Raw genomic sequence first — 72,089 nt, forward strand, 5'->3', positions numbered from 1 at the left:
ACACTTCCGACATCCAAACATAGGCTTCCAATATATCAATCTTCATGTCTTGACTATTTCGAGACTCATCGTCATGTCCTTGATCACATTCGGGACTCCGAACAACCTTCGGTACATCAAAACATATAAACTCATAATATAACCATCATCGTAACGTTAAGCGTGCGGACCCTACGGGTTCGAGAACTATGTAGAAATGACCGAGACACGTCTCTGGTCAATAACCAATAGTGGAACATGGATGCTCATATTGGCTCCCACATATTCTACGAAGATCTTTATCGGTCAAATCGCACAACAACATATGTTGTTCCCTTTGTCATCGGTATGTTACTTGCCCGAGATTCGATCGTCGGTATCTCAATACCTAGTTCAATCTCGTTACCGGCAAGTCTCTTTACTCATTCCGTAATACACTATCCCGCAACTAACTCATTAGTTGCAATTCTTGCAAGGCTTAAGTGATGTGCATTACCGAGAGGGCCCAGAGATACCTCTCCGACAATCGGAGTGACAAACTCTAATCTCGAAATACGCCAACCCAACAAGTACCTTCGGAGACACCTGTAGAGCACCTTTATAATCACCTAGTTATGTTGGACGTTTGGTAGCACACAAAGTGTTCCTCCGGTAAACGGGAGTTGCATAATCTCATAGTCATAGGAACATGTATAAGTCATGAAGAAAGCAATAGCAACATACTAAAGGATCGGGTGCTAAGCTAACGGAATGGGTCATGTCAATCACATCATTCTCCTAATGATGTGACCCTGTTAATCAAATGACAACTCATGTCTATGGTCAGGAAACATAACCATCTTTGATCAACGGGCTAGTCAAGTAGAGGCATAGTAGTGACAATCTGTTTGTCTATGTATTCACACATGTATTATGTTTTCGGTTAATACAATTCTAGCATGAATAATAAACATTTATCATGATATAAGGAAATAAATAATAACTTTATTATTGCCTCTAGGTCATATTTCCTTCATGCGAGTCCATCCGTCACACGACCTGTGAACGGGGGTACTCTGATGAACAATATGAAGTGCGTAAGCAATAATATTCACAATTTTATTTTATTACCATAATTTGTGTTGAGTTTCATTTATTCATATATATGTATTGACCCCCTTGTTCAAATTAGATGTTTCGGATGCGGGATGAACTCCTAGCACCAGATCGTATGCGAGCAATTCAAGAGGAATTGGCGGCATTCTTCCTTGACCACGTGATCGCTGAAGACGAAGAATACTATGTGGACCATGTGTTCATATATAATTAGGAGATTATATTGTAAGAGATAATTATTGTATATATGTAGCTGGTAGTGTCGGATAGATATACGAGAACTTGTTGTTTGACCAATCTCTCGGAGAAGGAGAGGTGGTCGATATCACTTCTCTCTGTATGCATATGTTCATGACGATCTTCTGTTTACTTCATTTGCTTACTAGCTAGCGTGTCTAGTCCTCTCTATATATACGTATATATAGCATCGACCAAGCACGGACATAAGAGAGGACACTTCTCTCTATTAATTAGCTAGCTAACACAATATATGAAACACCTAAATTAAACCCCCAAAAACCCCAACCCCTCCCCCTTTCAAAACAAAAAACAAAAACCCCAACCCCTGAAATGCTGACACGTGGATGCCTATTGGTCCCGATTAGTGCCACCAACCGGGACCAAAGGCCCTCCTGCCTAGGCTCGGCGCACCGGCCACGTGGAGGCCCATCTGTCCCGGTTCGTGTAAGAACCGGGACTAAAGGGCTAGGGCATTAGTAACGACCCTTTAGTCCCGGTTCACAAACCGGGACAAAAGGCCCTTACCAACTGGGACAGATGACCCTTTTTCTACTAGTGATGACACAGACTACCCATAGTGGAGAGTAACTTAGACTAGTAACATGCGTGTTACTAGTCTATGTTACTACCTCTATAGCGAGTAGTAACATATGTGTAGTGGCATGCAACACTTCATTTATTAGGTTATAGACTCATCTTCTCTTGGTGACTACCCATAGTGGGGAGTAACTTAGACTAGTAACATGCATATGTTACTAGTCCATGTTAACTACCTCTATAATGGGGAGTAACATATGTGTGGTGTCATGCAACTCTTCATTTATTAGGTTGTAGATTCATCTTGTCTTGGTATGTGTGATGTTACTCATAGTATGAGTAACTAGTTATGTTACTACATGCCTCTCTTTCATCATTAATTACTTGTCAAGTCATCTATTTTGTCTAGATAAGTGTGAGGTCACCATCTATGTTACTCCCACTGTGGGTAGTCCTAGCTATGTTACTCAATTTGTCTCTCTCCTCATTAATTAGCTGCCACATCATCTTTTTTTCTTCGGTGTCATCTATGTTAAACTCTATGTTACTCCCAGTATGGGTAGTCTAAGAAAAAAAGATGATGTAACAGTTAATTAATGAGAGAGACAAATTGAGTAACAGAACTAGTTACTCACACTATGAGTAACATCACACATACCATAATAAGATGAGTCTACAACCTAATGAATAAAGTGTTGCATGACACTACACATATGTTACTCCCCATTATAATAAATGTAGGAGTAACATAAGGTCCAACTCATCAAATTTGCTTATGTGGCAAAGATTTAATGAAGAGAGAGAGATTATTTGAGTAACATAGCTAGTTACTCATAATAGGAGTAACATCACACATACCAAGACAGGATGAGTCTACAAGCTAATAAATAAAGTGTTGCATGGCACCACGCTTATGGTACTCCCTCCGGTCCTTTTTACTTCACGTATGAGATTTGTGTCAAGTCAAACTTTGCAAAGTTTGACCAAATTTATATTAAAAAATACCAACATCTACAATACCAAATATACATAATATGAAACTACATTTCACAATGAATTGAACAATATTGATTTGGCATCGTGAATGTTGGTACTTTCTTCCATAAGTTTGGTCAAAGTAGAGATACTTTGACTTCAGATAAAACTTATATGCAGACTAAAAAGAATCGGAGGGAGTAGTAACATAGAGTAGTAACATCTGCATGTTACTACTCTAAGTTACTCCCCACTGGACAAGTGAAAGGCAGACCCTCTCGTCCCCCGCGTCGCCTCCCCGAGCGAGGCGATCGGGGGCTCCTCCCTTTCCTCCTCCAGCGCTCCATCTCTCCCTTCCCTCCTCCCACCGCCACCAGCGAGCGCCGCCGGGCCTTGCCCGCGTGGTGCTAGCAGCGGCGGGTCTGTCCTTTCCCGCGCGCGGATCCCCCTGCTCGGGCCGTGGTGGCTGGCGGTGCTGCCTTTCGACCAACAGCGATGTTGTTGCCATGATGGATCTCGACGCTACGGCACGACCGTTGGTCGTGGGGCGGCACGGTGGCGCTGGGGGCTAGCGGCGCCCGCCCGGCCCAGATCTGGGCCTGTTTGGGCCCCATCTGGGTTGGGGCAGGCTGATGGCTCGACACTCGGCGGCGTTGCTCCTTGGTGGTGGGGCGAGGCGGCGGCAGTTTGCGGGCAGTGATCACCTCGTTGGTCAGCGAGTTGCAACGAGGTGACAGGGACTCTCTGGGCCCAAGTGGGCCCGGCCAGGCCGTCGGGGCCTGGCAAGTCCTCGTCATCGCGTCCGATCGGCTCCACACATGCGGTGGATGTTGTCCCTTCCCCCCGGTCGAGTGGTGGTCGCTCTTGTGGCTGTTGTCTCCTTTCCCTCTCCAGGCCTCTTGTTGGCAGCTCCAGAGAGATGGCGAGGATGGTTCGGTAACCGTTGTGGCACGGGCTGGTGGGCGGCTGAGTGGGTGGTCCACTACGAAGTGCCTGGTGTGATGGTGGTGGTTGTGGATCGGGAGAAATCCCTGGCGGCTTGCCCGACACCGACACGGTGACGCCTGCGGGCGCCGCCGGACCTTCCTGAAGGGTGTCGGGTATATCCCTTCCCCACTACCCCACGCGTATCAAGGGAAACCCTAGGACTTGTTCAGACAACAGCGACGGCATCATCGCATTCTTTCTTGAAGGTGTTGCTTGTGCGCGACGCTTCGGAATGTTGGGGACGCAGTGGTACTTCTCCGGTGGGTGCAGCGGTTGTCAGTCTTCTTCTCTTTGTCGATTTGCCGGTGTCGGCATTTGTTTCTTTTTTTCATTTTGAGCTTGTTTGTGATGCAGTCCCAGCGAGTTGGATGTATCGGATGGTTAATTTATATAATATAAAGCGGGGAAAAGTCTTTATCGTCAGTTTCCCCAATGAGTAGTCTTTACTGATCTAAGTTACTAGTGGGTAGTTTGAGCTATCTGCCCCTCAACGAGACCCGCATTGAATATGTGGCGGAGGTGTCGATGGACCCTTTTGAATGATCATCAATAATCTCTACCTTACCTAATAATAAAGTAAATTGGGTTTCTTTCGTCCGTCATGGCATTTTTCAGAAAGGTCCCTTTATTTCAGAGAATTCAACCCGCAGTCCTGTTTTAAGTTGAAACGAATCGTTATTTTCGTATTTTACACAAAAGTCCCTGTCTTTTCTTGAAACCAAACCGCCGTACGGATTTAATTCACACCCGAACCGTTATTTTACATTTTTTAAACCCCCCTAATGTTTTAGGTAATTCATTCGCGGATCATATTTAAGTCAAACAAATGCTTTTTAAAATCATCCATATCTTTTAAACCGTAACTCCGATTTGAACATGTTATATATGAAATTTGATTAAAAAACATGTAGAATATGAATATGAGATTATTTTTACCTGTTAAGTATTTTTAAATATTATTTTAGAATATATTTGATTCAAACCAAATGATTTTTTAAATTATCTGTATCTTTTAAACCGTAACTTCGATTTTTAACATATTATATATGAAATTTTATTAGAAAACTATGTGGAATCTAAATATGATGTTAATTTTACCTGTTAAATATTTTTAAAATATTGTTATGAAAGCAAACTTATAATTTATAGCGCAAGATCCGTTTTTTTATACCGGCGGCGATCCAGATTGCAAATAAACACCCCACTATAACCAAACCGCCGTACGGATTTAATTCACACCCGAACCGTTATTTTACATTTTTTAAACCCCCTAATGTTTTAGGTAATTCATTCGCGGATCATATTTAAGTCAAACAAATGCTTTTTAAAATCATCCATATCTTTTAAACCGTAACTCCGATTTGAACATGTTATATATGAAATTTGATTACAAAAACATGTAGAATATGAATATGAGATTATTTTTACCTGTTAAGTATTTTTAAATATTATTTTAGAATATATTTGATTCAAACCAAATGATTTTTTAAATTATCTGTATCTTTTAAACCGTAACTTCGATTTTTAACATATTATATATGAAATTTTATTAGAAAACTGTGTGGAATCTAAATATGATGTTAATTTTACCTGTTAAATATTTTTAAAATATTGTTATGAAAGCAAACTTATAATTTATAGCGCAAGATCCGTTTTTTTATACCGGCGGCGATCCAGATTGCAAATAAACACCCCACTATAACCATATAGGGAAAAGAAAATATCGATAACTACACATGCATTCCTCTGAAAAATGTCGCAGAGGAAAACAATAAATTTCTCATCGCGAGAGTGAGAGAAAGCGAGCGAGAGAGAGAGGGAGGGAGAGGGAGGAGAGATGAAGAGAGAGACGCCTTAGGATTAACCATATTCAACACACGCTTTTTATTGTTTTGTGTGAACACCGAGGCCATCACTGGCGAGGGTGAGAAGGAGGATAAGCGGCAACACAAATATGATGCCTCGCAAAAATAAAAAAGATGGACCTATTGTGGTCTTGAGTGATGGTTGTTGAGTTAAGAGTGTGTTATGTTTTCTTTCCCGTTGCAACGCACGGGCTCTATTGCTAGTACTAATAAACCAGTGATTGCTTCTGGTCGTACGTCGCCGGCCTTTTTGCAAAAAAGCCCTTATGATTTTGGATATTCAACTCGCAATCCTTGTGATAAATCAACCTGAACGGGTGCTCGGAAAGAAAAGAAGAAAAGAAAAAACATAACCCAGCCACCCGCACGCCCCGGCTCAATCTCCACCTCCAGATCGTCCCCACCTCCTGCCACGCCCGGCCTGCCTCACTGCGGGCCGCCGGCCCACCCCAACGTCGCTGCACGCCACTACCGCCATCCCTGCCGGCGCACCTGCCTAAGTCAGGACATCAACCAAAAGAGGATGAGATATATGGGTCATCTTTGGCCATGAGAAATAAAGGAGGATCCAAAATAAGCAGCATGCGTGATATGCCCAACTCGAGGAGCGCTCCTCTTCGGCGCCCTCAGCGCCCGCTAAGGTAGTTGGCGCTCGAAGGAGCGCGGTAGTGGGCCGGCCCAGTATTGATCGCACCAGATGCTCAAAAAACAAACGTACGAAATGTTGCAGCGGGTGGGACTCGAACTTGCACGCAACCGCTGACGGACTTGGCGCTTCTACCACTACACTAGGATGGTGTTGTGTTATATGCAAGTAAACAGTCCTATTTGACCATGTTTGAGCCCCAGAACAAAAATATTTCGAAAAGGGAGGAAAATTTGAGCAAGAATTCACAAATTTTTAAAAAGTTCGTCGATTCTGACAAAAGGTCACGGTTTTCGAAGAAATTTTCACAAAAAGATCATCAATTTTTCAAAAAAGTTCACCGGATTTTGAAAAGGTTCATCAATTTTGAGAAAAAATCACGAATTTCAAAAAAGTTCACCGGATTTTGAAAAAGTTCATCGATTTTGATTAAAAAAAGTTCACGGGTCTGAAAAAAGTTCACGGGTCTGAAAAAAGTTCACTGATTTTGATAAAAGAGTTCATGAATTTGGAAAAAGTTCACCCGATTTTGAGAAAAAGTTCCTAGATTTAAAACAAGTTCATCGGTTTTGGTAAAAAAGTTCATGGATTTTGGAAAAATTTCACAAATTTTGAAAAAGTTCGTTAATGTTGAAAAAAAGTTCACCAAAAATTGAAGAAAGTTCATTGATTTTGTAAAAAAGTTCACAGATTTAGGAAAAGTTCACGCATTTGAAATAATGTTCATCAATTTTGAAAAAAAGTTCACAAATCCGAAAAAAGTTCATCAATTTTGAAAAAAAGTTCTTGGATTTTGAAAAAAAATCATGAATTGAATAAAGGAAAAGGAAAAAGAAAAAGAAAAAGGGAAAAGGAAAAAATTGAAAAACCGAAAGAAAAAAGAAAAGAAAGTAGAAAAAGAAGAAAAGGGAACAGTCATCACGGAAGGGCTTCGTGGTCGGGTGGTTACTGGAGTTTGTCGAGACCAAGAGATCCCTAGTTTGACTCATCACACGCGCGGAGTAGGGGTGTGCGCCGGTTTGCGATTAACACAGTAACGGGCGCAGCGGGCGCCGAATAGGCGGCGAGCTCCAAGGCAGGGTGGCTGCTGTTGCTGTTTGACTCCCTGGAGAAAACATGTGAGAGAGATTAGAGAGGGAGGATGAAAAGGGAAATGCCAAGGAAGAGAGAGAGGAGGAGACGGACGGGTAGCTGGCTGTCCTGCTGGAGGAGGCTCGGGGCAGAGGAGCTACTCTCCCGGCGCGGTTGGAGGTGGCAGGGAGGCAGCACGGGGCGGCTGCTCTCAACCAGATGAAGAGAAAAAGGGGATTTTGCTTTGAGTATGAATGAGAAAGGGAGAAGAAACCGGATAAGAAAGTGTGGAGCCTTACAGATAAGAGATGGGACTGTGTTTCCTAATAAAATAGAGTTGTGTATTCCCTCAAAGAAAAAGAGATAGACTGGGTAGTGCATATCTACGGGGACATAAAACCCAATAACGGTGGCGTCAATGGCGCCTCCTCGCGCGTGCCACATTAGCAGAGGCGCACTGTGCGACGTAGCCAATGATGAGAGAGGGCAACGCTTAGTCCTTTCCTCCTCGTTGGCGCATGACCCGATTGGATCGTTTCCTTCCCAACGAAGGCAGGTCCGCAATGTCACACGTGCACGTCTTCTTCTCCCCCACACGCCGTCGGCCGCAGCTGCCTCCTCCTCTTCCCGCTTGTCTCATTCCTCTCGCTCAAGAAGATCCGCGGGACACTGCTCTGCCTCTTCTCTCTGCCCGCGGTGCATCCCCTCTCCTCTCATCCTCCCAGCCAGGGTTGTCGCCGCCGCCCCCATCCATGAATCCGGACTCGCCGAGGTGGCTAGCAGGGGCCCTAAGGTCGATGGCGCCGAGGAGGTGCAGAGCGATTTTATTGTGCTGGGTCGAGGGGCGACCGAAGCGGGTTGGCCATGGATATGGCCGTCTACGGCGCCGTCGTCAGACAGAGAAGGGGAGGGAGGGTGAGATGAAGAGAGGAGGGAGACGGAGACGGAGAGCCCATGGAGAAACTCCACCAAGAGCAGATCTGGCCAACGGTGATAAGGCGGCGATGCCCCCCTCCACCTTCGTGCAGTCACCTAGGTACGCATCCATCTTCCTTCTCCCCTATGCATTTGTTGTTTCTTGCTAATTTATTGTACACTGCTCTGTCTCTCTGACCCTTTCAATTTGGCCTTGCCTTGTGCTTGCTTGTACCTATTCGACTGAAAAGGCTGAAGAGTTCAATGGCAATACATTTTACTCCAATATCAATACTTGTTCTGCAGCTAATTTTGGAGTTTTGCTAATCAGGAGGTGTTTCAGGAAATTGATATTGGCCATCCAGCAAATGTATTTTGCACAAAATTTATCTAGGAAGCATCTGATGAAGTATTAGTTTGAGAAGCAGGAGATGATGAGGTACGGCCTTTTTTAGTATATGTTTTCACTTATCTTTCCCGGTTATTCTTAGGCATCCTTTTAGGAGAGGTTCATTTTTATTTTTGAGGTTCGTGTTATTAATTTGTCTCATTTAAGTGGCATAGGGTGCAGGGAAATTTCTATGGAACTAGCTGCAATTTATTAATGTCACTCAAAGAGGGCCAAGCAAAGGTTTGAGTGACAATGTGCAACCCCTTCCTGCTAATTTCAATTGTGTCATGAATTCTTGTGTTGCTGCTATTCTGAAGGGCGACATGTCGTTATTGTTGATGATTTAGTGCATTCTAGTGGAACTCTTAGAAAATGCCAGGTTACAATTCTGTTACAATCGTTGATGGGTACAGTCTTGTGCCATCATTTCAAGTTGTCGGACCAAAAACTTAATGCCTTTCAGAATTCAAATTTTACCCGAGTCCACATATGATAGTATTACCAGCAGGCTTAGTCATGTAAAGTTAAGACGTTCAATTTCATTCCTTCTCCAAACCTGGTAATAGAGTATGTGGCATGCGAATTTTCATGTTGTGGGTCAATTTGGTGTGACATATTTACTTCGTATCATTGTTCAGTGAAATGGAAGTAATACATTTCAAGTGTCAATTATGATGCTACATGTGACTTATAGTTGCATATAATGTGTTGTTCCTTTTTGCCCCATGAGTATTTATGTTCTGTTCATTCTGCAGAAAGTTTTGGCTGCTTATGTTGTCGCAAAAGTTACTGCTCATGTCACTCAAACTGTGTTCCCCAGTCAGTCGTATGAACAGTTCATGGCCGTGAATTCTGGTAATTGGTGATTTCTCAATGTTCCCTATTTTTCAGCTAGGCAAACTTCACTTTGCTCATTCTTTCTCTTAATTCCAGCTGGGCCAGGTGAGCAGTTTGATTACTTCTGATGGAGTACACATAAGACAACCTGCAGAATACATTCATGAAGATGATGACACCCTTCTAATCAAGCTTGGAGACGGCACCGTGAGCTGCGACGCTCGCTTCATGCTTCGAACTGACAAGCGGGCCACCCATGAAGACAAACTGGTCATGTTTCGCCACCACGCCAACATCCAGGAAGGCGACATCTGCACCTTCCATTTCAAGTGCAAGGAAAGGTGTTGCCTCTCCCTCATCATCCATTGTCTCTAGATGTAACACCCTCAGTAGCACATATGTGTATATATATGAACCATCTATCGTCTTTAGCTTATCTCTAACACTTAATAATCCTGCATTGTGGCCTGATGAAATTTGCTTTTCTTTTGGAGACCGCTTGTTTTCTGGAGCATCTTAGACTTTGATTTCAATTCAATGTTGTGCTCTATCATCCATCTTATAAGACAGTCACCTATCTGATAATATGAACCTATTACCTTGCTATGCTTGCTATGCCTCATGATTGAATACTTTTCTGCCAAGCTTGTCTTAACTCTATTCATATTTTAACAACTGAGCTAATCTGACACGCATATATGCATGTTTACAACTGCGCCACCAAGGCAGGTGCGCAATGAACCGCATAGGAGGCGCGCCCAGGGCGCGCCCCAGCCACTAGTGTGGTGCATAGGTAGCATAGATGACTGATGCACCCGTACACACATAAAAAAACATATAGCCTGCACATCCAATCAAATATAAAATTGTCTCTAATCCCTGTTCATAGAAGTGCAATAAGCCATCAACGCTAGAATACAAACGTTTATATGCCTTGACAATAGATTCTTTAGTTGATCTTAGATGGACATGTATCAGATCAAGAAAAGAATATGTTTATTGTACACTCATTAATCTGTCGATGGCTATTATTAACTTAAACTGCAAGCCAAAATGGCTGCACAATTTTGGAAAGGGACTGCGAAAAAGAAATAAGACATTATTGCACAAAACAACAGTATATTCTGATGCTTATATGCATTGCAATTAAATAAATTTATGAGTACCTCACATGCTCTATTTATGATGCAAAGTCTAATCATTTTATTTTTGATCCACAACAAATTTCTACATTCTAGAAAACTCTCATGGATGCCAAGGAACAAAGAAGGAAAACAGACAAGAGAGCGATACACACGGATGACCAAAGAAGAAGAAAACATGAAAAACTGAAAAAGCATAAAGAAGCCTATCAGCAAAACAAAAGAAATGAAGATTCACTCAAGTTGTAAAAAAATTATACCCAATGAAGAAAGAAGTATGCAAATATGGAGCCAACACAAAAAGGCAAAAAATGCACACGAGAAAGGCAGAAATATGCAAATATGCATTCAAAGCAATAGAAAGATAGAATAGAGCAAACTAAATCTAGCTATGGATTGAGCGCAACGGACTAAGCAAAAGATTCAATTGCGATGAAGAATCTTGCATATGTAAATGAAAAGAAGTATTGCTTGTACGATATTTTTATTACCAGTACTGTAATATAAAGATAGGGTGTTTATCCAATTTTATGGCTATGATTTATGTCTCATATTATAATCTAAAGAATTTTATTGTTAATTCATCCATCCTTTTTGTCATCATCAAACTTAACCTTTACCTAGCCAACCTAATTCATGGCAATTGGTGTTTGCTCCGTTGTTAAGCATGCTTCTGATAATTAAGCCGTGATACTGTTTTAATTTTTAAGTGATAAACAGACAATAAGTTTCATTTTCCTAGAAAATCCCCTATAGTTTTCGGTAATTAACCCGCAATACTATTTTAAGTGACCTGAAGAAAAAGTTTTAATTCTTACACAGAGCTCCCTACAGTTTCTGAAAATCAACCCATAGTCTGTATCATATGTTTTTCAAAAATCTTCATATCTTTTCAATCATAATTTCAATTCTAACATGTAATATATGAAATTTGATTAAAAATGTGCAGAAACTGGATATGACATTATTTTGCCCATTCAATAGTCAAAATGTTGTTTAGAGTGCAACCATCTATAATCACGCATGCACGCGACAACAAAACCTTGCAAGGAGAAAATAAAATAAAATAAGGGCGTGTGTGTCTTTTTACTCCCGTTGCAACGCACGGGCTCTTTTGCTAGTTTATTGTTAAAGGGTAGGTGCTAGAGTAATTTTTTGGTAAGTCTATCAAAGAAAAATTATTGGGGGAGAGAAGAACTGCTGGAGATACTCTTGTTACTATTCTCATCAAAAGAATAACATCAGTTTCTCTCACAAAAGACGCAATAGATTATTACAGGATGCAGTGAGCAAACCAATTTCTAAATTTCTAGAAGCTAAGTTCCATACGACCAAAATTCAGCCCAATTTTTTGAGGAAAACATTCTGCTCAGTCTATCAAAACTGTAGAAAAGAATCAGTCTGCCATGTATCTTTTTGCTAACACTTCCATCTTGTATTAGTTCCGGATCTCGCAAAACTCCCTGCAATCTTCTGCACTCCACACGGAATTGTCGACATCTGAGAGCAATGTGCGAACAGAGAACAGTTAGCTAACACGTCACTACAAGAAAACGTAGCTTGGAAGCTGCAAATAAATACTCCCTCCGCCCCAAAGTAAGTGTCACTATAATATGCATAGGCTGAACTTTGATAGATGAAAGATGCTATAATATGCTACTATTAATACATAGATGAAAGATGTACTCCCTCTGTAAAGAAATATAAGAGTGTTTAGATTACTATTTTAGTGATCTAAACGCTCTTATATTTCTTTATGGAGAGAGTAACATGGAAACTTTGTACTTTTAACAGAGGCTGAACTGAGAAAATAACATGGAAACTTTGTACTTTTATTGGAGCAGTGACTAACCCTCTCTTACATGCGTCGTATCTGTGAAGGTCCCAAAGGTGCTTCAAAGAACACTAGTCTTTTTATATATGCTTATAACAAGATGTAGTCATTACCAAGAACTACACCCAAAACTGATCCGTGTATGGGGTACAAACAAGTTCAACATGTAACAGGCTAAAATGATTACTGAGAAGGAGCCATACCTGATTTGAAGTGGAAACAAAACACATCGATTTTTTCAGAGTAGCTTGGATTGAAGAATTTCAGATCTAGAAAGTTGAAAAGCGACACCTAGCATATTAGATGATTGAGATCTATAATAGGGGAGCAAAGAAAATTATTGGGGAGCAAAGAGTTCTTACAATATTGGTAAAAATGATTACCTGGAACACTGAAGGAGCACTGTTGCTGCATTCCGAATGCTCAGACAAAAATAAGAGTGTCACATTTCAGTATCTTTCAAATGAGAGATCCATCGTAATTCTCTTTGGGTAATGATGGTATAGGTCAATATTTGACTCTGGTGGAATATTTCTCAGTTGCCAGAAGAAACTACTTCAGCAAAAGAAACGCCTGATGGCCTGAAGATGTCGTTCTCTCTGACTACTCTGTTGAAGTCAAGCTTGAAGGAACGTGAACTATATGTCTTGTTAAGCAAACTTATCGGGATCCTCAGAGTTTGCTTTCGCCTGCCTTTCCCCTTTACAAATATCCTAAAGCTACCCTCATCTTCATTCTTCATGCTGCCTCCCAGCTTCGTTCCACCAATATCAAATATGCTATCTCCTGGCTTATCAGGATTAAGTGCAGCATTAACAGCATCCTTTAACTCTTTGTCATGTTCCTCTCCCAAAACTTTATTGCTGATCAAATTACCACTGCATACCTCCACAGGGACCTCCATTTCCTCCCTTACTGCAACCATATTGCTGTCCAGCGAAGGTCCTATACTAACAACAGCTGCATCAGATAGAACATGTGTATCTGCTAAAGACTGAGAAATAGTGTCAGCAACATGTGGGCTGGGGGTGTAAGTGACTGGATGATTGTTTGACCATGCTGGTCCAGGCACAAACTCAGATGCAGCTGGGCTCATGTAAGGTTGCCATCCATAATGGTTAGGGCGAAAAATAGTGGTGTTCATGGGAAATGTGCTGCTTGGAACCATCTGCGGTTGACTATATGGTGGATAAAGAAATGGCACATGATGCAAGAGATTAGGAGACCGAGAAGCAGGAGGGTACAAATGATGTGGGGATGTGCACAGCGGAGGACCGTTTGGCACCATATTTGAATGTCCAGGATGCATGGAGACATTCATAGGCCAAGGGCCGACACCTGGAACAGCACCTGGTGGTGGGAGACCGACACTTACAGCAAGTGGGCTAAGGATAGCTGGAGGAGACGGATTGAATGGAGGTGCAGCAGCAGATAGCTTCTTATTAGACATCTCTCTTATATCAATATTACTTAGAAGCAAGTCAGGCTTTGACTTCTCACTTTCAACACCTCCAACGCCTCCCTGCATACTTGTTGTATGTGCTGAAACTGTAATAGGTTCACTATTAGTAGGTAGAGATTCTTCTAGAAATTGTATGCCAGACTTTCCACTATTTTCAGCTTCTGTGGGTACTGTTGAATCTGAGAACTCAGTGGTTGCACCAAAATTGTCACTACTTGTTGGTTCTTGATCTTTGTTATTACTGAGCAAGGTCATGTCTGTCTTAATATCTGCAGGGCCACCGCCAGAAGGTTTCTCAGTATTTGATGTTAATTTATCTGGTAAACTATCTTTCCCCGTGTCGTCAATCTCATGTTCCCTATGTGACTCTTCTCTTTGTTCTGAATGCTGCATTTCTGTTGGCACAATGCTTACCTCTTTGGAATTATTGGTACTTGAGGACACGGACCTCTGGTCCACTTGAACTGTATCTACCAAGGAATCCTTCATTTCTTGTGCGATAATTTGACCAAGTGATGGTTGCAGTACATCATCTTTAGGTTTTTGTATTTGAGTCTTGGCTATTGTACCTGGACGTGCCAATGCAACATCTTTGTATGATGGTGGGTTTCCGGTACTTTCAACCCAAGGTCCATGTGGCTCACTTCCTTTCAGATCTGCCGAACGATTGTGTACATGTGAATAAGCTATTTGGGATTCTTCTTTACCACCCATCTGCTCTGTGAGCCTAGAAGTATCTTGCACTTCTGAGGATGCTGTCCCTGGCTTAATCCGGTAGGTCATAGCCTTGTATATCTTACGACCAAACCTGGCACTTGATGTCTGGACTTTCATATGCTGCTGAGGATCTGCGTATGCTGCAGGTACAATAGTTTTCTTCTTTAAGAAGTAATAACGGTTATTTGAATAGGAATTCCTTGGCTTATATTGGGAAGCATCTGTCGGAGCATGATTGTCAGGGTCATACGTCCTTCTGATGGCAGGACGGTAATGCTTTATCTGTTTTCCTAAAACTGCAGCTGTTTTAGGTCTTTGAACAGGCTGCCAACCATCATCCTGTTCTTCATCAAAAACTTCCTCAGGTGAACTGATGTTCACCTCAGCTCTCTCTACCAGTTGTTCAGAAGGTGGTGAAGCCTCCACGGATAAAGGACTCTCTTTAACCTCAGTTTCAGGAATATCCATGATCTTAGCACTATCATCTTGCAATGGCCCCTTAATTCGTTTTTCCTCGTCTGTGATTGCAATAGCAGAATCTCTTGGAGATATATCAGGACTTTCTATGTTTGAATTCTCACTCGAATGTGATAAAACCTGACAGGACGAGTATACAATGAATAAATTCTGCCATGTACAGTAATGCTAAAATACTAAATGTCAAGTTACTCGAGTGATAACATGAATGCTTTCATGGAAGAAAAATGTAGTGTAACTTTTAGCATTGTGGAAAAAGGAAACCAGGTTCATTGAGTTCCAGATATACAGGAAGGGCCGGAATTGTGTAGGTAGAAATCATATTGGTAACACTACAGAATAAATGAGAGCCACCGGCACAGGTTCAATCCACGAAAGATACAAAATATTATTGCATGTTATCTACCTAGTCATTATGTAAACCGAAATATACTATTTTGCTGCCTGTTAACTTTGTTGTGAACAATTGTAAGTCTCCCTTTTTCTCTTCGAGAAACTGACCAATTGCACTATGAGTTAAATATTCATTTAATACTAGTATTACACTATGGTAACCATCTCGCAGCTCTTATTTCTCTCTGCCTTAGTTAAACTTGTTCCTTAATGAGAACATAATCATTATCTTGAAAACAATTTTAGCCGAAGTAAAAATTAGCAACTAACCTTTATGCTTGAGTACCTCCTCTTGCCTGATTCAGAATCTCTTCCTCTGTTTTCTTTGTTGGGATTGATGTAATCAAGAAGATCAGATACACTGCAAGGGCAAACAAATACAGTTACTATAGCATCTGTATAGTCCAAAACAGTGTACATTATCCAAATATCTATGATAACTGATACCAGATTATGTGCTGTGCACTAGCTAGCACAACACAATAGAAGTTTCTCTAGGATTAATTTTGCTTTCATTGGCAGAACTAAATCGCACCTTAGGTGTCCTTTACTAGCTATTGATGCATCGGGTTTTCGGGTTCCATTGCGGGCAGCTTCTTGTTGCTCAATTACTTTTGATTCAAAGTATTCAAGCCAGGCTGCAGCATCCTGTAACGTGGAAGGCAACAATATTAAGATTGTCCTTGCAAATAATTGAAAAGGGAATGGTTCTCTTCATATAGCTAAGGTAATAGTTCAAGTGGGAAAAGAATCGAGGTACTTCTGTTACTAACTAGATGCCATTTGGGCATTGACTGGCTCTCAAATGCACAATTAGTATTACAGAAGTACTTTGATGGAAAATCTACTAATATTATCTTCATATTTAAAATAAAATACATTAGTTTATATTAGTGCTCAAAGTTAATTCTTTTATACTAAATGTATTCTAAAATGACATCCATTGGTAACAGAGGGAGTAGGTTTTCAGCATTACAATAATATCATTTAGTAGAACTGTAGAAGTAAACCTGAGTCCGAAGATCATCTGGTCCAAGCTTTGCACGAAGAATTTGCAAGGTTGTCTGCTCATGCTGAACACTCAACGAATAAGCTTCCATCAATGAGAGAGCAATGGCGATAGCATGGTAGCTTGCAGCAGTCTACACAAAACAGAAGAATATGTCACTTGAATCTAACAGTTAATCATGGAAAATGATAAAACAAAACACTTATTTCTGGGTCTGAAATGCATCGAGGCACTTTTGTGTTTTCTTGAGTTGTGGAACATGCAAGCGACTACTTCTCCCATGCTCCCGTCATTCTCGGACGATGAGCCAGCACGGACACCCTCCGTCACTTCCTCAACTTAGTCCTCCGCACGCAACTTGGCGGGGCATCCAACACCGTTTACCCTGCCGCCGCGCTGGTCGCCAGGGGTGGGGCTGTGCATCCTAGGCCACTTGCGCAACAGCCGAGACCACCCCCTCCTCAACCGGTGCAGCAGTCGCCACCCCCGTCGCCGCACTAAGTGGCTAGGGACACGGGTGGTGCTGCTAAGCTTCATGCACTAGCCAATGCAACCAAAAATCCGAACTGATGAAAAAGGCTAGGCAATCCACATATACACTTCAACAGGTGCGACCGGTGCTGGCCACCCGCAGGGCCAGAGAGGTCTTCCCCGGAAGCCTCCACGGCGAACCGGAGCATGAAGAGGACGCGGCTTCCATGACGTGAGGTGGTGCTATCCGCTCAGCCGACTGCGTCGCTAGCGCTGGCACCTCCGGTAGTCTGGCTCCATCCAGCTCTTTGAGCTTGGACCGGGTGGTAGCGGTGCCCGTGCCGTCTCTTCGGGCCACTCACATGCTCATCTTTCATGTGGCTGTAACGGCTAACCCCATTGTTGCAGGCGGCGAGTGGGCCGACCCATGCCCATTCTTATTGGTCCGGAAAGGCACATCCTTGGCTATTGTCGGTACAGCTCGCATGCTTGACATGATCAAGGCCAAAGCCAAGCAATGGGTGTCGACGGGTGCGAGGGGTCTGGCAGCTTTGCTCCAAGTGTTGGCCGTGTATAGCGATTAGAGGGATCGTGCTGTAATTAAAGGGTGTTGCCCTTCTTAGGGCTTCTACAAACTCTTCTTTCTACCAATCCACTGCGACACAAAGCTTTTACCGAAAAAGGGTTTCCCCCCGCTTTGTATTCCAAAGCAACCAACACCATACACATAGCATTGCTAGGGCAAGCAGCACATCAAGCCCAAAAGAAAAAGAAGAAACAAATGCCAACAACGGCAGCTCGACAAAGCGCGCATGACCCGCCACCGTTGCGCCCTCCGGAAACAAACCACCACAGCCCGAGGCTCCGATCCGCCACGTACCAAGCAGCACCTCCAAGAAGGGATGCGACGCCAACGACGTGCCCGGACATGTCCTAGGGTTTCCCCCGGCACGCGGAGGGAAGTGGGGGATGGTTACCACCGACACCCTCCAGGAAGGAATGGTGGCACCCGCCGGTGTCACCGCATCGGAGCCAGACAGACCGGTACTGAGTGCACTAGGCCAACATATCGAAGGGTCCCTATCCAAACCTGCTTAGGAGAAGACGCAGTCAACCCAATAGATGTGTAATAGTTTCCTCCACCTTATCACAGAGAGGACATTTTGTGGGGTGAGGTAGGCCTCGGCGTAACCAACCGAATGCTTCCCATAGTAATCCTGATGTAGTTCCTTGGTTATGCAAGTATCCAGCTAACTTGAAGCTCCATGCATGTACCTGATACGTCTCAAATGTATCTATTTTTCCAAGCACTTTTGCTATGATTTTGTCCTCTTAACTTCCCGACGGTTCTTTATGCACTTTTGCCATGATTGTGTTACATCTATTACATATTTGATTTCATCCATGCGACGTCCATTATTCACTCCCATGCCTACGCTTTTCATACTTGTTGATCTCTTTACGTTACTCTTGTTCTTGGCAACTGCCGGGAATTGCTGCTTTTGTTACTATTTCCACAGCCACAACTACAATCACTACATCGCTTTTTCTACTAATAGATTATGTCGAGCAAGTATTCTTTTTCAGGTGTGGTTGAATTGACAACTCAACTGCTAAGGATTATAAGTATTCTTTGGCTCCCCTTGTGTCAAATCAATAAACTTGGGTTGTAATACTTTCCTCAAAGATTGTCGCGATCCCCTACACTTGTGGGTCATTAATACCACACCAATGTTGCTCATCATGATTCTACAATTTTTTTGAGATTAGAACCACGGATGTGCACACCACAATGAATGCATATACCGTGTGGCAACATGAGGGGACAACCTTGTAAGCTCATATCTAGAATTGTGGAGGCCAGGAAAAATCTCCGGCTGCAAGGAGCGTGAGGAAGTGCTTTCCCATAAGGCGGATTTATGTGAGGGCCAAGGCAAGCAAGAAAGACTTGAAATCTAATGCGTGGAATCATACTCCCATATCGTTGACAGATTTTTTCGTCGTGTCCTAATAGCGGTACTAGAATGAGTACATGGATTTGTAGTCGCGGGAACGTCACGTCAAGCTACTGGTGCATCTAGAACAAAGAATGGGACACACGATATAGCGAGGTTCAAGCCCCCAAGGTGGGTGAAAGCGCAACTTCCTGCCTTACTATTTTTCTTATATGCGGGGATAATACAAGGGATCGATTACAATGTCAGGAGAGGGGGGGGGGGTACTCGGTGAATTGTGGTCTATGTTTTTAAGGCGACGCCTTACCGCCTTAGGGAGGGGGGCGCTTTGGCGCCTAGGCGGGCGCTTTGGACGCCTAGGCGCCCAAAGCGGTCGATTTTCCAAAGCAGAGGGGGAGCGCTTCGACGCCTAGGCATCGCCTTAGGGACGCTTTAAAAACATAGATTGTGGTAACTCGACGAGATATGCCAGGTCTCGATGGGAAGCGTCAAAATCTCTACATGGTGTATAGGATCTAGGCTATGCGAAACCGGATCTTGGCCTTATATAGCACTGCCATGGCGGTCGCCATGTCAGTGCCATCAGACATGTAGGTGGTAGGAGTCCGGACTGGTATTGATATCAAAACATTCAGCCTTTCCTACGTATCCTATAGGGATTCCTTATATGTCGCATGGTAAGTTTCCTCCTTGGTCGATGATGCCTCTCTTGGGCTCTGTGGCCCATACCCTGGCCCAGAGGGGTCCAATGATGCAATCTTGACAGCGCCTAGCCTTGCATAATTTGACTTATCATCGACATATGTCTGTTGGACCTAACACAGTTCGTTCCTGATTGTTTTGACAATAGCTTGTTAAGTCATTGAAGGCATCCACTTAAGATTTTTTGATGTGTTGTCAAGTCAACAAGTATGATTTGTAAAGTGGCACGAAATGAACATCATTCACATTTAATAATTATTCGAAGTGTACATTTCACCCTAAAATAACAAAAGCATGCCATTTGCCATAAGTTTTTTTTTTATGTTGAGAAAGACAATTACCTGGATATGATCAGGCCCAAGTAATCTCTGGTTGCATTTTAAAGCTTTGTGCAAGTACCTAAGAGCTACATGCACATTCCCCAAGCCTTCCTCCATCATGGCTACATTAATATATGTCGCAGCTGTGTTTGGATGAGATGGTCCGCATGTAAGATGTAGAAGATATAATGCACGCTTGACGTACCTAATTTGCACCAAAGGTTAATTTTTTGTAGACACTGTAGCAATGAATCTAAATCATTAGGGTCATATACTGCAAGGAGTATCAAGAGGATAGCAGGTATAGCACATTGTTTATTCAAACCTTAGATTTTTCCCATATCGCAATAGCTTTGATATCTATGAAATAACCTTCAAGACAAGCTCATGCACAGGTAAATAAACAGTTATTGAATCTTCAGTCTTTAAAGACATATGACCTTAAGGGAATTATGGTCCATCCTCGATAAGAGTTTTACATGACATCAATTAATAATTTAACGATTTGAGGCTAGAAGCAAATACCATACCATTTTTACCCTCTGCAACCTCACCCAAGAATAAGAAAGATAATACATATGCTTGTGGTTTAGCTACAATATCAGGGAAACATATCACTACCTAAGGATTCACTTAGCATTTATGAGTTTATAAGCGTTAGCATTAGGTTTGATGGTTATATGTTGATGGCATTCATGCAAGGGTCTAGTTATATTATTTCAACTGTTGTAATTAACAATAATGGAGTCAGAGCTGAGAGATAGCATCTCAGACACGAAACCACACTACAAAGAAATTGGAGACTCAGAAGACTAAGCAGCTAGTTCCTACTCACTTTTAGCATTATTATCATAAGACAAGATTAGTTTTTTAATCCAAACAATAAAGCATAGAGAGAGAGAACCAAATATGCACATTTGACATAATAAGTTTGCGAAAAAAACAGCTATGACCTGAGAAGATAGTAAGTATATTCTTGGCAGCAATAGCAAGACTATTTAATATGGCAAAATTCATCAGCATGACATAGCACTTTGCTAGATAAAATACCCTAAGGGAGGTCTCCTACTCTTTTGGATATATGTAACTTTTCTTCAACTTACACCTGGAATGACTATTTTCTCAACCCTTGTGAAACTGTAGGTTTGCTGCATGAATAAAACAAGAGTATTTCATAAACTGAACTTACTTCAGAGCCAGTTCTGTATGCTGTAAACGATAGTAGAAAACAGCAAGGTCTCCGTAACTCTTCATCGTATCAGGATGATCAAGCCCAAGTTCCCTCTCATTGATATCTAGGGCCTTTTGCTGATATATTGTAGCCTGCAATTTTCAACTTCACTAGTTATTAATATGCAGAAAAACTTAAGATCTGCTGATGTTAACGTAACTCCTCCTAAAACTGGAAGAAAATCACACTTTTATCAGAATTTGTACTGTATTCTTCCCTATATGTTCCTTCGGTGTTATAGTTAGTGTAATCCAAAATTATAACACCTTTAAGTATCCTTCACTCAGTGTAACTGAAAACTTGCTTAGCAGAGAATGCTAAAAGTATATATTATTTCTGAGTTTACACAAATATCTACATGAAGAAAGTGCAATGGCACAAGTCTTTCTATCTCTGACGTTCAACAATTCCTCACTTAACTAAACAGTGCTATCACTTCAATTGTCTTCAAAATATGCATAGCAATTATTACAAACTATCTGCTGTGCACCTGAATTACCATTTACCTGATTAAAATCACCAGTGTGGTACAAAACAACAGCTAGAAGGCTATAAGCTCCAGCCGTCATTCGATGATAGGGACCACACACCATTATGAGCTTGGCAAGAGCCTACATTCATAGATAAAATAATTTATGAGTTCCCAAGATATGACAGATAAGGAATTGTAAAAAAAGAAATGCACAAGATTTTACAAGGTACCTTGGTTCCATAATTAACAGCATCTTCAAGTTTACCCTTGTCAAGAGCCGTTTTGGAGGATTCTAGAAGTTGCCTTCCATCTGCAGATGAGCATGCAACTTGCTGCATTTTTAAAAAAACACGTCAGTTGTGTTTATGTGCCACTCATTTATCTAACAAGTTCTCAAAACACTGATAGCCATATGTGATGATCAAGCCATGACAGCACAATGTGATTTTTGTACAGTATGATAAAAACAATTGAACTGAGGAAAATACTTTTACCTTATGTACGGGGACAAGGCTAATAATGTCCTGTTTGTAAAACGGGAAAGCAGAATCCATGACGAAATCTCGGGGTGCCAATTCAATGCCCACCTAAAAGCAACCTTTAAGCTCAATAAAATGCACCGAGTGTGAGAAATGTTAAAAAGATTCAAACATGTTTACCTTATGGCATAGTCCTCTCAGTATAGCGTATTTCCTCACATCAACATAATGTTGCTCTGTGAGGTCATACTGGTATCGCTTTTTCAAGAAAGCAACAAGCCATCTCCACACTAGGGGATGCACAGCAGGAGAACTTCCAGAAAATTCAGATTCGGGAACACCAAGAAGTAAGTTCAGCACTGCAGCTATTGTTAATGCTAATTGTCGCATGTCTGAAGTAGCTGCAATCACAGATCGGACAATGTGCTTGAATGCTCTCACTATCATTTCATGCACACAAAGGGACTGTACGTGTGAGAGCTTCTCTGAAAGTTTGACCTACATAGGGAATTCTTAGATTAGGACATATCAAGCACTAAAAAAGAAATGACATTTCATCATGTTCAAATGAAAAATTGTTGCAAACTTACAACTCGTCCTAGGGAGCGCATCTGTAGGCCCCTCGTATGCATGAAATCTGTCAAGGTCCTACCATCAACAGGTGAAAGTTCCAATGAACCAAAATCGGCAACCTAAATAATTTCTTGGTTAGTTATTATGCCTCATGACTAAAAAGGATAAGCATGTGGGAACTTATTCATGTCCCATATAATGATGCGTACCAGCTTAGGAAGCGCAACTTCATCATAGAACTTCAGAGCCATCTCAATCAACTCAGATGGTGACTGTGGAGCACAAGAGATTAGTGTATGAACTTTATGCATGATTAGTAGCTACAAATGGCCACTTGGTAAGCAAGGGTGCTAAAACAATACGTAGTCTGTTTCATACAATTGATTTTATTATTTTGTAGAATTCAGAAGTGGATTTGACAAAATCAAGAAAGGTGAAAAGCCTTGCATATTTGATGTTGTTTGAAGCACCACGCGCTGATGTAAAAAACACTCGTCCACAGGCACTAGCACCGGTGAAATTTTAATTTAGAAGAACAAGCATTAGCACCCTGCTTAAGCGAGGCCTCGAGCAGGTGTAGGATGGGAAAGCACAAGACCCCTAGCCAGCTGCACTACAATTTATCAACCCCTAGTGCACCTGAGGTAGGCTCCACAACTTTGAGGTTCTGAGTCAGGTAAGAACACATTTCATGAACCCCTCCACAGCATACCTTGGTATCCACAATATTGGCAAACACAGTATCACATGAAATTTAATACTGACAGTTATATATATGATTGCCGAAGATTAATAATCACAAGGAAACTCTATTTTAAATAGGACATTTATTTATAAAACTAAATGCTGAAATGAGGAGGGTATGAGTTGGATATGCAAGACAGCAAAGGGCAGATGCGAAATCATCACTTGCTATGAAGATTAATGCATTTCTACCTTCTGGTGGAGTCCTGTTTCTGAATCTTTCAACCTTGTAAAGGCGGAATCAAGTAATACATCCTTCAGCAAGATTTCACTCTCGGAGGCGATGCAGTCTCCTTGAGGCGATTCAACAGATGATGGATTAACTTTCTGGTTTTCCCCAGAGCTTGTTGCATCAGTCAAACTTTTGTTCCCTGATGAGGATCCCTTGCCAGAAGCATCAACCGCATTCTTCGGGTGCTTAAGAGCTTTGAGAGGCTTCCCAAGCCCTTCAATCTTTGTCTCTTTCACAGCTTTGTCCACCATTTTCTTCTTTTCCTTCCCATCACCTTGTTTTTTGTCTTTGTCAGATTTTTTCAGATCTTGCAAGTGCTGAACCCAACACGCACCAAGTTCCCATCTCATAAATGATTGTTTACCAGTCTCCTCTTCCTCAAGATTTTGAAGACTTTCCTTCAACAAGTTCTCAGCATAAGTTTGTGCTGCAGTTAGTTCTTCCTGCCTGTGACTTTGTGTTGGTAACTTTTTTTCTCCAGTTGCATTGGCTTCATTTAGGAGCATCCTCAAACTAAAAACAATAAATATATATAATAAAGAAAGAATGGGATAAGCAGCATAAACTTTGTGGATAACTAGAAAAACAAGACAAAGCATTGCTACCAACCTGTTAATGTTCAATGCATGGGCACCCCCTTCAGGTTGATCCGTGATATCAGCAGGCTTAATAGAAGAAGCCACAATAGTTTTCTCGTAATTGTTAACCTTTGCTACAGCAACATACCCACAGTATCTAATATTCACGATGCCCAAACTGTCAACATCCTGCAAATTAGAGACAAAATTAGGAAAAGCCTCTCTTTTACCTGAATATGAGAAAGATCACCTTAATTTTGAACTTATACATGTGCAGCAGTGTTTTCATCGGCAGTTATTCCTTTCAAAAGGTTTCTCTCTCCAAGATGCTTAGAGTCCATTCCTGTGGCTCGGCTTCCATCTATCTTAGTGTCCAGCTTGCAGCTTGCATCTGAAGAATCTCTTGTGACAGTGATGCTAAAAGTTCCCACCGTCTCAGAATGCAAGACCTCATCTATCTTGATTGCTGTTGACACATCTGTACTCTCCATTACATGCCGGATGGCTGCAATAGTTCTAAACATGGCAACATCTACGAATAGACTGTGCAGTAGGAATGCTCTCCTGTCACGAATTTCCCTCTCCTCAGCAGTTTTGCAAGGCATGGATGTGAGATACAGGAACTCATCTGCCCATGGCAACATGTCACTTTTGCCATCCCTTCCCCAACCACCTCCATTGCCTCCCCAAGTTTCATCCTCAGCAGGAAGGGGAGGAAATGTTGATGGTGACTGGGCAGCAATCGGAGGAACAAGCCATGTATTTGCACGATAACCATAAGGAAAATTTCCGAACTGCAACATACAAGCAGTTATAATTAGGTCATGATGCAGCATTAGATAGGAAAACTGTTGTCTGATGGCGGATGGAATACAAAAACATGGTTCATATGAACCTGCAAGTAAATATGTAATAATCAAGCGCAACATACTAGAGGAGCCCCAAATGGAAGAAACTGAATATGAACATCAGCATAACTGTAGAAGGTAGATATTCCTAGAACCCAAATTGTTGTTTGATATTTAAAGTGCATTAAAATATATTCAACTCCTTTTCAGATCAATCATTATGCCCAAGCACACAATAATCCAAATGCAAAGTCACAGTCTTCTGAAAAGTTTCCATTGAAATTTAGAAAAAGATATGTACAATGAAACACCCAAAAAAGGGTAACACACCTTGTTCCGTTCCAAAAATGCCTTCATAAGATCCTCGTATGCCTAATATATATGCAAGCACCATAAAGGATTAAATTCATATAACAAGGTCATAGAAAAGAATTAGAGATACGGAAAATGAGACTGCAGTGGCTTACAGAAATAGTTAAATAGTGCTATAAAATTGTTGGTAATTAAGAACCTCAAGTAGTTTCTAGAATGGGAATTTGACACTGCCACTGTTGGCAAATGCCACTTTCCAAACCTACAACAATGCACTGGCATGCTCAACTATCAATTTTTAGTACGTAATTTCAATCCGAATAAGTGAAAAATCTGGTAGGCAGATTGTTATTTTTGGCAGTAGAAACTTGAAAGTGGAGGACACGGTGCTGCTGCCAAAATAGACTTTACCAATTCAAACCTTCTTGCGGCTGACGTAAGTTAGGAATTTTATCCTGATTATTACTTATCTTCTCTCAATTTCATCGTCTCAATTACTACTGCACAAAAGCGTACACACTACACCACAAATGTTCACACACATATATACATTAAAAGTAGATTCAAAAATCTGCTGTTATTAACTACATTTCATCTCTAAAGTGTATATAAGTTCATTTGTCCAGAAGAGGCTACAGCTTTAAGTGGGATATCTAATAACAAGGTAAAATACAATATAGGATGCAAGATTATTAGATACTCCCTCCTCCCATAACATAAGACGTTTTTGTAAGCTAACATAGTTTGCAAAAACGTCTTACATTATGGAACGGAGGGAGTAACAATTTAGATTACCCTAATATAAAATTTACAACCAGAATGTGAGATAAACGAACATTATTGAATGCTCTGCTCAGATGCCTCAATAGGTCGACAAGATTGTGGCACAAAACACGCTGTTTCCCAAAACTAAAGAACCCCTTTCTCCGAGCTTCAACAATGAAAAATTTCCCATTACAAAGCTTTGCCTGAAAGTCAGCCAACAATTCTCCAATTAGGGCACATGTGATGTAATTAGCAGGCATCTTAGCGCAAAAATGCTGTCAAAGATATAACTATTACCCATGATTACCTCAAGGAAGAAGAGATGGTCATCAGACGGTTGCTCCTCCTGTCGAGGTTGAGTCACTCTCTTTATAACTGATCGAAAGAGTTAAAATAACTCAGCAAACGGAAGAATTTGCCTCGCTAGAGAAATGTTCAGCTCAACAAATTTCAAGCTAATATCTCACGCTTAGCATTCAAAATAATGAGGAAAGTGTTAAATTACATGAACTAACATCTCAAGGACAAACCATGGTGACGCAGACAGCAAAAATATATGTACAAATAGATCAAGGCAGAGGTTCCAAATCTAATGCTAGCAGTAGTACGGCACCTTAATGTTCTTTTGTTGCAAATAAGTTTAGGAAAACAATTAGTATCTGGCGGCCCATTCTAATCTCGCGCCGGCCGCATCGCGTGCTCACCCGCCACGTACCCGTGGGCCCCACGCACCACTCATGTGGTCCCTCAGCCTTATCTCTGCTTGAGTTTGCAGACACTAATTCCTCTTCCGTGAGGACCGGTACCTCATCATCCTCTCTCTGTCGTGGTGCTAGACAGTGACCACAAGGTGCGATGCCGACCACCGGGTACTGCGACGGCGGCAACCACTGCTGCGAACAGCGGTGGCCGCTGCTACGAGCGCGCGGACATGGTGTTGCTATGGTGACAGCCCCTGCTGCGAGCCAGGGCCGCACTACTGCATCGGCAACAACTGGTGCTGTGAGCGGCGACAGCCGCTGCTACGAGCACGCGAATGTGGTGCTATGACGGCAACATCACTGCTGCGAGTCGGACGGCCTATGCTGCGACGGCGACGGTAACCGCTGCGAGCCAGACATCCGATGCTGCGACCAGTGACGCCCGCTGCTACGAGTGCCGGCAAGGGCTGCTGCGAGGACAGCAGGGCTGCTGGGAGCGAGACGGCCCACGCTGCTGCTGGCTGTGCTGCATACAGGGAGTGCGACTCTGCGAGCCGTCAAAGACGAGGCTCTTGTGGGCGTGGGTGGGATATTTGAGCGAGGCGAGTGGGAGTAGGCTCCGTGCGCCCATGTAAGCATGAGATGTGCGCACCATCTCTTCCCCATGTGCGCCTGTGAGCAAGGGATGCGAACGCTGTTCTCCTCCTATGCGCTGTGTTGGGCGAGATCCAACGGCCATGGTGAAAAGCAATCTATGGCTTGGGAGGGGGCTGGGATCGGCCTGCCGGCACGTAGCATTGGGCATAAGTTTACAGTTCGAGTCAGAAGTCATGAAACGAGAGCGTGAAATAGAGAGATCAGTTACAGGGCTTTGGAAAGGCTGTGAGAGAGGTTTTACTTACAGTGGAGGGGCGGTGAGAGGTTAGCGAGGGAGAAGAACTCGTAGAACGCTCCGAGGCGGGGGCATGCACCGCTCATCTCTGCCTCCAGCTCTGCTGAGACCCCGTCCTCCTTGGCCGCCGCTGCATCAGCATCCTTTGGAGCTGACTCCTTGGGCAGGGGCGGCGGTGAGCCCATGCGGCGCCCACCTGAGGAGGCAGCTGCTGCAGGCTTGGAGCTGGAGTTGGAGGGCTCCTTGGTGGCATCGGCATCCTTGGGGGATGGAGGAGGAGGCGTCGGCGGCGGAGAGCCAAAGGAGGCGGTGCACGCAACAATGTCCAGCAGCCGCTGTACGTGCACCAATGCGCTATCCTCGTCATACTCCCCTGCATTGTGAATTTTTGGAGTTTAAGATGTAGGGTTACAGATGGTTTATCCCTGGACACTATAGAAGAGAATTTAATAGTAATAATACGATATATGGAAATCAAAGACAAAATGATGCAAATGAAGGTGCTGTCAGGTGTATAGGTGTGCAAAGGTACAATTTACAGAACACACGTCTAGAAACAATGGGTTTAACCAATCTAAGGGTATCTCTAATCCAACCGCAAAAGTCAACTTCAAAAAAACCGCTCTTAAAATCTACTAACTACCAAAATATCATGCATTTTTGGATGCTGCATTCTAATCGAACTCAAATAATAAAATGCATTAAAATTGAAGTTGTATAACATATATTTACTACTTAGCCATCAACTATGTTACAAACATCCAAGTGTTTGCTGGCTCTCACAGCAAATATTATGGCAAACAACCCTAACAATAATAAAATTTACTCTCGCGCGTGGCTAGTAGGGTATTGGGGAGGGCATTGTGTGGCAGCGGTGGAAGCCAAAATGTTTGAAGGGGGGGTTGTTTTTCGTGTCAGCTAAAAACCTTCTGGGAGTTATGCATGTTTTGGGAATGGATTAGATGAACCTAAGTAAAAAAGGGTTTGGGGGATTAGAAATTTATTTGGGTCGATTAAAGATGCCTTGAGAAAATAAATCCTTATTTTGCAGATATAAGATGTACCTTCTACCAGGGTGAGAGTATATGGCTTCAGTGTCACAACATCAACGCCATCCTTCAAGTGACCATCACGAGTCTACCGACAAATGAAATCATATAACAGGATTGAATTAAAATGATACCCGCTGCGGTAATATAGTATGAAGAGAAAAAGGAAACGCTATAAATACCTCATGCGAGAGAGAGTAGTTTGTGATTGCACATGTGGCAGTGTTGACGCAGAGCAGCCTCCTCATATCAATGATCCTGTCCGTGGAAATCCCCTGCGCCAAGCAAGGAAGGAATACTTGTTGATGAAATCACGCATCAAGCAAAACAAACAGTGCAGAAAGAACTGTGGCAGCAAGAAGCTAAACCTTGAGAATGACATCGGACTGATCCGGTAGGTTGACGGTGATGTCAATGGCGACAGGGAGCACTGGTAATTCATCGAAGAAATTCGCAAATGATCAGCTCAAGAGAGCAACTATCTTCTCCGACTATTGCAAGCAAAAGCCAATCAAGGTGTCATGGCAACAATACCTTTCTCATCTTTCTTCTTCTTCTCGCCCTTGGCCTTCCCACGCTTGCTCTTGGGCGCCATGTGCGCGCCAAACGGCGAGCAAGATCAGCAGAATATTCCCACCTAGATCATACGGTCAAAAAGAAAATTAAACATCAGTTGGATTCACAACCAACATGTGGCACGCATTAGAAGGAACAGAATAGAAGAGAGTGATGGTGGTTGCAGGGGTAGGGCTAGAAAACTGAAGTTAGGACAAAAAAGGGAGCTATCATTGACATGTGTATATACACACTACTTAGACGTGAAAGAGACATAGTTACACCCCACAATCCAGGATTGACAAGAAAAAGATGTACCAATGGTGAGAATGAAGTGCAAGCAACAATGGTTGCGTTAACACCATAACGTCAATTCAAGTCAACATTTTTTTTACCTCCTGTGATTCCAAATGAGATAATTGTGTGTAATGATATATAGATGGTACAACTGACCAAAATCCAAAAAAAGAAAATCATCAAGCGGCCAGCTACGAAGGGATAAAGTATAAGGTATATTAGCAGAACCAATGGACTAAGTTACATCTAATCCATTTGAAGAAGAAAAATCACTTCGACATAAAATCTGCGCAAATGATGGACAGAAAGAAGATGACTACAGAAGGGCGAACAAGGCAGTAGGGGACTGAAATTCAAACCATGCCTGCAACGAGGGACATGGGAACAGACTCAAGAAGTCAAGAGGCTAATTTACCATGACACAGGCAGAAATGCTAAAATTTCTGGATTCCACATAACTAGTTCACAATAAGAGAAAGATGTTTTGGGAATTGGAAATATACACGACCATAGAAAGGATATCCAATTTCAAATGGGCACAATTTGAGAGCTTAACTGCGAAGCAGTGTTCGTTGTTCCATGCCCACACTGCACATCGAGGGAGGTACGAACAATGTTATGCGCATAAGCATATGAAAACACAGAAGCCACCAGGGATATCGATTAAGCGCACGCTAAAAAAAATTGCCAAGAAAAGGCCACACAGCTGTGAATTCACACACACACACACACACACACACACACACACACACACACACACACAAAGACATATGAAACCAAATAATAAATAGCAGGTCCAAGAATTTACTGATGGCCTGGCGCTCAGCTGCTCTTGACAGTACACCGACAAGGATGTACCGATGGCCCGAGGAAGCAAAATGGAAGGTCAATTTCCCAAGCAATCAGCTAAGGTAAGGAGAGAGGCAGCTGGGATGAGGTAGGTGCACTGTCTACAAGCTAAGCATTACTGGGATGGAGGTGCAGGAGCAGAGGGGGTAGCAGTAGTGAGCAGAGGAGCCTAAGAGAGGGAGGGAAAGATGGATAACGAAAGGGGTTGGAGGCGGGGTTGATAAGGGTGGAACGGTGGAGATTTAAGATAGGGTCCTCATTGGCCCGGTCCGGTTCTCTTCTTTTTTCAAATGATGAAAATGCCGGCCCGGTTCTCTGGAAAATCGTCGTACAGTTTTGTTCGGGGGCTAGGCAATCGCCGCCGGACTCATCAGAGTTCATGTTCCGTGGTTCAGGACGTGGAGGATCAGGCGTACCGTGGCACAGAATAAGACATCGCGTTCAGGTGGGTCAGACCTTCTTTCTGGAAAATTTCTTCGCCGGCGGCCCAAATTCGCGGGAGAGGATGGCGGAGGACGGGATGGGGTTCCCCACCCGAAGGAGAACCCAGCCATATTCGTGCTCTCTCCGCCGCCCGCAACCAGCTCTGCCCGGCGAGCTCGTCTGCCGCATGCCAAGCTCGGCCTCGCTCCTCTCCGGCCTCGAGCTCGCCCTCAAACGCCACCCCCAAGCTCCTCTGGCCTCTTCCTATGCCCGTGCCCCCGTTCCGCGCCGCCACCGCTCGCCATCTCCAACCCCAAGCGATGCAGAGAAACGGGATCGAGAGAGGAGACCAGAGGGAATTGAGAGAGGAGAAGGAAGGGCATCACCTCGACGCCGTGCACGAGCTTTTCCTCTCGCCACCAGCGAGCCATCACCCTGCTGCCGAGGGCGAGGTCGAGGCCGACCGCATCCTCGACCCCGCCATGGCCACCAGCGAAGCGGCGGCCTGCGCATCCCGCGCGTGGGGCGCGGACAGCTCCTGGGCCTCGTCGACTTCCCGCCGTTTCCCCTACTCCTCCTTCCCTCCGGTCCCGCGACTCCCCCACCTCCTCGCCGCTGCTGTTTTCTCTCTCTCTCTCTCTCTCTCTCTCTCTCTCTCTCTCTGAGGCGATGCGTTGAGGGAGACAAGGGATGGATTTGGAACATTATGAGAACAGCCCATTCTCCCTCCCACTTTCTACCGGACCACACAAGGCTGCTTCATGATCATGGGCTTTCAGCCCGACCAGCTGTCATGACCCTGAGAGGAGACCAGAGCTCCCAAACTTCCCTCACGCTAGGGTTTTCTTCTCCCGGAGGCGATCCGCCGCCGTCGAGCCCTTCATCCTTCCCTCCCCCGATCCGCCTCTGTAGCGATTCAGGCCGACTCCGGGGTGATCTTTGGATCACTAGCGCCCAGCCTTGACCTGCTCTCAGAGGCGAGAAGGGAGTTAGCCCCCCTTCCCTTCCCTTATCAACACCCGATCTTGAGGTTTTTCATCTCAAGCAAGTGTTAGACGGATTGAAGACTACAAAGATAGCCGGATCAAGCTCTGCGTCAGAGGTAGGGAAAATGATGGCCAAGCTTGGGCTACGTGAGGAAGACCTCGGCGACGTCGTTTACGACGAGAAGGAAGCACCTCCAGAAGCTACCATGTGGATGGTTGTCGCTCGCGTACATATAGATAAGCCCTATGCCAGGCTTGGTTCTTCAGAAACATGCGAGCAACCTGGGATCTAGCGCATGATGTGAAATTCCGACCACTAGAGGACAGTCCCTATACCATGTAATTCTTCTACCTGGGAGACTGGGATCGCGTAATGTAGGATGGGCCGTGGAATTTCATAGGGGACGTTGCTGTCATTACACCCTATGACGGCGTGACGAAACCTTCATGATGCAACTCGATACTATAAACATCTAGAAATCCACTATGTCCCAAATAGATATGTGCACTTGGTTGAGCCTCTTGCAGGGAAAGTTGAAGAAGTGCTTTATGTTGAACCAATCACACATGATTTTGCCGGCGATTTTTACTGGGTTTGTGTCAAAGTTAATGTCTACAAGCCACTAAAGAATGCGGTGTCGATGATCAGAGATTCATGCCACCAGATCTACAAGGTGAAGTATGAGAGGCTCCCAAATTGGTGTGCAATATGCGGGCATCTTAGCCACGTGTACAAGGAACATAGGGACGGTTGTACTCTTGATAAGTCAATCACACTAATGCCTATCATGGCCTGTATTGACCCTGAACTTATCAAAGTTATAACACCGGCTTAAGTCACGTGAGAGCCAGCTTTCAAAGAGCTAGGATAAACTATAAGAGGCTACAAGGCCTGCTTCACAGAAGCAAATCAGACTCGAGCCTCAAAAGTCGGTCTTTTATGTCGTGCCTCGGAAGCCGGCTTATTTTTTTCTATGTCGTATATTATTTATTTCCCTATATGTATATCTGTCTATCTATGCATTCTCTTTGCAGGTATTCAGTGTTATCAAAACCCGGGTCACAAATCTAGCCGGGTCACATATAATTGTTGGAAATATGCCCTAGAGGCAATAATAAAATGGTTATTATTATATTTCTTTGTGCATGATAATTGTCTATTGTTCATGCTATAATTGTGTTATCCGGAAATCGTAATACATGTGTGAATACATAGACCACAACACGTCCCTGGTGAGCCTCTAGTTGACTAGCTCGTTGATCAAAAGATAGTCATGGTTTCCTGACTATGGACATTGGATGTCATTGATAACGGGATCACATCAGTAGGAGAATGATGTGACAAGACCCAATCCTAAGCATAGCTCAAAGATCGTGTAGTTCGTTTGTTGTAGCTTTTCCGAATGTCAAGTATCATTTCCTTAGACCATGAGATTGTGCAACTCCCGGATACCGTAGGAGTGCCTTGGGTGTGCCAAACGTCACAACGTAACTGGGTGACTATAAAGGTACACTACAGATATCTCCGAAAGTGTCTGTTGGGTTGGCACGAATCGAGACTGGGATTTGTCACTCCGTGTGACGGAGAGGTATCTCTGGGCCCACTCGGTAATGCATCATCATAATGAGCTCAATGTGACCAAGTGGTTGATCACGAGATCATGCATTATGGCACGAGTAAAGTGACTTGCCGGTAACGAGATTGAACGAGGTATTGGATACCGACGATCGAGTCTCAGGCAAGTAACGTACCGATTGACAAAGGGAATTGTATACGGATTGATTGAATCCTCGACATCGTGGTTCATCCGATGAGATCATCATGGAGCATGTGGGAGCCAACATGGGTATCCAGATCCCGTTGTTGGTTATTGACCGGAGAGGCGTCTCGGTCATGTCTGCATGTCTCCCGAACCCGTAGGGTCTACACACTTAAGGTTCAGTGACGCTAGGGTTGTAGAGATATTAGTATGCAGTAACCCGAAAGTTGTTCGGAGTCCCGGATGAGATCCCGGACATCACGAGGAGTTTCGGAATGGTCCGGAGGTAAAGATTTATATATAGGAAGTCCAGTTTCGACCATCGGGAAGGTTTCGGGGGTCGCCGGTTTTGTACCGGGACCACCGGAAGGGTCCCGGGGGTCCACCGGGTGGGGCCACCTATCCCGGAGGGCCCCATGGGCTGAAGTGGGAGGGGAACCAGCCCTTGGTGGGCTGGTGCGCCCCCCCTTGGGCCTCCCTGCGCCTAGGGTTGGGAAACCCTAGGGGTGGGGGCGCCCCCCACTTGGCTTGGGGGGGAAGCCACCCCTTGGCCGCCGCCCCCTTGGAGATTCATCTCCTAGGGCCGCCCCCCCAAGGCCCCTATATAAAGAGGGGGAGGGAGGGCAGCCGCACCCCTTGCTCTTGGCGCCTCCCTCTTCCTCCGTAACACCTCTCCTCCCCGCTTGCGCTTGGCGAAGCCCTGCCGGGATCCTGCTGCATCCACCACCACGCCGTCGTGCTGCTGGATCTTCATCAACCTCTCCTTCACCCTTGCTGGATCAAGAAGGAGGAGACGTCTTCCCAACCGTACGTGTGTTGAACACGGAGGTGTTGTCCGTTCGACACTTGGTCATCGGTGATTTGGATCACGACGAGTACAACTCCATCAACCCCGTTCTCTTGAACGCTTCCGCGCGCGATCTACAAGGGTATGTAGATGCACTCCTCTCTCCCTCGTTGCTAGATGACTCCATAGATTGATCTTGGTGATGCGTAGAAAATTTTAAAATTCTGCTACGTTCCCCAACAGTGGTATCAGAGCTAGGTCTATGCGTAGTTTCTATGCACGAGTAGAACACAAAGCAGTTGTGGGCGTGGATATTGTCAATTTGCTTGTCGTTACTAGTCTTATCTTGATTCGGCGGCATCGTGGGATGAAGCGGCCCAGACCGACCTTACACGTACGCTTACGTGAGACTGGTTCCACCGATTGACATGCACTAGTTGCATAAGGTGGCTGGCGGGTGTCTGTCTCTCCCACTTTAGTCGGATCGGATTCGATGAAAAGGGTCCTTATGAAGGGTAAATAGAAATTGGCATATCACGTTGTGGTTTTGGCATAGGTAAGAAACGTTCTTGCTAGAAACCTATAGCAGCCACGTAAAAAACTTGCAACAACAATTAGAGGACGTCTAACTTGTTTTTGCAGCATGTGTCGTGTGATGTGATATGGCCAAAAGGATGTGATGAATGATATATGTGATGTATGAGATTGATCATGTTCTTGTAATAGGAATCACGACTTGCATGTCGATGAGTATGACAACCGGCATGAGCCATAGGAGTTGTCTTATTTATTTATGACCTGCGTGTCAACATAAACGTCATGTAATTACTTTACTTTATTGCTAAAGCGTTAGCCATAGTAGTAGAAGTAATAGATGACGAGACAACTTCAAGAAGACACGATGATGGAGATCATGATGATGGAGATCATGGTGTCATGCCGGTGACAACGATGATCATGGAGCCCCGAAGATGGAGATCAAAAGGAGCAAATGATATTGGCCATATCATGTCACTATTTGATTGCATGTGATGTTTATCATGTTTTACATCTTATTTGGTTAGAACGATGGTAGCTTAAATAAGATGATCCCTCGTAATAATTTCAAGGAAGTGTTCCCCCTAACTGTGCACCGTTGCGAAGGATCGTTGTTTCGAAGCACCACGTGATGATCGGGTGTGATAGATTCTAACGTTCGAATACAACGGGTGTAAGCCAGATTTACACACGCAATACACTTAGGTTGACTTGACGAGCCTAGCATGTACAGACATGGCCTCGGAACACAGAAGACCGAAAGGTCGAGCATGAGTCGTATAGAAGATACGATCAACATGAAGATGTTCACCGATGTTGACTAGTCCGTCTCACGTGATGATTGGACACGGCCTAGTTAACTCGGATCATGTTTCACTTAGATGACTGGAGGGATGTCTATCTGAGTGGGAGTTCATTGAATAATTTGATTAGATGAACTTAATTATCATGAACTTAGTCTAAAATCTTTACAGTGTGTCTTGTAGATCAAATGGCCCACGTTGTCCTCAACTTCAATGCGTTCCTAGAGAAAACCAAGCTGAAAGACGATGGCAGCAACTATATGGACTGGGTCCGGAACCTGAGGATCATCCTCATAGCTGCCAAGAAAGATTATGTCCTAGAAGCACCGCTAGGTGACGCACCTGTCCCAGAGAACCAAGACGTTATGAACGCTTGGCAGTCACGTGCTGATGATTACTCCCTCGTTCAGTGTCGGAGTAAATGACCACGGGTAGCCTAGCTGGCACCCCCTGGCTCTTCTGGAAAATTACAAGCCGATCCGGCCCTCAAGAATCCAAGATGTGGGGCCGCCTTCCCCTTGCCGGCTGTCTCCCAGGCCGGCTATCGGAAGGCGACCCGACTTTAGCCCTCATGAAGAAAGCCACGGGAGGGCCGGCTCCGAGAAGCCGGCCGCGAGAAGGCCGACTCCAAGAAGCCGGCTCCCACAAAGCGGTCAGGATCGTACCCTCGAAGTCTGCATCCACATAACGGCGATGTGACGGGGCATGGCTACAGTAAAGCCTGCCACCCCCGAATCCTGGAGCACGCCTGGCACAGTGCATCGTACGGGTGGCCATGGCCCGTCCGGCGTGGCACTGTTGCCACGTTGACCCTGATGTCATCCACGACGGGCTGCCGGTGCGGCCCACAGGCGGTGGGCCCCTTCGGGCAGAGAGACGCCCGAAGACGGCCTGGCCTCCCCCAGTCGGCCCAAGACAGAGCCGGCTCTCCATAGCCGGCTTGCCACCTCCCTCGAAGGAGACGCCCCATTAAGGAGACAAGACGCGGTGAGGCTACAACGATCACTCGCCGGGCGGCGGCACTGTAGCCACGCCCACCTCAGCAAAGCCCTCGTCACCAGGATTGAGCAACAGTAACCAGCCACCGACAAGGCCCTGGACAGTGGGGCCTGCCTGTCGACCAAGGAGCCGGCAGCCGGCGGGACCCACCAGCCGGCGGGCCCCAGCAGCCGGCGTAGAAGCCGGCGAGTGTAGTCACAGACGGCTGGGCCCCACGCCCAGCGGATTACCATTGTACCCCCGGGGGGTAGGCCTATATAAACCCCCCGGGACACCCATGCAAAGGGTTGATCCAAGCTAGTTCTAGACACCACATAGAGAGGGGAGGAGGGCTAGCTGTGCTCCACTTCTTCTCCTCACAAAACAGCTCAAGGAGCATAGTGTAGCTACTTGTTCATCTAGTGATCATGCGGAGACCCCGCAGAGCAGCAGTAGGGGTGTTATCTCCACGGAGAGCCCCGAAGCTGGGTAAGATTCACCGGCGTGCATGTCTTCGCCTCATCCCGCTTCCAGGCACCGGCGACGTCTTACTAGTTCCCACAATGATAAGCCACCCGTTGGCATATGTCGCACCTACCACCCAACATTTGGCGCCCACCGTGGGGCCAGGTGCACCGTCGTCCGGAGACCTGTTCTGGACGGGAACCCTCTTCCTCCCCAGCGAGCGTAGCCAGCCCGGCACGCCTGATGGCGCTTGCCACGACGCGCTGCAAGGCATCACCAACGTCTGTGCAGCGAGCGGTCTCGCCGATCTCCTTGACAAGACCCTCATCTCCGACGAGCTCGCCTCTGACGCGGGCACCGACCACCTCGTCAACCTCCTCGGCCAGCTCCACGTCTCCGGCGAGCCTACTGTGGACTTGGAGTCGGTTGGCTCCACCGATCCGATGCCTGTCGACTCCAACACGGCCTCACTCGACACTTTCCCCACCGACGTCACGATCTACAACGACCCGCTTCCCCAGGCCAATGGCTGCGACGCTGTCACCACCGAGGTGATGGTCATCGGCCACGGCGACGCTTCTGACGAGAGCGCCCACGATGCCCCGCATGCGGCGGTCCACGACTTGACCATCCCCCTCCCGGCCGATGCCGATGCCGAAGCACTGGAGGCTCGCCGCCTCGCCCTCCTCGCGGAGGGCCGGAAGTTGGCTTCCATGAGACGCCTCACTGAGGCCCATCGGCGCGAAGCCGACCGCGCCGCCTTTGGCACGTTGCCCCCAGGCGGGCCTAGCCGGGCCGGCGTTGTCAGGCAGCACGGCGCTGTCGTCGCCGACACGCTAGGAGTCGACCACCCAGTCTACGCCACTCCACTCGAGAACCTGCGTGCCACCCAGGCGGCCGTAGACGAGCTAGACGGATTGGGGGCCGAAGAACTCCCCCACATGACCAGACGCATCCAGCAGCTAATCTATGCGGCCGCGCAGCGGCACGAAGCCGACGCCCGCGCGGAAAGCCCTCCCCCGCGCCGAGATCACGGCGCGACGTCCCGGACGCCGACTGCGGGTAAAACCCGCGTGCGGCACGAGAAAGAGTCGGCTGCCAGCCAAAGCCAAACCCGAATCTCCATCGAGCGAGACGCAGAAGGCCATCCCCGGGCCATGGAGTGGCGGGGCAACCCGCCTCCGCCTCGGCCCCGTGGGGAGAGATATCCCACCCCACCGCATGTTGCGCATCCGACTCTCAGCGGCCGACTAGGTCGCCGCGAAGGAGTTTGCGAGAACGACGCCCGCCATCGGATCGACCGCCTAGCGCGATCCCTGGCGCTGGAAGAAGATGATGTCGGCCCGCCTTGCTTCGGCCCCCGCATCCGCGACGAGCCTTTCCCCAAAGGGTTCTCGCTCCCAAGAGACACGCCCAAGTACAACGGCTCCGTGAAGCCGGAAGATTGGTTGATCCACTACTCCACGGCGGTTAGCATAGCAAACGGCAACAGGCGCGTTGCCATGAAGTACGTGCCCCTCATGCTGCAAGGCACGGCGCGGACCTGGCTCAACAGCCTCAAGCCATACAACATCAACAGCTGGCTAGACTTCACAGAAGCCTTCGTCCGCAACTTCACCAGCACCTACAAGCGGGCTCCCAAGCCCAGACAGCTCTCCTTGTGTGTACAAGGCCCCGCCGAGTCCACTCGCGACTACCTCACGCGTTGGACCGAGCTCCGCAACTCTTGCGAAGGGGTGCACGAGGTGCAAGCCATAGAATACTTCACTGCCGGGTGCCGAGAAGGCACCCTCCTCAAGCACAAGCTTCTCTGCGACAAGCCGACTACCCTCGACGAGCTTCTGGTCATAGCGGACAAGTACGCCACCACCGACTCCTTAATGAAGACCGAGCTCCGGGTAGACGCGTCCGGGAAAGTACTCAACCCGGCGCCCAAGACGCCGGCTGGGGATTCCGGCCGACGCCCACACCAGAACGACCACAAGCGCAAGGGCCCCATGCCGCCCTCCACCAGTCGGCAGGTGGCCACAGTCGAAGATGAGCAGCCCGAAGGGCGGCCCGCACCCAAGAAGCAGAGGGGCGGCAAGCCGGCTTGGCAGCCGGCCTTCTCCTACAAGCAAACTCTCGATGCCCCATGCAAGTTCCACAGCGGCGCGAAGCCGTCCAACCACACAACCCGGAAGTGCCACTGGCTCACCTGAATCTCCAAAGGCGAAGGGCTCACACCGCCTCCGCCTGCTGGTCCGCCGCCTCCGGCTCCGCAGCCGCCGACCGCTCGGCCTGCAGTCAGAGCCGTGCACGATGAGTTCCCCGACAAGCATGCCGCCTATGTCGTCTTTACAAGCCAACCCGAAGACCGGCGCGGCAGACACCGAGAGCACCAGGAGGTCAGCATGGTCGCTGCCAACCCTGCCGAGCACATGCACTGGTCAGAAAAACCTATCAGCTGGAGCCGGGCCGACCACCCAGAGGTGATGCCATCTCCCGGCTCTTATGCGTTGGTTCTGGATGCCACCCTTGCAACGGACAGACGCGCCGCCCGTTTCTCCCGCGTGCTGATAGACGGCGGGAGCAGCATCAACATCCTGTACCGTGACACCCTGGAGAAGCTGAACGTCAAGACGAAGCAACTCATGCCTACTCGGACTGTGTTCCATGGCATCGTACCTGGCCTGTCCTGCGCCCCCATTGGCAAGATCAAGATTGATGTACTCTTTGGGGACAAGGAGCATTTCCGCCGGGAGGCGATCTGGTTTGAAGTGGTGGACCTGGAGAGCCCCTACCATGCATTGCTTGGCCGACCTGCCTTGGCCAGGTTCATGGCTATTCCCCACTATGCTTACCTCAAGATGAAGATGCCGAGCACCAAAGGCATCATCACCATAGCCGGCGATTACAAGAAATCTTCCGAGTGCGCAGCAGCTAGCAGCCGGCTGGCCGAGTCCCTTGTGATTGCCGAAGAAAAGAAGATGTTGGACCGAGTCGTGGCCATGGCTGGCAAACAGTCGGCCTTGTCCCCCGATCCCAATGAGTATGATGCCCAAGGATCTTTCCAGCCGGCCAAGGAGACGAAGAAGATACCTCTTGACCCCGAGCACCCAGAGAGGTTTGCCGTCATCGGGGCAAACCTAAACAGCAAATAGGAAGGCGAGCTCGCTGATTTCCTCCATGAGAATCGGAACATCTTTGCATGGTCCCCCAAGGACATGCCGGGTGTTCCGAAGGAATTCGCCGAGCACAAGCTACACGTCTGAGAAGACGCAAAACCAGTCAAACAACCCCTCCGCCGATTGTCGGAGGAGAAAAGAAGGATCGTAGGAGAAGAGATAGCCCGACTTCTGGCAGCCGGCTTCATTATGGAAGTTTTCTTTCTAGAATGGCTCGCCAACCTGGTCCTCGTGCTAAAGAAGAACAACAAGTGGCGCATGTGCATAGACTACACGAGCCTCAACAAGGCCTGCCCCAAAGATCCCTTTGCCCTGCCAAGGATTGATCAAGTGATAGACTCCACGGCCGGATGCGAGCTGTTGAGTTTCATGGACGCTTACTCAGGATACCACCAGATAAAGTTAGATCCGGCAGACCGCCTGAAGACCGCCTTCATCACGCCATTCGGAGCCTTCTGCTACCTGACTATGACATTCGGCTTGAGAAATGCCGGTGCCACTTTTTAGCGTTGCATGCAGAAGTGCCTCCTCAAGCAGCTCGGCAGAAATGCCCACGTCTACGTAGACGACATTGTGGTGAAGACGGAGAAGCGCGGCACCTTGCTGGAAGACCTCAAGGGAACATTTGGGAACCTACGCCGGTTCCAAATCAAGCTCAACCCCAAGAAATGCGTGTTCGGAGTGCCAGCCGGCCAACTCCTAGGCTTCCTGGTTTCCGAACGCGGCATCGAATGCAACCCAGTAAAGATCAAGGCCATTGAGAGAATGGCGATTCCCACCAAACTTCGAGACGTCTAGAAGTTCACCGGATGCTTGGCCTCCCTGAACCGCTTCATCAGCCGGCTCGGAGAGAAAGCTCTCCCCCTCTCCCGCCTTATGAAGAAGACCACTCACTTCGAGTGGAATGACCAAGCCGACCAAGCTTTTCACGAGCTGAAGAAGATGCTGGCCACGCCGCCTGTCCTAGCGGCGCCGACTAAGAAAGAGCCCATGCTCCTCTACATTGCCGCAACCAGCCGGGTGGTCAGCACCGTCATCGTAGTCCAACGCCCAGAAGAGGGCCGAGCCCAGCCGGTCCAGAGGCCGGTGTACTATTTGAGCGAGGTGCTGTCTACCTCGAAGCAGAACTACCCGCACTACCAGAAGATGTGCTACGGCGTGTACTTTGCCGCCAAGAAGCTGAAGCCCTACTTCCAAGAGCATCCCATCACGGTTGTATGCACCGCCCCGCTGGCCGAGATCATAGGCAGCCGGGATGCATCCGGCCGGGTGGCAAAATGGGCCATCGAGCTGGCCCCGTACACGATTTTCTACCAGCCTCGCACCGCCATCAAGTCCCAAGCATTGGCCGACTTCCTCGTCGACTGGGCCGAGACCCAGTACCTGCCGCCAGCTCCCGACTCCACTCATTGGGGCATGCACTTTGATGGGTCCAAGATGCGCACCGGCTTGGGAGCCGGCGTCATCCTCACCTCTCCCAAAGGCGACAAGCTCAGATACACGCTGCAAATTCACTTTGCCGCCTCCAACAACGTGGCCGAGTACGAGGCGCTCATACACGGGCTCCGGCTTGCCAAAGAGCTCGGCCGGATCCTATGTTATGGCGACTCGAACTTGGTGGTCCAGCAATCATCCGGCGACTGGGATGCCAAGGACGCAAATATGGCAAGCTACTGCTTCCTCGTTCAGCAGATCAGTGGGTACTTTGAAGGATGCGAGTTCCTCCACGTACCACGAGCCGACAACGAGCCAGCTGATGCCCTGGCTCGAATAGGCTCCACTCGGCAAGCAATACCAACCGGTGTCTCTCTACAACGCCTCCTCAAGCCGTCTATTAAGCCGTCTCCAGAGTCTGATTCCATCTTCGTGCCGTCTGACCCCGATACAGCCGGGTCCGGCTCGAAGAACCAAGTGGGTGACTCGAGAACTTCGATAGTCGGCCCGGGGACATCAGCAGGCGGCTCGGGGACTTCCGTAGTTACGCCCGACCCAGGGATTGCCACACCCGGCTCGGGGACTGCGATAGTCGGCCCGGAGGCTGCACCAACACAGCAGGCGGCGGCCGACTCCAGCATTTCACCACCCAGCTCGCCTGCCCTGGTCGCAGTAGCCGTGTTGGCAATAGAAGAAGTCGCAGCTCCATCATGGGCTCAGTCCATCCTCAACTTCCTAATAAACCAAGATCTGCCGGCTGACGAAACAGAGGCAAGGCAAGTCCAACGCCGAGCCGGAGCATACACAATCGTCAACAAAGAGCTCGTCAAGCGCAGTGTCACTGGAGTCCTCCAGCGATGCGTCGAGCAAGAGAAGGGCATTGCAATCCTCAGAGACATCCACCAAGGAGAATGCGGCCACCATGCGGCCTCAAGATCACTCGTCGCCAAAGCTTTCCGCCATGGTTTCTTTTGGCCGACTGCTTTGGATGACGCCAAGGAGTTAGTTAAACATTGCAAAGGGTGCCAACTCTTCAGCTCCAAGCAACACATGCCGGCTTCAGCACTCAAGACCATTCCCCTCACTTGGCCCTTCGCCGTTTGGGGACTGGACATGGTGGGCCCATTCAAGACGGCGCGCGGTAGCATGACACATCTGCTTGTCGCTATGGACAAATTCACCAAACGGATTGAGGCAAAGCCGATCAAGAAGCTGAATGGGCCGACTGCCGTGACATTTATCGCAGAAATAACAACTCGGTACGGCGTGCCACACAGCATCATCACCGACAATGGCACGAATTTCGCTAAGGGAGCCTTGGCACGTTTCTGCGCGACGCAAGGCATCCGTTTGGACTTGGCGTCCGTTGCCCACCCGCAGTCAAACGGCCAGGTCGAGCGAGCCAACGGCCTCATCCTTTCCGACATCAAACCCCGACTGGTCGTACCACTGGAGTGTTCGGCCGGCTCTTGGCTCGATGAGCTGCCGGCCGTCCTCTGGAGTCTGCGCACTACCCCAAACAAGTCAACCGGCTTCACTCCTTTCTTCCTCGTGTATGGTGCCGAGGCGGTCATCCCAACTGACATGAGTTCAACTCGCCTCGGGTAACCATGTACACGGAGGCGGAGGCCAAGGAAGCACGAGAAGACGGCGTCGACCTGCTGGAAGAAGGCCGGCTGTTAGCCCTCAGCCGGTCCGCCATCTATCAGCAGGGCCTGCGCCGCTACCACAGCCGGAAGGTCAAGCCAAGATCCTTCCAAGAGGGCGATCTTGTGCTCTGGCTGATCCAGCAAACAGCCGGCCAGCACAAGCTCTCGGCCCCTTGGGAGGGCCCCTTCGTCATCAGCAGAGCTTTAGGCAACGACTCCTACTACCTGATCGACGCGCAGAAGCTGAAGGCACGAAAGAGAGATGACTCCGGCAAGGAGTCGGAACGACCATGGAACGCCAACCTCATCCGAAGATTTTACAGTTGAAATGCAGTATGTATCACGCTAACTTTTGTACTAAGTATGAGACAATAGGCCCCCCGAGGAGAGCTCGGGGACTGCCATCTTTTATCTATGAATGAAGAATATCATGCTTATGATCTTGTCATTACATTCACTTTTTTCGTCCGGCACCGGGTTCGACTAGTCGGCCCGGGGACTGGCCGCCTAGAGTTATATTAAAAGTCCTACCCGCGGCCAGACAAGTAGTGTGCCGGCACCCAAGCCTTCTCTTGCCAAAAGTCGCAGTTCGAAGAATCGGCTGTCCGGCTGGCAAGAGTTAAAGGCAGGAAAGGACGCCCACACGAAAAACGGCTAGGGACTAACGGACTAATATAACAAAAGCCAGTTTTTCTCCCACCACCGACCGACTACCAGAGTAGCCGGCCAGCCGGCTTCCATTCGCCTCACTTCAATCTAAGAAAGCTCGAGTACTTGCCTTCCCAAAATGGGAAGGCGGCAAAGGAAACAGCCTAAGGATAAAAAGCATACACGAATGGAAACCAAACACGCACACGATCATATTTACACAAAAGACCTTCAAAAGGCCAGCATTCAACATAATCCAAATACACCCCCAGTGGGTGGAACTGCGCAAGTTTAATAAAAATTGTTCAAAGGGTAACAAGCAGGAAAAGCAAGGACGGCAGATTAAGCCAGGGGAGCGACTGGCGAGTCGGGCAGGTCGGTGGAGACGGTAGTGCCGGCTGGAGGAGTGGCCGGCTGGCGAACCTCGGCATGATCACCGCCTCCCGCAGAGGGCACGCTAGCACGCGCCTCGTTGCTGGAAGCACGGTCAAGCTGAGGCTGGCTGGCCGCTTCACCGGCCGGCTCAACATCTTCGCCCTCCTCTCCTTCGTCGTCTTCGCCTTCATCGCTGGAGGCGATCTCCTCTGCCGAGTCCTCACCCGCTACCGGGTCTAGCCCGAACCACTCCTCCGGCCGGGCAACGCCGTCGTCATTTATTTCAGGAGCGAAGACGTTGATGTCAGTGCACTCGGCGATCGTCGAGGCACGCTGAGCGATAGCCGGCTGCACCTCCTCCATCTCCTCGTCGGCCTCTAGCCGCCAGGTGCGCAGCTGGTCCAGGTTCAGCCCGGGATACCAGGCTCAGACGAACTCCAGCGCCCGCCCAGCTCCAAGCCGGGCCGCCGATGCCTTCCAGGCCTCGAAGCGACCAACCGCAACCTCCAGCCAGTCGGCAGTCCGACTCGGGGTGCGGGGAATCATCTCGCCTGGCCAGAGGGCGGCCAACACCTGCGCCCCGGCGCGCTGGAGGCGGCGGAGCATACGGTGAGCCGGCTGCAGCCGGGCTTGGACCGCCAAGAGTTGCTCCTCAAGCGTCCGGCTCGCGTCCGGCGCGATTTCAGCCCCCACCTGCCGGCGCGCCTCGCGATGGGCCTCGATGGTTTGGGTGGCGAAGACAGAGTAGCCGGGAAAGTAGTCTGCACAGAGAACAAAAAGCAGCACAAATCAGAACACAAATCAGGGGGCAAGGGGCAAGCAAGGAGTGAGGAAGGCGGCTTACCATCGATCAAATCCTCGATACGACCGAAGCCCTCGCTCAGCGCTTGTTTTGCCTCAGCCCAGCCCGCCGCTTCGGTCTCGAACTCGGCCTTCAGGGCGTCCTCACTGTCCTGTGCCTTCTTTAGGGCCGCCTTGTGGCTCTCCTCCTGGTCGGCCAACTTCTTGGCCAGGAGGTCATGCTCTAGGACCAAGGCGTTGTACTCGGCTTCCTTGGCGCGAAGGGCGGCCTGGGCCCCGCTGAGCTGCCCCCTCAAGTCGGCATTGGCCCCTGCAAGCATGAAGAAAAAGGAAAATCAATAAGGAAGAAGTCGTTAAGGAAGATCCGACCCGACTGCTCAGCAGTCGGCCCGAATCTCGGGGACTACACCCAGTGGGTGCGCTGACGCGCCCCCACAGGAGATGAACGAAACAAAGCACGCACTCCGGCTGCTGGTCAGGTCTTCGGTTCTCCAGCCCAGCTCCTGAGCCTGGGAGTTGAAGGCAGCAGCGCGGAGGTTATAATACTCCTGGAAGATCAGACAGGAGGCGAGAATAAGATAGTTGTCAGGACCTAGTAAGTTCCAAGCCGCCTGCGCAGCAGCCGACTCGGAACTCGGGGACTACACCCAGTGGGTGCGCTGACGCGCCCCCACGGAAGAAATCAAAAGAGCAAAACAACCGAGGCCAGAAGACTCACCCGGATGACAGCCTGCGTCGCGAGGAACTCTTGGGTGTATCGCTGCAGCGAGGCGGCTTGGGCTTGAAGTCGGTTCCGGACCTCCTGGGCCGCCGCATTCAGCTCACCCGTCCCCCCGCTGGGAGTCCACTCGGACGTGCTGACGCTGGCCGCCTCCAGGCTCTCCGCCGTCTGGCTGGCGCCCGCAGCTCGGTGCGGCTCCGGTGCGGAGGTGCCTCCCCCTGCGCGCCGGCGCAATGCCGGCTGCACCTCAAGGCCGGCCCCTGCCTCCGGCTCGCCCCCGGCCGGCTGCTCTGGCGCCGTGGCTGATTGGCCGCTTTGGCCCGCCCCAGTCGGCGCCGTCTGCGGCGCCCCCTCCACGAAGACCACGTGGTCCTCCCTCCTCTCCACCACCGGCGGGTCTTGGTCGACCTCCTTCGATGGGGGCACGGGGATGTCGGGGGCCACGACGCGGAGGGGAACGACGAGCAACGGAGGCTGGTTGTGCGAGGCCTCCGCCTCCATCTCCGCGGCTGCCGCCTCCGCACGGGCCTTGGCCGCCGCATCGGCCTGCTCCTTCGCCGCCTGGGCGGTCCTTCGCTCCGCCGCCTCCCGCTCCTCCCGCGCCTCCCGTGCGTTCCGCTCCGTGGCCTCCCTAAGGTCGGCGCGGGGATCCACGCGACGGGACCGGAGGACCCTCCGGTCGGCCCGACTACGGAGCCGCCAGGACCTCGCTCAAGGGAAAGCCGTGCCCTGCCCGGCGAGCAAAGAAAGGTTCAGAAGAGCTTCAATCGAAAAGGACAACAATATATATATATATATACAAGACATTTGACGACTTACGCCGAGATCTCCTGTGGCTGTTTCACCGCCTTGTGGAAGCGGGCCGCCTTCACGGCCGCCTCATCCCGCTTGGTCGCCGCCGTGGAAGCCTTGGATTTCTTCGGCCGGCTGCCGAAGAAGGTCGACGCGGCCCGACGCTTCTGCGCGTCGCCACGGGCAGCCGGCGTGGCAGACGGGCCCGCGCCTTGATGATCAAGCGCCGGCTGGCGGTGCGGGGCGGCTTCGATCTCGTCGTCGTCCGGCCAGTCCTCGAATCCGGCTCCGGGCTCCGCGCCTCCTGCCTCGTCGCCTTCCCCCACGATGGCGTCTTCCATGGCGGCCGCTCCCAGGTCTGGGTCGTCGGCGTCGTCCACCGTGCGATCGGGGAGGAGCTGGCGCTCTACCCCTGCGGCCCCGGCCGTCGGCGGAAGAAGAGGGTTCTGCTAAGGGCAAACCAACTAATCAAATGTCGGCTATCACGAGGCCGGCTACAAAAAGGAAGAAAAGAAGAAAAACTTACGACAGGCGGAGGGTTGGCGTGAGAATACGGCTCCTTGCCGTATCGCCGATCCTCGGCGAGCTTGCAGTTGGAGATGTAGTTCACCATGTAAGACACCTCTGCATGAGGCATCTCCCTGGTGCTCAGCCGGCACGGGTCGAAGCGGCCGCTCATCTGGCAAATCACGTGAGGCCGGCCTTGGAACGGAAGTACCCGGCGCTCCACGAAGGCGGCCACCAAGTCGGCTCCAGTCAGGCCCTCCGACTGGATCATCACCCGGAGCCGGGAGACGGCTGCGTTCCCGGCCTGAGACAGCGACCTGGCCCGGTAGCTCCATGAAGGTTGCCTCCCAGCCGGCGGGCCGGCTACGTAAGCCGGCAGGTTGACGTAGTCGCCTTGCGGGGCGACGTTCTTCACGTAAAAGTAGGACTTCTGCCAGAGCTTCACCGACTGGATCAGCGGGATGGGCGGGAACGGATTGTTCTCGCCCATCCACCTCATGGCAATGAAGGCTCCGCAGGGGGCGGGCACGCCCGCGACGACGGTGACGAGCTTGCTCTGGAAGAATTCCCCCCAGAGCTCGAGAGTGGGGAGAACCCCAAGAAAGCCCTCGCACAGGGTGACGAAAGCCGACAGCAGCATCACCGCGTTGGGCGTGAGGTGATGCGGCTGGAGGTGGTAGAATTCAAGGAAAGCTCGAAGAAATCCGCTCGTCGGGAGGCCGAAGCCGCGCAGGCAGTGCAAGCGGAAGATCACCCGCTCGCCCTCCTACGGTGCCGGCGAGATCTCCCTCGCCGGCGCCTGACGAACCCGCACGAAGTTCTTGCCCGGCAGGCACCGCGTCCGGCGGAGGAACTCGACGTGGTCCTCGTGGACGTTGGAGCCATCCCACGAGCTCGACAGCGCCATGGGAGCGATGCGGTGGGGAGCAAGACGAAGCGACGGCGTAGACGCGCACGACCCCGCTACGGTGGGACCAAAGGAACCGAGAGGTCCGACGACGGAACGGCACGGCAATAGGTTGCTGCGGCGGCGGAGGGAAGAAGAAGGAAGGCGAGAAGGGGCGGAGCGAGGGAGAGCGTGCGAGCCTCTGCCGCTCCCCCTCCTCCCCCTACTTATAGACCCGCGCGGCGGAGCCGAGGAGGCGTGGCGTGGGGGAATGTGGGGATCAACTGCGCCCACTCCCCCACGTCCCGCGATTACTGCGCCCTGATGGCGTAATAAAACCATCGTGGGAAGGCGAGTGGTCCGTGTGGGCCGCAGAAGATCCGCGCTCGGGCCGAGGCCTGGGAGTGGCGGGCCTGGGCCTGCGGCGGCGTCCATCACGCGCGTGCGTTGGCAGGATTTCCTTGCCACGTGGCCCGCGTGATGGCACGCGGTCAGCTCGCAGGCCGACCCGCGTTCCCGCCTACGAGGAACGGGGCTTTCCGAAGACGGCGCGCACAAGCAAAGCCGGCCCCTCAGGATAGGAAGCTGACCAAGCTTCTCGTCCCTTTGTCAGCCTCAAAGCTCGATCAGCTTCGGGGACTACTGTCGGAGTAAATGACCACGGGTAGCCTAGCCGGCACCCCCTGGCTCTTCTAGAAAATTACAAGCCGATCCGGCCCTCAAGAATCCAAGACGTGGGGCCGCCTTCCCCTTGCCGGCTGTCTCCCAGGCCGGCTATCGGAAGGCGACCCGACTTTAGCCCTCATGAAGAAAGCCGCGGGAGGGCCGGCTCCGAGAAGCCGGCCGCGAGAAGGCGGACTCCAAGAAGCCGGCTCCCACAAAGCGGTCAGGATCGTACCCTCGAAGTCTGCATCCACATAACGGCGATGTGACGGGGCATGGCTACAGTAAAGCCTGCCACCCCCGAATCCCAGAGCACGCCTGGCACAGTGCGTAGTACGGGTGGCCATGGCCCGTCTGGCGCGGCACTGTTGCCACGTTGACCCTGATGTCATCCACGACGGGTTGCCGGTGCGGCCCATGGCGGTGGGCCCCTTCGGGCAGAGAGACGCCCGAAGACGGCCAGGCCTCCCCCAGTCGGCCCAAGACAGAGCCGGCTCTCCACAGCCGGCTTGCCACCTCCCTCGAAGGAGACGCCCCATTAAGGAGACAAGACGCGGTGAGGCTACAACGATCACCCGCCGGGCGGCGGCACTGTAGCCACGCCCACCTCGGCGAAGCCCTCGTCACCAGGATTGAGCAACAGTAACCAGCCACCGACAAGGCCCTGGACAGTGGGGCCTGCCTGTCGACTAAGGAGCCGGCAGCCGGCGGGACCCAGCAGCCGGCGGGCCCCAGCAGCCGGCACAGAAGCCGGCGGGCCCCAGCAGCCGGCACAGAAGCCGGTGAGTGTAGTCACAGACGGCTGGGGCCCATGCCCAGCCGGATTACCATTGTACCCCTGGGGGGTAGGCCTATATAAACCCCCCGGGACACCCATGCAAAGGGTTGATCCAAGCTAGTTCTAGACACCACATAGAGAGGGGAGGAGGGCTAGCCGTGCTCCACTTCTTCTCCTCACAAAACAGCTCAAGGAGCATCGTGTAGCTACTTGTTCATCTAGTGATCATGCGGAGACCCCGCAGAGCAGCAGTAGGGGTGTTATCTCCACGGAGAGCCCCGAAGCTGGGTAAGATTCGCCGGCGTGCATGTCTTCGCCTCATCCCGCTTCCAGGCACCGGCGACGTCTTACTGGTTCCCACAATGATAAGCTACCCATTGGCATATGTCGCACCTACCACCCGACATTCAGTGCGGCATGCTTTACAGCTTAGAACCGGGGCTCCAAAAGCGTTTTGAGAGACACAGAGCATATGAGATGTTCGAAGAGCTGAAAATGGTTTTTCAAGCTCATGCCCGGGTCGAGAGATATGAATGTCTGGGTTTCATAACCGCTTGACTCAGCTGGGAGTTAATCTCCCGGATGACGCGGTCATTGACAGAATCCTTCAGTCGCTTCCACCGAGCTACAAGAGCTTTGTGATGAACTTCGATATGCAGGGGATGGAAAAGACCATTCCTGAGGTATATTCAATGCTGAAATCAGCGGAGGTGGAAATCAAAAAGGAACATCAAGTGTTGATGGTGAATAAAACCACTAAGTTCAAGAAAGGCAAGGGTAAAAAGAACTTCAAGAAGGACGGCAAGGGAGTTGCCGCGCCCGGTAAGCAAGCTGCCGGGAAGAAGCCAAAGAATGGACCCAAGCCCGATACTGAGTGTTTTTTATTGCAAGGGAAGTGGTCACTGGAAGCGAAACTGCCCCAAATACTTAGCGGACAAGAAGGCCGGCAACACTAAAGGTATATGTGATATACATGTAATTGATGTGTACCTTACCAGTACTCGTAGTAGCTCCTGGGTATTTGATACCGGTGTGGTTGCTCACATTTGTAACTCAAAGCAGGAGCTACGGAATAAACGGAGACTGGCGAAGGACGAGGTGACGATGCGCGTCGGGAATGGTTCCAAGGTCGATGTGATCGCCGTCGGCACGCTGCCTCTACATTTACCTACGGGATTAGTTTTAAACCTCAATAATTGTTATTTAGTGCCAACTTTGAGCATGAACATTGTATCAGGATCTCGTTTAATTTGAGATGGCTACTCATTTAAATCCGAGAATAATGGTTGTTATATTTATATGAGAGATATGTTTTATGGTCATGCTCCGTTGGTGAATGGTTTATTCTTAATGAATCTCGAGCGTAATGTTACACATATTCATAGTGTGAATACCAAAAGATGTAAGGTTGATAATGATAGTCCCACATACTTGTGGCACTGCCGCCTTGGTCACATAGGTGTCAAACACATGAAGAAGCTCCATGCAGATGGACTTTTAGAGTCTCTTGATTACAAATCATTTGACACGTGCGAACCATGCCTCATGGGTAAAATGACCAAGACTCCGTTCTTAGGAACAATGGAGCGAGCAACCAACTTATTGGAAATCATACATACTGATGTGTGCGGTCCAATGAGTGCTGAGGCTCGCGGTGGCTATCGTTATGTTCTCACCCTCACTGATGACTTGAGTAGATATGGGTATGTCTACTTAATGAAACACAAGTCTGAGACCTTTGAAAAGTTCAAGGAATTTTAGAGTGAGGTTGAGAATCAACGTGACAGGAAAATCAAGTTCTTGCGATCAGATCATGGGGGAGAATACTTGAGTCACGAATTTGGCACACACTTAAGAAAATGTGGAATAGTTTCACAACTCACGCCGCCTGGAACACCTCAGCGTAATGGTGTGTCCGAACATCGTAATCGCACTCTATTAGATATGGTGCGATCTATGATGTCTCTTACCGATTTACCGCTGTCATTTTGGGGCTATGCTTTAGAGACTGCCACATTCACTTTAAATAGGGCTCCGTCGAAATCCGTTGAGACGACACAGTATGAATTATGGTTTGGGAAGAAACCTAAGCTGTCATTTCCAAAAGTTTGGGGACACGATGCTTATGTCAAGAAACTTCAACCTGAAAAGCTCGAGCCCAAATCGGAAAAATGCGTCTTCATAGGATACCCTAAAGAAACTATTGGGTATACCTTCTACCTTAGATCCGAAGGCAAGATCTTTGTTGCCAAGAATGGGTCCTTTCTAGAGAAAGAGTTTCTCTTGAAAGAAATAAGTGGGAGGAAAGTAGAACTTGATGAAGTATTACCTCTTGAACCGGTAAGTGGCGCAGCTCAAGAAAATGTTCCTGAGGTGCCTGCACTGACTAGAGAGGAAGTTGATGATGATGATCATGAAACTTCAGGTCAAGTTGCTACTGAACTTCGTAGGTCCACGAGGACACGTTCCGCACCAGAGTGGTACGGCAACCCTATCTTGGAAATCATGTTGTTAGACAACGGTGAACCTTCAAACTATGAAGAAGCGATGGAGGGCCCGGATTCCGACAAATGGCTGGAGGCCATGAAATCCGAGATAGGATCCATGTATGAAAACAAAGTATGGACTTTGACTGACTTGCCCATTGATCGGCGAGCCATAGAAAATAAATGGATCTTTAAGAAGAAGACAGACGCGGATGGTAATGTTACCATCTATAAAGCTCGGCTTGTCGCTAAGGGTTATCGACAAGTTCAAGGGGTTGACTACGATGAGATTTTCTCACCCGTAGCGAAGCTGAAGTCCGTCTGAATCATGTTAGCAATTGTCGCATTCTATGATTATGAGATATGGCAAATGGACGTCAAAACATCATTCCTTAATGGTTTCCTTAAGGAAGAATTGTATATGATGCAGCCGGAAGGTTTCGTCGATCCTAAGAATGCTGACAAGGTGTGCAAGCTCCAACGCTCGATTTATGGGCTGGTGCAAGCATCTCGGAGTTGGAACATTTGTTTTGATGAGATGATCAAAGCGTTTGGGTTTACGCAGACTTATGGAGAAGCCTGCATTTACAAGAAAGTGAGTGGGAGCTCTGTAGCATTTCTCATATTGTATGTGGATGACATACTGTTGATGGGAAATGATATAGAATTCTTGGAAAGCATAAAGGCCTACTTGAACAAGTGTTTTTCAATGAAGGATCTTGGAGAAGCTGCTTATATATTAGGCATCAAGATCTATAGAGATAGATCGAGATGCCTCATTGGTCTTTCACAGAGTACGTACCTTGACAAGATATTGAAGAAGTTCAAAATGGATTAGTCAAAGAAGGGGTTCTTGCCTATATTGCAAGGTACGAGATTGAGCACGGCTCAATGCCCGACCACGGCAGAAGATAGAGAAAAGATGAGTGTCGTCCCCTATGCCTCGGCCATAGGGTCTATCATGTATGCTATGCTGTGTACCAGACCTGATGTAAACCTTGTCGTAAGTTTGGTAGGAAGGTACCAAAGTAATCCAGGCATGGAACACTGGACATCGGTCAAGAATATCCTGAAGTACCTGAAAAGGACTAAGGATATGTTTCTCGTTTATGGAGGTGACGAAGAGCTCATCGTAAAGGGTTACGTCGATGCTAGCTTCGACACAGATCTGGATGACTCTAAGTCACAAACCGGATACGTGTATATTTTGAATGGTGGGGCAGTAAGCTGGTGCAGTTGCAAGCAGAGCGTTGTGGCGGGATCTACATGTGAAGCGGAGTACATGGCAGCCTCGGAGGCAGCACAAGAAGCAGTCTGGGTGAAGGAGTTCATTACTGACCTAGGAGTCATACCCAATGCGTCGGGCCCGATGACTCTCTTCTGTGACAACACTGGAGCTATTGCCCTTGCCAAGGAGCCCAGGTTTCATAGGAAGACCAGGCATATCTAGCGTCGCTTCAACTCCATTCGTGAAAGTGTTCAAAATGGAGACATAGAGATTTGTAAAGTACATATGGACCTGAATGTGGCAGATCCGTTGACTAAACCTCTCCCTAGAGCAAAACATGATCAACACCAGAACTGCATGGGTGTTCGATTCATCACAATGTAACTAGAATATTGACTCTAGTGCAAGTGGGAGACTGTTGGAAATATGCCCTAGAGGCAATAATAAAATGGTTATTATTATATTTCTTTGTTCATGATAATTGTCTATTGTTCATGCTATAATTGTGTTATCCGGAAATCGTAATACATGTGTGAATACATAGACCACAACACTTCCCTGGTGAGCCTCTAGTTGACTAGCTCGTTGATCAAAAGATAGTCATGGTTTCCTGACTATGGACATTGGATGTCATTGATAATGGGATCACATCATTAGGAGAATGATGTGATGGACAAGACCCAATCCTAAGCATAGCTCAAAGATCGTGTAGTTCGTTTGCTGTAGCTTTTCCGAATGTCAAGTATCATTTCCTTAGACCATGAGATTGTGCAACTCCCGGATACCGTAGGAGTGCCTTGGGTGTGCCAAACGTCACAACGTAACTGGGTGACTATAAAGGTACACTACAGGTATCTCCGAAAGTGTCTGTTGGGTTGGCACGAATCGAGACTGGGATTTGTCACTCCGTGTGACGGAGAGGTATCTCTGGGACCACTCGGTAATGCATCATCATAATGAGCTCAATGCGACCAAGTGGTTGATCACGGGATCATCAATTTACGGCACGAGTAAAGTGACTTGCCGGTAACGAGATTGAACGAGGTATTGGGATACCGACGATCGAGTCTCGGGCAAGTAACGTACCGATTGACAAAGGGAGTTGTATATGGATTGATTGAATCCTCGATATCGTGGTTCATCCGATGAGATCATCGTGGAGCATGTGGGAGCCAAACATGGGTATCCAGATCCCGCTGTTGGTTATTGACCGGAGAGGCGTCTCGGTCATGTCTGCATGTCTCCCGAACCCGTAGGGTCTACACACTTAAGGTTCGGTGACGCTAGGGTTGTAGAGATATTAGTATGCAGTAACCCGAAAGTTGTTCGGAGTCCCGGATGAGATCCCGGACGTCACGAGGAGTTTCGGAATGGTCCGGAGGTAAAGATTTATATATAGGAAGTCCAGTTTCGGCCATCGGGAAGGTTTCGGGGGTCACCGGTATTGTACCGGGACCACCGGAAGGGTCCCGGGGGTCCACCGGGTGGGGCCACCTATCCCGGAGGGCCCCATGGGCTGAAGTGCGAGGGGAACCAGCCCCTGGTGGGCTGGTGCACCCCCTTGGGCCTCCCCTGCGTCTAGGGTTGGGAAACCCTAGGGGTGGGGGTGCCCCCCACTTGGCTTGGGGGGGGGGGGGAAGCCACCCCTTGGCCCCCGCCCCCTTGGAGATTCATCTCCTAGGGCCGGCGCCCCCCAAGGCCCCTATATAAAGAGGGGGGAGGGAGGGTAGCCACACCCCTTGCTCTTGGCACCTCCCTCTCCGTCCGTAACACCTCTCCTCCCCGCTTGCGCTTGGCGAAGCCCTGCCGGGATCCTGCTGCATCCACCACCATGCCGTCGTGCTGCTGGATCTTCATCAACCTCTCCTTCCCCCTTGCTGGATCAAGAAGGAGGAGACGTCTTCACAACCGTACGTGTGTTGAACGCGGAGGTGCTGTCCGTTCGACACTTGGTCATCGGTGATTTGGATCACGACGAGTACGACTCCATCAACCCCGTTCTCTTGAACGCTTCCGCACGCGATCTACAAGGGTATGTAGATGCACTCCTCTCTCCCTCGTTGCTAGATGACTCCATAGATTGATCTTGGTGATTCGTAGAAAATTTTATAGTTCTGCTACGTTCCCCAACAATAATACCGGGTCATAAAATTGTCCGGGCCTTGAGCAATCCAATTTGTGCTCCGTAGTATACTACAACACTTATGGATTTCTCATACATCTATTTGCCAAGTTGTTTTATTAATACAACCAAGGGTTTCAATCAAATACACCAAGTCTATATGACCAGATTGAGCACACAAGCATGATCAACATACATATCTTATCAGCTTGTCATCAGGTTCAAAAGTTAAGCATATTCAATGCACGAAGGCATTGACAAATCATGGAGTTTTTCTACCAAATATTACAAGCTGTAAAAGGGCTATTTCCAACAAGTTTTCCCTAACAAATGTTACAACTCACAAGGATCACTATTGTAAGACGGCGTTGGAACCCTCCAGGTTGATGTTCCTTTGTTCTTCTTCTGTGCCAGTTTTGGCCGGGTCAGCTTGTGTTGGCTCTTTCGGTGCTTCCGGGTCACGTCTTCTGCTTCAGTCCGGGGGTCGTCTGCCACCCACTGAATCGATGATAAAGCTTCAAAATTTGAGTCTTCTCTCATCACAGTTAAAGTGTTGACATCAGGAGCAAAGTTTTGCTTACGAGGAGGAGTCAGCTCCACGGGTTGTGGGCTGGGCAGAATCATGCGCTTACCGGCTTCTAAATAACCGACTTGAAACAGCTCATCTGCAATCTTGGTCATCGTCACCCCGAGTCTCCTTAACACAACACAGATAGTCCTTGTCAGTAAAAGGGGTATAATCCGCGTTGAATTCTGGGAACCCGTCATCCAGTAGAGTCGGATCCATCTCCAGAAGATACGCCTTGGTGCATGTGAGTACATCGCCCCTTGACGACAAGCTGCCCTTTTCCACTCCTTGATCCATTATGTAACTGTGGAAAACTCCCTGAGCATGTCCATGATATAAAAAGGGCGCGCCTTCGTGTTCTTGACTGCCATAACACAGTAACCACCACCTACATATAATTGCTCAAGAAACTTATAGACAACTTTCAGCTTGACCAGAGGGAGTTCCCACACGTTATGATGTCTCTTGCCTGTGGAGACACATAAACACATATCAGTAACCTAGTTAACATATTTAAGCCGACAATATTTGGCAACTTACAAGATTTATTCTTACCAAAGATGGCTATGCACATGTCTGTAATTTGGCTCTTCATAGACGCCGATTCTTGAGTTACAGGTGCGAGCTTTGACTCGGCCTCCTCTGCACGTGACTAAGGTGGCTCTTTCTTCCTCAAAAGCAGCCTTGGTCTTTTCTGAAGTGTCTTGAGCAGACATCAGAGACCTATGGAAGTCTGGAGATAGATTTTCTGCTTTTTCCTGAAGTTTTTTCTCTTTCGTCAGCTCTTTCTGTTAGCCGGTAGCCTGTGACTCGGCCTGGTTCAACATATCCTGCCATTAAGATTCATCAGGTCAAGTATATTAGTGAAAGTCCTGAGCCACCGCAGGCGATCGACCCGGCACTTGGGGGTACATTATTCAAAAAATTCTTAAAGTCCCGAGTCGTCACGAGCGATTGACCCGACACTTGGGGGCTACACCAGTCAGTTTCAGACTTATTACTCAAGTCTCATGTAGACTTCAAGCACTCAACATGACACTTGGGTGCTAATGCATTGTCATTTTACATCCAACTATACTTGAAGACCCGACCCATCACATAATGATGAGTCGGCCCTTGGGGGCTACCAACTGCGCAAATTCATAAGTTCAGATCTATAAAAGTCCCAGCTCATTATTTATTAATAACCCGGCTCTTGGGGGTTACATCTGAGTACAACTAAAGTGGTTACATCAAGGGCGGGCCAAGGGTGCTAACCAGGATTTTTCTATGAAGTTTTGTTAAAGCAAGTCTCAAGTATTTCACTACTTTCTCTACTTAAGACTCGGAGGCTACATGTATATACATAAGGAAGAAAAACAATACGACATACCTCATATTTTCGCTTTTGACCATGGAGATTTCAGTATCCCAGCTTTCAGACAGTTGGGTCCAATACCCTTGGTAAATGGAGTTCACATCTACGTCCTCCAGAGATGGATATTCAAGTTTGGATTTCCCCTTCTCCTTCATGGGTGACTCATCCTTGGCGGTGATCTTTGCCAAAATATTTGAAGTTTCTGGAGTACTTTGCTTTTCTCCCGTAATCAGCACATCCGTATGAGTCGTTTCCAGGGGCGGTTCTGAAACAAGATTTAGATTTCCCTCCATAGGAGAGGGGGCACGGGCTTGGATCACTAGATTATCTCGCTGAGGCGGCTCGTCCTCGTCAATTGGCTCATCCCTGCCAACCGACTCATTCTAATCAGCTGCTTTGTCCTGGACCTCCGGCTTGTCCATCAACGGGTCCCGAGAAGGAATTTAATGTTGGAAATATGCCCTAGAGGCAATAATAAATTGGTTATTATCATATTTCCTTGTTCATGATAAAGGTTTATTATTCATGCTAGAATTGTATTGACCAGAAACTTAAATACAAGTGTGAATACATAAACAAATACTATGTCCCTAGTGAGCCTCTACTAGACTAGCTCGTTGATCAAAGATGGTTAAGGTTTTCTAACCATAGACATGAGTTTTCATTTGATAATGGGATCCCATCATTAGGAGAATGATGTGATGGACAAGAGCCAACTGTAAGATTAGCATTCGATCGTATCACTTGAGTTTATTGCTATAGCTTTCTTCATGTCAAGTATCTATTCCTAAGACCATGAGATCATGCAACTCCTAGATACCGGAGTAATACATTGTGTGCTATCAAACGTCACTTCATAACTGGGTGATCATAAAGACGCTCTACAGGTATCTCCGAAGGTGTTTGTTGGGTTGGCAGGGATCGAGACTGGGATTTGTCACTCATTGTGACAGAGAGATATCTCTGGGCCCTCTTAGTAATACAACATCGTAAATAGCTTGCAAGCAATGTGGCTAATGAGTTAGTCACGAGATCTTGTATTGTGGAACAAGTAAAGAGAATTGTCGGTAACTAGATCGAACTAGGTATGGAGATATCGACGATCGAATCTCGGGCAAGTAAAATATTGCCGGACAAAGGGAATTGCATACGGGATTAATCGAATCCTTGACATCGTGGTTCAACCGATAAAAGATCTTCGTGGAATATGTAGGAACCAGTATGGGCATCCATGTTACGTTGTTGGTTATTGACCGGAGAGGTGTCTCGGGTCATGGCTACATGATTCTCGAACCCATAGGGTCCGCATGCTTAACGTCCAGTGACACTAGAGTAATGCTGGGATATGCATGTTGGTGACTGAATGTTGTTCAGAGTCCTGGATGAGATCCCGGATGTCACGAGGAGCTCCAGAATGGTTTGGAGGTAAATATTATATATGCAAAGTTGCTTTCAGGGTTTCAAAAGAAGTTTCCATTTTTTCGGTATTTTACCAGGAAGCTTCTAGAAGGTTCTGGAAACTTCCAGAGGAGTCTGGAAGTCAGCAAGGGTTCCACCATGTCCCAAGGGTCAGCATGGGCTGAGGGGAGACGCCCTGGACTTATTGGACTAGGCGCACAAGTCCCTTAAGGCCCATGTGGCTTGGGAGAGGTGGAAAGTCCACCTGTGTATGGAAAAGGAGGGAATTAGACTAGGAGTCCAACTCCTCCCCCTTGGTGTGCCCCTAGGGCTTGGAGGGCTGGCCACCACGCCCCTCCACCTATATATGTTGGAAATATGCCTTAGAGGCAATAATAAATTGGTTATTATCATATTCCCTTGTTCATGATAATGGTTTATTATTCATGCTAGAATTGTATTGACCGGAAACTTAAATACAAGTGTGAATACATAAATAGATACTATGTCTCTAGTGAGCCTCTACTAGACTAGCTCGTTGATCAAAGATGGTTAAGGTTTCCTAACCATAGACATGAGTTGTCATTTGATAACGGGATCACATCATTAGGAGAATGATGTGATGGACAAGACCCAACTGTAAGCTTAGCATTTGATCGCATCACTTGAGTTTATTGCTATAGCTTTCTTCATGTCAAGTATCTATTCCTAAGACCATGAGATCATACAACTCTCGAATACCAGAGGAATACCTCGGCTATCAAATGTCACTTTGTAACTAGGTGATCATAAAGATGCTCTACATGTATCTCCGAAGGTGTCCGTTGGGTTGTGACAGTGTCCTGGATAAGGGAGTATTAACCCAGCCGGCCCATTCTCCTCGGGTTGGGCCGGCAAGCCACCATTAGTGATAAAGATGGACTCCGGAAGCCGTACGTAGGAAGCGTGATCAAGACTGCATCCCCCGAAGACTTGACGTATACTCCAAGATCTTTGTTGCTTCCTAGCTCATAACTACCGCCATAGGGTTTAGCCCGTAGATGGAACATCGACACAAAATCATCCACCTAGCCCTAGAGTTAGATCACACATTACGATCTCGAGGTAGATCAACTCTGTACTCGATACATCTCCATTGATATAAACAAGAGCAGGACATAGGGTTTTACCTCCATCAAGAGGGCCCGAACCTAGGTAAACATCGTCTCCTCCATTCCTGTTACCCTCGATCCGAGATCCACAACTCGTGACCCCATACCCTGAGGTCTGTCAGTTTTGACACCAACACTGGTGCTTTCATTGAGAGTTCCGCTGTGTGATCGACGAAGATATTGATGGGATCGCCGGTCAACGGCCTCGAACCAGAAGGCTCGCTCACGCGCCCAAAGTTTCAGTCACCAACACGCCTCCACGTAAAGCCGAGGCAAAACATGACCCTTCTTTGGTCCCTGCAGGGAATTACCCCAAGGATGATGGGTTGAGATACTTCCTGGAAAGTGAGTCAAACGGTGGCCTGCTGGAGACGGCCGGTGAGGCCGACCTCTGGGCCAGATCAGCCCGCCCGACGACCACAAATTTGACACCGGATGAAGAGAACAGGGTCTCGAACCCACGACATTTTGAGATCGGAACTCATCCGCCAATATTCCATGCAGAGTATTGCCCCAATAACTCCGGCCCACCCGACATCTGGGATCTGGCCTACATGTAGCAACTCCCCGACGAATCGATCAGGGAGTACTGGACTAGATTCTTGACTGTCAAAGACAAGATATCGGATTACTTGGACTCCAACATAATTGTTGTTTTCCAGCACGGATGCAAAGATAAAGGCATCTCGAATGCCCTTGCACGTCACTATGTTCAAACACTGTCGGGATTGTCCGAGCTAGTGTCCCGATTATGTGCCATTGAGGACGCTTGGCTCACCAAGGAGCACACAGATTCGATCTGTGAAAACTATCTAAGACATCATGAATCAAAACCTCAGTTAGGCCTCGGAAACAAAACACCTCGGTGATACGTCTCCAACGTATCTATAATTTTTTATTGTTCCATGCTATTATATTATCTGTTTTGGATGATAACAGGCTTTATTTTACACTTATATATTATTTTTGGGACTAACCTATTAACCGGAGGCCCAACCCAAATTGCTGTTTTTTTGCCTACTTTAGTGTTTTGTAGAAAAGGAATATCAAACGGAGTCCAAACAGAATGAAACCTTCGGAAACATGATTTTTGGAACAAACGTGATCCAGAGGACTTGGAGTGGACGTCAAGCAATCAATGAGGAGGCCACGAGGCAGGGGGCGCGCCTACCCCCCTGGGTGCACCCTCCACCCTCGTGGACCCCTCGTTGCTCCACCTACCTACTTGCTCCTATATATATCCATGTACCCCACAAACATCCAGGAGCACCACGAAACCCTATTTCCACCGCCGCAACCTTTTGTACCCAAGAGATCCCATCTTGGGGCCTTTTCCGGAGCTCCGCCGGAGGGGGCATTGATCACGGAGGGCCTCTACATCAACTCCATGGCCCCTCCGATGATGTGTGAGTAGTTTACCTCAGACCTTCGGGTCCATAGCTAGTAGCTAGATGGCTTCTTCTCTCTCTTTGGATCTCAATACAGAGTTCTCATCGATTCTCTTGGAGATCTATTCGATGTAACTCTTCTTTTTGCGGTGTGTTTGTCGAGATCCGATGAATTGTTGGTTTATGATCAAGTTTATCTATGAACAATATTTGAATCTTCTTTGAATTCTTTTATGTATGATTGGTTTATCTTTGCAAGTCTCTTTGAATTATCAATTTGGTTTGGCCTACTAGATTGATATTTCTTGCAATGGGAGAAGTGCTTAGCTTTGGGTTCAATCTTGCGGTGCTCGACCCCAGTGACAGAAAGGGAAACGACACGTATTGTATTGTTGCCATCGAGGATAAAAGATGGGGTTTACATCATATTGCATGAGTTTATCCCTCTACATCATGTCATCTTGCTTAAGGCGTTACTCTGTTCTTATGAACTTAATACTCTAGATGCATGCTAGATAGCGGTCGATGTGTGGAGTAATAGTAGTAGATGCAGGAAGGAGTCGGTCTACTTGTCACGGACCTGATGCCTATATACATGATCATACCTAGATATTCTCATAATTATTCGCTTTTCTATCAATTGCTCGACAGTAATTTGTTCACCCACTGTAATACTTATTCTCTTGAGAGAAGCCACTAGTGAAACCTATGGCCCCGGGGTCTATTTTCCATCATACAAGTTTCCAATCTATTTTATTTTGCAATCTTTACTTTCAATCTATATCATAAAAATACCAAAAATATTTATCTTATTATTATCATCTCTATCAGATCTCACTCTTGCAAGTGGTCGTGAAGGGATTGACAACCCCTTTATCGCGTTGGTTGCGAGATTCTTATTTGTTTGTGTAGGTACAAGGTTACTCGCGCGTGGCCTCCTACTGGATTGATACATTGGTTCTCAAAACTGAGGGAAATACTTACGCTGCTTTACTGCACCACCCTTTCCTCTTCAAGGGAAAACCAACGCAGTGCTCAAGAGGTAGTAAGAAGGATCTCTAGCGCCGTTTCCAGGGAGATCTACGCCAAGTCAAGACATACCAAGTACCCATCATAACTATTATCCTTCGCATTACATTATTTGCCATTTGCCTCTTGTTTTCCTCTCCCCCACTTCACCCTTGCCGTTTTATTCGCCCTCTTTTCCATTCACCCTTTTCTGTTCGCCTCTTTTTCGCTTGCTTCTTGTTTGCTTGTGTGTTGGATTGCTTGCTTGTTACAATGGCTCAAGATAATACTAAATTGTGTGACTTTGCCAATACCAACAATAATGATTTTATTAGCACTCTTACCGATGCTGAACCTTGTACTACTTTACTGAATCTTGTCATGAAAGATCCGTTTTCTGTCCTTCCTAGTGAAGATGCCACTACCCATCTAAACAACTTTATTGATTTGTGTGATATGCAAAAGAAGAAAGGTGTGGATAATGATATTGTTAAACTTAAACTATTTCCATTTTCGCTTAGAGATCGTGCTAAAGCTTGGTTTTCGTCTTTGCCTAAAAATAGTATTGATTCATGGAATAAGTGTAAAGATGCTTTTATCTCTAAGTATTTTCCTCCTACTAAGATCATCTCTCTTAGAAACGATATTATGAATTTTAAGCAACTTGATCATGAACATGTTGCACAATCTTGGGAGAGGATGAAATTAATGATACGTAATTGTCCTACACATGGTTTGAATTTATGGATGAGTATACAAAAAATTTATGCCGGATTGAATTTTGCTTCTAGAAATCTTTTAGATTCGGCCACGGGAGGCACTTTTATGGAAATCACTTTAGGAGAAGCTACCAAACTCCTAGATAATATTATGGTTAATTATTCCCAATGGCACACTAAAAGATCTACTAGTAAAAAGGTGCATGCAATTGAAGAGATTAATGTTTTGAGTGGAAAGATGGATGAACTTATGAAATTGTTTGCTAATAAGAGTGCTCCTAGTGATCCTAATGATATGCCTTTGTCTACTTTGATTGAGAATAATAATGAATCTATGGATGTGAATTTTATTGGTAGGAACAATTTTGGTAATAACGTGTATACAGGTAATTTTAATTCTAGGCCATTTCCTAGTAATTCCTCTAATAATTATGGTAATTCCTACAAAAATTCTTATGGAAATTATAATAAGATGCCCTCTAATTTTGAATCTAGTATTAAAGAATTTATTTCTTCGCAAAAGAGTTTCAATGCTTTGATTGAAGAAAAATTGCTTAAGATTGATGAGTTGGCTAGGAACATGGATAGAATTTCTCTTGATGTTGATTCTTTGAAACTTAGATCTATTACACCTAAGCATGATATCAATGAGCCTCTCAAGGCCATGAGAATTTCCATTGATGAGTGCAAAGAAAAAACCGCTAGGATGCGTGCTAAGAAAGATTGTTTTGTAAAAGCGTGTTCTTCTAGTTTTCATGATAATAAGGATGAAGATCTAAAAGTGATTGATGTTTACCCTATTAAATCTTTGTTTTGCAATATGAATCTTGATAATGACGGGACTAGAGATGAGTCAACTTTAGTTAGAAGGCGTCCCAAAAATTCGGAGTTTTTAGATCTTGATGCAAAAGTTGATAAAAGTGGGATGGAAGAGGTCAAAACTTTAAATAGCAATCAACCCACTATCTTGGATTTCCAGGAATTTAATTATGATAATTGCTCTTTGATAGATTGTATTTCCTTGTTGCAATCCGTGCTAAATTCTCCTCATGCTTATAGTCAAAATACAGCTTTTACTAAACATATCGTTGATGCTTTGATGCAATCTTATGAAGAAAAACTTGAGTTGGAAGTTTCTATCCCTAGAAAACTTTATGATGAGTGGGAACCTACTATTAAAATAAAAATTAAGGATCATGAATGCTATTCTTTGTGTGATCTGGGTGCAAGTGTTTCCACGATTCCAAAAACTTTGTGTGATTTGCTAGGTTTCCGTGAATTTGATGATTGGTCTTTAAACTTGCACCTTGCGGATTCCACCATTAAGAAACCTATGAGAAAGATTAATGATGTTCTTATTGTTGCAAATAGGAACTATGTTCCCGTAGATTTCATTGTTCTTGATATAGATTGCAATCCTTCATGTCCTATTATTCTTGGTAGACCTTTCCTTAGAACGATTGGTGCAATTATTGATATGAAGGAAGGGAATATTCGATTCCAATTTCGTTAAGGAAAGGCATGGAACACTTCCCTAGAAATTAAATTAAATTACCTTATGAATCTATTATGAGATCCACTTATCGATTGCCTACCAAAGATGGCAATACCTAAATCTATCCTCGCTTTTATGCCTAGCTAAGGGCGTTAAACGATAGCGCTTGTTGGGAGGCAACCCAATTTTATTTTTGTTCCTTGCTTTTTGTTCCTGTTTAGTAATAAATAATTTATCTAGCCTCTGTTTTGGTTGTGTTTTTTGTGTTTAATTAGTGTTTGTGCCAAGTAGAACCGTTGGGAAGACTTGGGGAAAGTCTTTTTATCTTGCTGTAAAAAACAGAAACTTTAGCGCTCACGAGAATTGCTGCCATTTTTTACTGGAGAGTGCTATTTAGTTAATTATTTTTGCAGATTATTAATAGATAAATTCCTCACTTCCAGAAATTTATTTTAGAATTTTTGGGGTTCCATAAGTATTCAAAACCTACAGATTACTATAGACTATTCTGTTTTTGACCGATTCTGTTTTTCGTGTGTTGTTTGCTTATTTTGATGAATCTATGGCTAGTAATAGAGTTTATGAACCATAGAAAAGTTGGAATACAGTAGGTTTAACACCAATATAAATAAAGAATGAGTTCATTACAGTACCTTGAAGTGGTGGTTTGTTTTCTTTTACTAACGGAGCTCACGAAGATTTTCTTTTAAGTTTTGTGTTGTGAAGTTTTCAAGTTTTGGGTAAAGATTTGATGGATTATGGAACAAGGAGTGGCAAGAGCCTAAGCTTGGGGATGCCCATGGCACCCCAAGGTAAAATAAAAGGACACCAAAAAGCCTAAGCTTGGGGATGCCCCGGAAGGCATCCCCTCTTTCGTCTTCGTCTATCGGTAACTTTACTTGGAGCTATATTTTTATTCGCCACATGATATGTGTTTTGCTTGGAGCTTCTTGTATGATTTGAGTATTTGCTTTTTAGTTTACCACAATCATCCTTTCTGTACACACCTTTTGAGAGAGACACACATGAATTGGAATTTATTAGAATACTCTATGTGCTTCACTTATACCTTTTGAGCTATATAGTTTTTGCTCTAGTGCTTCACTCATATATTTTAGAGCATGGTGGTGGTTTTATTTTATAGAAATAATTGATCTCTCATGCTTCACTTATATTATTTTGAGAGTCCTTTAGAACAACATGGCAATTTTCTTTTAGGCATAATAAAAACTTTCATATAAGTGCATTGAATACTAAGAGAAGTTTGATACTTGATGATTGTTTTGAGATATGGAGATAGTGATATCAAAGTTGTGCTAGTTGAGTAGTTGTGAATTTGGGGAATACTTGTGTTGAAGTTTGCAAGTCCCGTAGCATGCACGTATGGTAAACATTGTGTAACAAATTTGAAACATGAGGTGTTATTTGATTGTCTTCCTTATGAGTGGCGGTCGGGGACGAGCGATAGTCTTTTCCTACCAATCTATCCCCCTAGGAGCATGCACGTAATACTTGGTTTTTGATGACTTGTAGATTTTTGAAACAAGTATGTGAGTTCTTTATGACTAATGTTGAGTCCATGGATTATACACACTCTCACCCTTCCATCATTGCTAGCCTCTTTGGACATGCATTGCCCTTTCTCACCTTGAGAGTTGGTGCAAACTTCACCGGTGCATCCAAACCCCGTGATACAATACGCTCTATCACACATAAAACTCCTTATATCTTCCTCAAAATAGCCACCATACCTACCTATTATGGCATTTCCATAGCCATTCCAAGATATATTGCCATGCAACTTTCTACCGTTCCATTTATTATGACACGCATAATCATTGTCATATTGCTTTGCATGATCATGTAGTTGACATCGTATTTGTGGCAAAGCCACCGTTCATAATTTTTTCATACATGTCATTCTTGATTCATCGCAATCCCGGTACACCGCCGAAGGCATTCATATAGAGTCATATCTTGTTCTAGTATCGAGTTGTAATCATTGAGTTGTAAATAAATAGAAGTGTGATGATCATCAATAATAGAGCATTGTCCCATAAACAAGAGAAAGGCCAAATAATAATAATAAAAAAGAAGGCCCAAAAAAAGAAAAAGGAAATAAAAGGGGCAATGCTACTATCCTTTTTTCCACACTTGTGCTTCAAAGTAGCGCCCTGATCTTTATGATAGAGAGTCTCTTGCTTTGTCATTTTCATATACTAGTGGGTATTCCAACAATGGGCTTCCTCAAGTGCCCTAGGTATTAGTGAGCAAGCAAGTTGAATGCACACCCACTTAATTTCTTTTGTTGAGCTTTCATACATTTATAGCTCTAGTGCATCCGTTGCATGGCAATCCCTACTCCTTGCATTGACATCAATTGATGGGCGTCTCCCTAGCCCATTGATTAGCCGCGTCGATGTGAGACTTTCTCCTTTTTGTCTTCTCCACATAACCCCCTTCATTATATTCTATTCCACCCATAGTGCTATATCCATGGCTCACGCTCATGTATTGCGTGAAAGTTGAAAAAAGTTTGAGATTACTAAAGTATGAAACTGTTTCTTGGCTTGTCATCGGGGTTGTGCATGATGAGAACACTCTTGTGTGACGAAAATGGAGCATGACCAAACTATATGATTTTGTAGGGATGAACTTTCTTTGGCCATGTTATTTTGAGAAGACATGATTGCTTAGTTAGTATGCTTGAAGTATTATTTTTTATGTTAATATTAAACTTTTATCTTGAATCTTTCAGATCTGAACATTCATGCCACAATAAAGAAAATTACATTGAGAAATATGTTAGGAAGCATTCCACATCAAAAATTCTGTTTTTATCATTTACCTACTCGAGGACGAGCAGGAATTAAGCATGGGGATGCTTGATACGTCTCCAACTTATCTATAATTTTTGATTGTTCCATGCTATTATATTATTTGTTTTGGATGATAACGGGCTTTATTTTACACTTTTATATTATTTTTGGGACTAACCTATTAACTGGAGGCCCAGCCCAAATTGTTGTTTTTTGCCTATTTCAGTGTTTCGTAGAAAAGGAATATCAAACGGAGTCCAAATGGAATGAAACCTTCGGGAACGTGATTTTTGGAACAAACGTGATCCAAAGGACTTGGAGTGGACATCAAGCAATCAACAAGGAGGCCACGAGGCAGGGGGCGCGCCCTCCACCCTCGTGGGCCCCTCATTGCTCCACCGATCTACTTCTTCCTCCTATATATATCCATGTACCCTGCAAACATCGAGGAGCACCACGAAACCCTATTTCCATCGCTGCAACCTTCTGTACCCAAGAGATCCCATCTTGGGGCCTTTTCCGGAGATCAACTCCATGGCCCCTCCGATGATGTGTGAGTAGTTTACCTCAGACCTTCGGGTCCATAGCTAGTAGCTAGATGGCTTCTTCTCTCTCTTTGGATCTCAATACAGAGTTCTCCTCGATTCTCTTGGAGATCTATTCGATGTAACTCTTCTTTTTGCGGTGTGTTTGTCGAGATCCGATGAATTGTTGGTTTATGATCAAGTTTATCTATGAACAATATTTGAATCTTCTTTGAATTCTTTTATGTATGATTGGTTTATCTTTGCAAGTCTCTTTGAATTATCAGTTTGGTTTGGCCTACTAGATTGATCTTTCTTGCAATGGGAGAAGTGCTTAGCTTTGGGTTCAATCTTGTGGTGCTCGACCCCAGTGACAGAAAGGGAAACGACACATATTGTATTGTTGCCATCGAGGATAAAAGATGGGGTTTACATCATACTGCATGAGTTTATCCCTCTACATCATGTCATCTGGCTTAAGGCGTTACTCTGTTCTTATGAACTTAATACTCTAGATGCATGCTGGATAGCGGTCGATGTGTGGAGTAATAGTAGTAGATGCAGGCAGGAGTCGGTCTACTTGTCACGGACGTGATGCCTATATACATGATCATACCTAGATATTCTCATAATTATTCGCTTTTCTATCAATTGCTCGACAGTAATTTGTTCACCCACCGTAATACTTATGCTCTTGAGAGAAGCCACTAGTGAAACCTATGCCCCCCGGGTCTATTTTCCATCATACAAGTTTCCAATCTATTTTATTTTGCAATCTTTACTTTCAATTTATATCATAAAAATACCAAAACTATTTATCTTATTATTATCATCTCTATCAGATCTCACTCTTGCAAGTGGCGGTGAAGGGATTGAAAACCCCTTTATCACGTTGGTTGTGAGGTTCTTATTTGTTTGTGTAGGTATGAGGTGACTCACGTGTGGTCTCCTACTGGATTGATACCTTGGTTTTCATAAACTGAGGGAAATACTTACACTGCTTTACTACACCACCCTTTCCTCTTCAAGGGAAAACCAACGCATTGCTCAAGAGGTAGCACCCGGTCGAGTGACCTCGGAAGAAGAAGAAATCCTCTGGTCACCCTGGACGGCTTTCTGGATAAGCCATGTCCGATCCATGCTGTCCTTATCAACTCTTGCCCAACCCACAACCTTCGTGACTGCTGGGTGTTAAGGCAAGTAGCGAAAGGGGGACCCGCTATCCTGACAGGTGCCTCCCTGCATGGAACGAACCTCAGATGAAGACGAGGTCTTGATGATCTATGAGACCTTCGCGTCCAATAACTAGCGTAAACGGGCCCTTTGAGAAATCGATTTCGTTTGGCGGGTGCTGACCCGGGGTCCGTGGATAGACATGCCTATCACCTTCGCCCACAATGATTAGGCAATGTCGGCCCCTAGTAGATACCCCACCATTCTGGTCTTTAACCCAATTGTGGGCAGCTGCCAACTTCAGAAGGTCCTAATGGACGGAGGCAGGAGGCTAAACTTGATATACGTAGATACTCTTTATAGAATTCACATCTATAAGTCGCGCATAGAACATAGCTGCACCACCTTTAAAGGTATAGTCCCTGGGCGAGATGCACGTTGCAGTGGAAACATAACCATGGATGTGGTCTTTGGAACCCAAGATAACTATCGCTCAGAAGAGGTCACGTTTCACATCCCTCCTTTCAAGAGTGGGAACCACGCCCTCCTTGGGCGGAACGCGTTCTCCAAATTCCAGGCGGTACCGCGTTACAGCTACATGAAGCTTAAAATGCCGGTCCCAAACGGGATCATCGCCATCTCGAGTGACCCCAATAGAGCACTTAAAGCCGAGAATAAGACAACATTGCTTGGCATCGAGACCCTGTATGAAGCCTTTGCGGTCGAGGAACTAACTGTGTTACACGCTGAAATCAATCGGGACGACATCATCCTTGACAAATGACCGAAGTTTACTTCATTCAAACCAGCCGACGAAATAGTCAAATTTCAAGTGCACCCTACGGACCCCACCAAGACGGCGTCCATAGGGGAAAACCTGGATCCAGAGATCGCCGAGGCCCTGTGCACCTTCCTTAGGGAGAACTGGGATATATTCACCTGGCATCCTTCTGACATGCCAGGGATACCCCGCAGACTCGCGGAACATAGCTTGAACATACTAAAGGGCTACAAGCCAGCCAAGCAAACGTTTCAACATTTTTCTGAGCCCAAGCATCAAGCAATGGGGGAGGAGCTGGCTAAACTACTGGAGGCCAGGTTCATCTAAGATATAAAACACTCGGATTGGCTGGCCAATTTGGTCATGGTACCAAAGAAGGATAGGTCCTGGCGGTTATGTGTCGATTTTAAGGACCTCAACAAAGCTTGCCCCGAAGACCCCTTCCCCCTACCCAGCATCAACCAAATTGTAGACGCCACGGCTGGTCATGATACGCGCTGCTTCCTCGACGCCTATTCTGGGTACCATCAGGTAAAGATGAAGGAATCAGACCAGGCAGCCACAACGTCCATTACACCATGTCGGTATCAAAACCGGCAGATCTCAGGTAGGGGGTCCCAAGCTATGTATCCGAGGATTGATGGTAACAAAGGACACAAGGGACATAATGTTTTACCCAGGTTCGGGCCCTCTTAAAGGAGGTAAACCCTACGTCCTCCTTGATTATATTTGATGTGTATAAGGGTTACAAGAGTTGATTTACCTCGAGATCGTAATGGCTAAACTCTAGGTGTCTAGCCTATGCTTGTTCTGATGGCCTCCATGGACTAACCCCTCCGGTTTATATACACACCGGAGGGGCCTAGGGTTGTATAGAGTCAGTTTGCAAAGGAAAGAAAGAGTACACCCGGACACCAAACTTGCCATTCAAGCATATGGGAGTCCTATCCGGACACAGGGGATAGTCTTCTGCTTTATCTTCACGGCCCATCAGTCCGGCCCATATCGAATAATCTGGACACCCGAGGACCCCCTAATCCAGGTCTCCCTCAGTAGCCCCTGAACCGGTCTTCAATGATGATGTGTTCGGCATGCAGATTATCTTCGGTATTGCAAGGCAGGTTCCTCCTCCTGAATTTTTTAAGTCAGCTTCCTGCATAAATGAGATGTGTCCGGCTCTGCATAATCAATACAACCCTTAGCCACGAAGGCAAGACATCAAAACAGGAACATTGTCTTTTACTGACAACTTTTTCGGCGAAGCGTCACACTTGACTCTTCAACATTTTGAACCGTTTTCACGCCTCCCGTTTTGCGTTTCGATGCATAGCCTCTATTGGCATGTCTTGTCAAAACAGAGATCGTGCCCGCCCATTCCGGGATTCTCATCAATATGGTTTGGGTAACCCAACCACGCCTTAACACATGATCTCGTTGGGAACAGGCGGGGTTTACGGCTTGAGAGGGGGCGTTTGGTATTTTTGTCGCCTATAAGAGGGTAAGAATCCCTTCTTTTTCCCCACGCCTTCCTCTAGCTTCTGTCTTCCAACCTTCAAGCTCTAGCGCCCCAAAACTCCAATCTTTCCCACCACTGCCACCCTCACTAGCAATGGTCGGGTCCGGTTACAAGGGCAAGTGGGAGACCTCCTCCGTCACCGAGAAGGACATCAAGGAGCTCCGTAGCACGGGCTATCTGTCCGCGGATATCGCGCACAGGCTCCCTGACAAAGATCAGGTTATCCCCACTTCGGAGCCTGGAGAGAGGGTCGTGTTCATTCCCCATTTCCTCCGAGGGCTAGGGTTTCCCCTCCACCCCTTCGTTTGAGGCCTCATGTTCTATTACAGGCTAGATTTCCATGATCTAGCCCCAAATTCCTTCCTCCACATATCGGCGTTCATCGTCGTGTGTGAGGCTCTTCTCCGCACCCCCACACTTTGGCCTGTGGCTCAAGGTCTTCAATTTGAAGCCGAAGGTGGTCGACGGACAGCACGCGGACTGCGGCGGGGCCATGGTAAGCAAGCTTCCCAACGCCGTCTGGCCCAATGGGGCATTTGTGGAGATAGACTTCAGATCTGGACGCCCCACGAGACTCACCTCATGGACTGCTAAGGGCC

The 72,089-nt window shown here is 47.1% G+C and overlaps 1 protein-coding gene across 4 annotated transcripts; it reads right to left on the minus strand.

Annotated features, from left to right (window-relative positions):
• Positions 1-11,878: 11,878 nt before the first annotated feature.
• LOC125544851 (protein REDUCED CHLOROPLAST COVERAGE 1) lies at positions 11,879-31,679 on the minus strand. 4 transcript variants are annotated; one of them, XM_048708626.1, is made up of 26 exons: positions 31,407-31,679; positions 29,431-29,533; positions 29,265-29,326; positions 29,079-29,171; positions 28,912-28,984; positions 27,858-28,220; positions 26,562-26,629; positions 26,326-26,457; positions 25,508-25,549; positions 24,599-25,123; positions 24,361-24,518; positions 23,712-24,264; positions 22,985-23,047; positions 22,793-22,894; positions 22,383-22,700; positions 22,218-22,310; positions 21,954-22,055; positions 21,758-21,862; positions 21,210-21,343; positions 20,042-20,225; positions 16,574-16,705; positions 16,099-16,211; positions 15,834-15,924; positions 12,898-15,290; positions 12,718-12,783; positions 11,879-12,180 (listed from the first exon to the last, which is right to left on the minus strand). In XM_048708626.1, exons 2-24 carry the CDS (start codon positions 29,489-29,491, stop codon positions 13,050-13,052), a joined length of 5,808 nt encoding a protein of 1,935 aa, XP_048564583.1. In that variant the 5' UTR covers positions 29,492-29,533; positions 31,407-31,679; the 3' UTR covers positions 11,879-12,180; positions 12,718-12,783; positions 12,898-13,049. The 4 variants fall into 4 exon arrangements, with proteins under 4 accessions (XP_048564583.1, XP_048564585.1, XP_048564582.1 ...); XM_048708628.1 differs by lacking the exon at positions 31,407-31,679 and adding an exon at positions 30,557-30,935 and having other exon boundaries at positions 12,718-12,805; XM_048708625.1 differs by lacking the exon at positions 31,407-31,679 and adding an exon at positions 30,557-30,934.
• Positions 31,680-72,089: the final 40,410 nt, after the last annotated feature.

The sequence above is a fragment of the Triticum urartu genome, chromosome 3 (genome assembly GCF_003073215.2).
Source record: "Triticum urartu cultivar G1812 chromosome 3, Tu2.1, whole genome shotgun sequence".
Taxonomy (NCBI): domain Eukaryota; kingdom Viridiplantae; phylum Streptophyta; class Magnoliopsida; order Poales; family Poaceae; genus Triticum; species Triticum urartu.

Bases quoted from the DNA above. Each gene is read 5' to 3' on its own strand.
- LOC125544851 (XM_048708626.1), bottom strand. From the start codon at position 29,491: ATGGCGCCCAAGAGCAAGCGTGGGAAGGCCAAGGGCGAGAAGAAGAAG. The intron at 20,226-21,209 runs GTAAGTTCAGTT...GGTGCAAATTAG, and splicing joins CATACAGAACTGGCTCTGAA to GTACGTCAAGCGTGCATTAT. The intron at 16,706-20,041 runs GTAATTGTCTTT...TGTTTTGTGTAG, and splicing joins TTGGGCCTGATCATATCCAG to ACTGCTGCAAGCTACCATGC.